The sequence below is a fragment of the Dipodomys merriami genome, unplaced genomic scaffold (assembly GCF_024711535.1).
Source record: "Dipodomys merriami isolate MVZ:Mamm:240054 unplaced genomic scaffold, mDipMer1.0.p SCAF_1, whole genome shotgun sequence".
Classification (NCBI taxonomy): domain Eukaryota; kingdom Metazoa; phylum Chordata; class Mammalia; order Rodentia; family Heteromyidae; genus Dipodomys; species Dipodomys merriami.
In genome coordinates, this window is record NW_027202270.1 from 88052659 (window position 1) to 88124747 (window position 72089).

The 72089-nt window shown below is 38.9% G+C and overlaps 1 pseudogene; it reads right to left on the reverse strand.

The window, feature by feature from the left end:
• Positions 1–22689: 22689 nt before the first annotated feature.
• On the reverse strand, positions 22690–52033 carry LOC138806731 (olfactory receptor 4K2-like; annotated as a pseudogene).
• Between the last annotated feature and the right edge of the window lie 20056 nt (positions 52034–72089).

Sequence of the window (72089 nt, forward strand, 5' to 3'; positions counted from 1 at the left end):
GTCATTTACCAGGTTACAGGAACCTGACCTGACCTGCCAGGCTCAGCTCCACCCACGGAAAAGTCACCCAGCCCAGGCAGAGAAAGTTCTATTCCCGGAGGAGTCTTTCTTCACTGGGTAAACAGAGCCAGAGGCTCCCCTTCCCTACAGCAGCCTTGACAATCAATTAAAATTCAGTAAACATAAACCCTGAGAATGGCTCCAGACTGGGCTCTGTGAGTGTCTCAGGAGCTGGCCCCTCAGGGAAAAGATACTGTCTGCAGAAAGGCCTCAACCCTACCCAGAACCTAGCCTCATCACAGCATATCCAAACTAGAGGAAACACCATCTCGCTCTTTTGTGATACTCAAAGCCGATCTCCCTAGCCTGGGAAGAGGATCACAAAATCTTGGGTAAAGCAGAGCATTTTTCTGCCTGGTCAAACAAACTGACTTAAGAAACCAATCAAGCCACAGGAAAATCAAAAACCAAAAGAAGACCTGAGTCTCCACCAAGAAACAGGTTACAGACACAGGGGAGATACAGGATCTTCCCATTCCGACCCCCCCCCCCCAAAAAAAAGCCAAAGAACTTTTTTGTACCTCTTTATTAATTTTTAATTTTAAAAAACTATTTTCTATTAATCTTTTTTCCCTCTTATATTTTTTTAATTTTAGGTGTATGTGGGGGGGGGCTTTTTTTAAATCTCTTCTGATATTTTGGTCTTTTTTTATTCTTTTCATTTTTTCTTTCTTTCTTTTTTGTGGGATTTAATTACTATTCTGCTCATCCCTGGTATATACCTGTTGTCGATTATTAGACCTTATCCCCCATTGTGTACATACTTAATCCAGAATTTTATTACTCAACTCACAACCAATTAGGCTTAACTTCTTTAATAGCAGTATTATCTCTTTATACCTATATAAATTTCAAGTAACTAATTTTAAGAATTTTTATTTTTTAGTTTTTCATGTCTCCATTCTATCCCTCCCCACTGCTCATTCTATCTTTCTTCCCTAAATATCAATTTACATAATTTTGAAGTGTTTCACTTTTTAAACTTAAATTTTTGTTTTTCCATTTTTCTTCTTTTTTTTAAAGCTCTCTCCTATCATTTTGTCCAATCCATTTCCTTCTGTGAGATTAGGACTTGGTTAAATTCACTGTGTTTTTACCTCTTCATATCCTTCTAATCCTGTTTTTCCCCACATTTCTCCCTAAAGCTAATAATTTCTGGTTTGCCAAATTCTTCTTTGCTGATCTTAGCCTATTAATTCATAGTTGTTTGATGTTTTATAGACTGTATCTGTTGAACTAGATTGTATCTGCAGCCATTTCGACTGTGCAACTACAGGACTTTGGATGATGCTTGCCTTAAAATAGTGTTCTAGCACAAAATTGGTGTTACTTTCATACCAAATGGGCAGAACAAGCCAGAAAAAAAGGCAAGTCTAGGTATCTCAAATCCCACTCATGATAATCCGGTGACAGAACTGTTAATGAATAATCCAGATGAGAGTTCCCAAAAAGCTCTACAAACACTACTGGTAAACATGGTGAATGAAAAGATTGAAAACCTGCAAAGGACTCAGTGTGAGCATCATAGAGAGAGAGGAGGCAAACCAAAAATTAATACAGGAATCTTGTGAGTGTGAGGAAGCTATTCAAAGATTAATACAGGAATTGCGTGAGCTGCTTGAGAACACTCAAAGAGAAATAAAGGAATTACATGAGCAGGCTGAGAACAGACAAAGAGAAGCACAGGAATGGAGTGAGGAGGCTGAGAACGGTCAAAGAGAATTATAGGAATTACATGAACGTGAGGAAGCTAATCAAAGAGTAATACAGGAATTGTGAGAGCAGGATGAAAATACACAAAGATCAATAGAGGCATTCATGGAATCCATAAACAGACAGCTGAAAGAATTCAGGGAGACAACAAAGTGAATGCCCAATGGAGCCTGACAGAAGGAATGGGTGTCTAAGGAAACCATAACCAATCAACTAAGTGATTTGAGAAAAAACACTGAATACCAAACTAAGGAAGTAAAGAAGTTCATACAAGATCTAAAACAAAGCTCCAAAAAAGAATTTGAAGCCATGAAAGCTGACCAATTAGAAGGAAAAGAAATAAAAAACAAAGTAGAAAGTCTTCAGAGTAGGTTAGACCATGCAGAAGATTGAATCTCAGGGATTGAAGACAGCCTAGATATTATAGAGAAAGAACATATAACTATCCAAGACAAATCCAAGATATATGATAGATCTATTTAACATTTGGAAGACACTATCAGAAGGCCTAATCTGACAATTATGGGTATAGACGAGCAACTAGAGATAGAAGTTAATGGTCTAGGAAATTCGTTTAACAAGATCCTAACAGAGAACTTCCCAAACATGCGAAAAGATAGGCCTATTCAGATACAATAAGTGTTTAGAACCCCAAATAGACCAGACCAGAACAGGACATCTAACCGTCACATTAGAATCTGCACAGGATCAATTCACAGGAAGGGAAAGATCCTTAAAGCTGTCAATAACCTATAAAGCGAAACCAATTAGAATCACCTCAGATTTCTCAGCAGAGACAATCAAAGCAAGAACAGCCTGGAATGATGTATGCCATACCCTAAAGACAAACAGCTCTCAACCAAGAATATTTTATGTACCCAGCCTAACTCTCCTCCATAACTGAAGGTCAAATAAAAACCTTCCATAGCAAAGAAAAACTGAAACAATATATCTCCACCAAACCGGCCCTACAAAAGATCCTTAAAGACGTCCTACACATAGAAAACCAACAAGACCACAATAAAGGTTAAAAAAAAAAAAGCCGCACCCAAACAGAGAATCCAAGAACCATAGGAAGAACCCAGTTGCCCCAGCCCCCCAAGAAGGTGGATAAAATGGCAGGAACTCCCAAATACCTCTCAGTCCTATCTCTCAACATTAATGGAATTAACTCTCCAATTAAGCGACATAGACTGTCTAGACTGTCTTCAGGAGTCACATCTTGTACATGAAAACAAACACATTTTCAATGGGAAAGGCTGGAACAAAATCTACCAAGCAAATGGCCCCCATAAACAAGTGGCAGTTGCCATCCTCATATCAGATAAAATAGACTTCAAATAAAAATTAGTGAGTAGAGATAAAGAAGGTCACTACATACTAATTAAGGGATCTCTCCTTCAGGAGGATATTACAATTTTAAATTTCTATTGGCCAAACAAAGGAGTACCCAAATTTATCCAAGAAACACTACTTTCCCTCAAATCCCACATAGATCCAAAGACATTAAGTGTTGGGGACTTGAACACATCACTATCCCCACTAGATAGATCAACTCGGCAAAAACTCAACAGAGAAACCTCAGTTCTAAACAACTGCATAGATCAACTGCATAGATCTATCGAATATTTCACCCAGCAACATCAGAATACACGTTCTTCTCAGCAGCACATGGAACACTTTCCAAAATAGACCACATTTTAGGTCACAAAAAAACTTGTCCAAATTCAGAAACATTGAAGTTATACCTTGCATTCTCTCTGACCACAAGGGAATAAAATTAGAACTCAACACCAAAAGCCACCAAAGAAAGTCCTGTAACACATGGAGGCTGAACAACACACTGTTGAATCACCAGTGGGTCATAGAAGAGATTAGGAAGGAAATTCAAATGTTCATGATATTCAACAAAAATGCACACACAAATTACCAGCTCCTCTGGGTCACAGCAAAGGCAGTACTCACAGGCATGTTTATAGCTCTGAGTTCCTATATCAACAAATTGGAGAGATCTGAAGCCAACAATTTAATGAGACTTTTGAACCTCCTTGAAAAAGAGCAGCAAGATAAACTCAATCCATTAGACAGAAAAAAGTAATTAAAGTTAAATCAGAATTAAATGAATTTGAATCCAAAAGAAACATAGAGAGCATCAACAAAACAAAGAGTTCATTCTTGGAAAAATGAACAAAATTGACAAACCCTTAGCAAGGAGAGAACATACCCAAATAAACTCAGAGATGAGAACGGAAACATCACCACGGAAACCACCAAGATCCAGAACATTATAAGGGAATACTTCTCAAACCTTCATGCTAATAAGCTTGAGAACTTGGCAGAAATGGACCTTTTCCTAGCAAATACTGACATGCCAAAACTATACCAAGATTAGTTAAACCATCTCAACAGGCCCATATCAAATAGAAACAGTAATAAGAGACCTCCCATCTAAGAAAAGCTCAGGACCAGATGGCTTTACGGCAGAATTCTACAGCCAGCATTATACTTAGTGGGGAAAAACTAAAGCCATTTCCTCTAAACTCAGGAATGAGACAAGGATGTCCACTCACTCTACTTGGGTATGGGCAGCTACATCAATCTCAGGTGGATCAAGGTGGATCCTATTTTGTGGATTGTAGTGACCGTCTACTCAACCAGCGAGGAAAAACGACCACCACACCAGGAGTCTTCTCAGATCATGCTTTATTGGAGAGCCTTTTAGTTGTAGGAGAGCTTGGGCGCGAGAGAGCGTGCACCCGAAACACAGCCGCTTATAGATGAGAATCGGAACGCGGGTCTTTCTATTGTTGGTCGCCTGCCTTTCACCGTCACCAGGTGTCATGGGATTGGCTGGGAACTGTACCTGGCTCGTGCACGCGCACAGCCCAGGCGTCCCGCCAAGCACCAAGTGGGCGGAGTCTCGCCTCGGCTCCCTACAGTTCCCCCTTCTTTGTTTTATGGCAACAGGTAAGAGTAGAGGTTGGGCCTCTGTCTAAGACATTAATGAGAGGACCTTGCACTGGCCTTCGCCTGAGGGGCGCGCCTTCCCCAGTGATGACCAGGCCCGTCCGATGCCTTTTTTGCAGAGGTGGGATCTTGGGCATCAACCCACTTGCAACCCAGCATGCTCTTCTTGAGGAGATGAGAACCATCTCCTCAAGTGCAGTGCACTTGCCTTGCACCCTGTCCCAAATTGCAAATTGCATACCTGTCCCGGTGCAATGGGATCCCCTGATCCCTCGGGGTGCTAAGGCTATGCAGAATGGTAAGGCTTAACTGCCTCTTAGGGCCGACAGCCAAATCTGGGGTGAGGATCCACTCTCCAAAGTGGCTAATGCTTGCGAGATAACAACCTTGTCCCTTCTGGTTTGGGCTCGAAGGCGACAGACCAACCATAGGCAGACCACGCATCCTCCCAAGCAGCAGGCTAAAAACATTCTGACTCCCACCCGCTCTTTGGAAAAGGACACCGCAGAGGCAATCCAGTCATTAAATTGTAACAGCCCACAGCATCATCGGTTTAGCTATCACAGGGATTGCTATTAGCACTGTTGCTAACAGCAGGAAGATCAGCTGAGTGGATGGCATCTTCAAGATGGGGTTCTTCTGCAGTCTCCACCGGCCTGGTCAGTCTCATTGGCACCCAGTGAGGTACTTCTTGACTCTGTGGAAAAACACAAACAGCTCCCCTGGATCTCGTTATTACCGGATCCGGTCCATACCATTTATTATTAATAACATCCTTTCACATAACCATGTCTTTAGTATCCATGGAGTCTCTTGTCATATGCCGATCTGCGGCAGACTGATCGTTGTCATTTAGAATTAAAAAATTAAGGGTAAAGAGCGCAAGAGAAAGTCTTTCCCTGGGGGACGCGGACTCAGCAATTCCCCCTTTTTGCTTTTGAAGCATTTCTTTTATGCTTCGATTAGCTCTTTCCACTATACCTTGTCCTTGAGGATTGTAGGGCAATCCGGTGGTGTGGGCAACCTGCATTTGTGCGCAAAAGGCGCGAAAACCATGGGAAGTATAAGCAGGGCCATTATCCGTCTTAAGTCTAAGGGGCTTTCCCCAAGCTGCCCAAGCTTCTAAGCAGTGTATTCTGACGTGAGACACCTTTTCTCCTGCCAAAGGTGTGGCATGAATGACACCGGAAAAGGTGTCCACAGACACATGTAAATATTTCAACTTACCAAATTCCGTCAGATGAGTAACATCCATTTGCCATAGGGTATTTGGTCTCAACCCCCTGGGGTTTACCCCCACATGGGGAGGATGAAGAAAGGTGACACAAGATTTACAGGCTTTAACAATATCTCTTGCCACATGCCTGGACAAATTATATCTTTTCCTAAGGGTATTAGCAGGTACATGATACAATCTATGAAAGTCTTTTGCCAATTCTACAGGATCAGCAGCGACCAGAGCCACAGCCCGAGTTGCCTGGTCCACCAAATCATTACACTTTGCCATCGGGCCTGGCAACATAGAGTGGGCACGAATATGTCCAATATAAAAAGGATGTTTTCTGTTTAAGATAAGGGATTGAATCTGTAACAAAACATTAGAAATTGTACTGGCCTGCTTAATTGAAGCAGCAACTTCAAGAGAAGCAACGGCATTTACAACATATAATGAATCAGAAAATAAGTTAAAAGGTTGATCAAATCTTTTAAAAACTTCAAGCACAATTAAACATTCAACAGCCTGTGGGACATTCGGCAGAAATTTAAAGACTACCGGCTGTTTGTGTCCTTGAACAAAAAAAGCACCTTGTCCAGATTTTGATCCATCCGTAAAGATGGTTAGAGCATCAACCAAGGGCTCCTTTGAAGTGACAACAGGAAAATACACTAAATTTTTGTTAACTATGGCAAGCAGAGGATGCTTAGGATAATGATTATCAATTACATTTGGAAATGAGCAAACAAGAATTGCCCACATATCCATTGTGGCTGCTAAAATTTCAACTTGCTCACGGGTGTATGGAATAATTAATTTATCTGGAATTTTTGCAAAATGCATTAAACAATACTTCATACCCAAAATTGCCTCTTTTTTTATTTTTTTATTTTTATTTTTTTTATTTTTATTTTTTTTTCTCAGATCAAAATTGTCTGTTTAGCCACTAATTCAGGAAAATATTGAACAGTTTTTGCTCCCACAGAATCATAGCATTAATAGTTAGCCTTCGAAGCAAGGCAGTGGTATAATTGGCCGTCACTCCATAAGTCCTGACTGCCTCAACTAAATCTTTTAACTGGGAGTAGGAAACCGGCTCAAAATTTCTTTCAGCAGTAATGGGATTCTCAAAGACTGGGAAAGCGGCTGCTAATCGCGACCAGGTTTTTTCTTTTATAAAGTGACTCTTCCCTGCCGTCAGGCACGGCGGGGGTGCCGACGGGTGAGGGGCAGCTCCGTTTCCTCTCCCTGGCTGCTGCAGTACTCCCACCCCTAGGGGGCGCCACCCTCCATATCTGTCTGCCACGTGCTCCGCCGCAGCCTCTTCTAAGTCTTCACTATCAGCTGGATCGAGCTGTTCTCCCTCCTCCTCTAACATTTCTTCCTCTGAGTCACTCACAAGATTACTATATTCTTGGTCCCGCCCTTCCACATGTAGGGCTGAGAACCGGTTTGCTTTTAAAGAAGGGCGCGGGGGTCTCCTCGAGAGCCCCTCCCTAAAACCCTTCTCCTTTTGTGAGGGCTGCAGCCCCTCTTGCTTTAATTCTTTAGGATCCTTTTGTCTTTTTTCCCTTTTTCTTTTAGGCCTATTTTCCTCCCCCTTCCTGTATGCTGACTCTGATAGACTATCCTGATGCTGCGTTAGTACTTTGCGTCCTTCCTGGATTAAATCAAACCCTCCCTCCTCGAGGCAAGTGCGCATCATCAAAAAGACAAGCCACAAGGGAAGAAGCAATGCAAGCAACCAATAAATATCTAAATCTACAGTGAACAGCATACCGGGGGATATTTACCGACGTCTCCTCTCCGCGTGTTGAGTTCTGGCTCCAATTCGGCCTCTCGCGCGGGTCCCGTCCCAGGTTCGTTCCCGGGTCTCGGCACCAGTTGTAGTGACCGTCTACTCGACCAGCGAGGAAAAAGGACCACCACACCAGGAGTCTTCTCAGATCACGCTTTATTGGAGAGCCTTTTAGTTGTAGGAGAGCTTGGGCGCGAGAGAGCGTGCACCCGAAACACAGCCGCTTATAGATGAGAATCGGAACGCGGGTCTTTCTATTGTTGGTCGCCTGCCTTTCACCGTCACCAGGTGTCATGGGATTGGCTGGGAACTGTACCTGGCTCGTGCACGCGCACAGCCCAGGCGTCCCGCCAAGCACCAAGTGGGCGGAGTCTCGCCTCGGCTCCCTACAGTGGATCAGAAGAATCCTTTCCTACTCTGCTCTTAATAGTCAAGATAACAAGAAAGCTGTATTTATCAATCCTTCCTTTATCTAAACTACTTTTTTCGTCACCAACTCAGGGAACTTACCTACTTTTAACTAGTTTATTTAAAAATATAAGATTACTACTTTCTTTTCTTGTTTATGTGCCAATTCTGGGGCTTTAACTCAAGGCCAGGGTGCTGTTCCTGAGTACCTTTGCTTGACACTGTGCTCTACCATTTAAGCCATAGTGATTCTCATGTATATGAACTGTAGCTAGGATTACAGGCAAGAGGCACTAGTGCCTGGCTATGATTTCCCGTTCATATGGCAGATAATGAAATCTTCTGTCAAAGTAAACAGTTTTCAACTGTTCTAAATTATGTTTACTTATAATTAAGAAATATATATTATTTTATATAACTATGAAGAGGCACGTAGGCCTTACATCTTTGTGATTCTCTCTTAAGAGTATCTTCTTTTGGTCTTACTGTGTGTGGGAACTTAGAATCTGTATAGTTTATCATATCCCAGTGTACTTTAGATCTAATTTCCACATAGTAGAAAGAACATGTGCTGTTTGTCTCTCTAAGCTTTGCCTACCTTATTTAGCATTATTTGTCCTAGTTCTATTCATTTCCATGTGAATGGAGTTATTTTATATTTTCTAATAGCTGTGTATGAAAATGAACTATATAACTCCTGGGTGGAGACAGGGAGGGGGTACTAGATTAGAAGACACTATAAAAAGGAAATGTACTCACTACCTGACTCATGTAATTGAAATTCCTCTGTACATCACGTCTATAATAATAACAAACTAAATTACTTAATAAAAAGAAATAGAACTATATAAGCCTGAAACGAGCTAAGATTCTCTGTATAGGAATCTGATCTTATTGCTGCCAAAGTATACATGGGCACTAAATAAAGCTTTACAGACTGATTTTAAACATAAAATGTGGTTGAATATCTCTGGATGAAGGGATATGATAATTTAATTGCTTAAACATTTCTATATTCACTAAACTTTGTTGTTGGCATTAGGGATAGTGCTGCATGATAAGATATTATCTCTTTACTCAGAAAAAGTAATGCTATTTTAATTGATAAGGATCTAGTTAGCTTAACTTTAGGAAAATTAAATAATAAGATTGAAATGATCTATAATAAAACAGATATATGTATAACTATACTAACATATTTCTTTTTATTACATCAAAATTAATAGGTGTAGATAATTTATTTAGTATGCACCATCATAATTGGGAACTTTAGAAATGTTTTTTGTTCATTTTACATATAACACAAATATTTTATTTAGTCAATTATTTTAGTGTTATTTATATTTTAAGTAAAAATTAAAATATTGTTTTCTGTTTTTATTTTCTCACCTAAAAAGCTCTTTTTTATTTTATAATTATTAATTTTCCTAAAAATTACCATATGATTTATTATAGATGTTATTTTTAAAATGTAGAAAAGGCTTATAATTTTAAAAATCAATACTTAAATAAAATCCTTCAACATTAGTGATTGTGGAAAAAGTGTGTTAAGTAAGTTTCTAATATGAAGCTTTAAGAAGTAACAACTTCACATGGTACTTTTACTGGACAACGTTACAGTGCCATTGTTTGGTGAAGATGATTTTGAAGGAGAGTGTTCTTGTTGCAAATCCAAAACTTTAAAGAAAGAGAAATTACCTCATAGAAATTACAAGTATTACATGTTATAAGAAAAATAGAGTAATTAACTGGATTTTTCAACGTGAAGATAGAGATAAAGTAAAAGCATAACACATATTCTATCACTTTTTTTAAAATTTAATTTAATTTTATTTGTGAACATACTGTACAGAGGAGTCAATTACATAGGCAGGATAATGCGTACATTTCTTACCAAGCATTACAGCCTCCTCCTTTGTTTACCCTTCACATCCCTTCCCAGCCTCCCCCCTCCCCTCCAATCCCAATCCTTCTCCTTCCCCCCCTTCCCCCACTCCGCATCGACGTTATAAAGCTCGTTTTGGACATGACAACTTGTACTTCTCATTGTTGCAACAGGTCCACCTGTATCCTTAAACAACTGGTTTTTCCCCATCTCCTCCACAAGTTATACTGACATCAAATATAGTGAAAGCAGGGGTTATACTGTGGGGGAGGGACATACAAAGCAACAAAGAGATAATCTTATCAATGCGTTAGAAACACATGCATAAAAGAAAAAAACATTAAAATACACATATAAGGGTTCATTTTCCTGACATGACATTATCAGACCTTTTCCGCTTGACTCATGCATATACTAGATATTACAAATAAGGGAAACCATGGGACCTATGTTTCTTTGGGCCTGGCTTACTTCACTTAATATAATTTTTTCCAAGTTTTTCCATTTCCTAACAAATGGGGCAATGTTGTTCTTTCTGATGGAGGCATAGAATTCCATTGTGTATATATACCACATTTTCTTGATCCATTCATCTACTGAGTGGCATCTGGGTTGGTTCCATATCTTAGCTATGGTAAATAACGCTGCAATAAACATAGTTGTGCTGGTAGCTTTAGTGTGGTCTTGATTGTAAACATTTGGGTAAATGCCCAAAAGTGGGATTGCTGGGTCATAGGGGAGTTCTATGTGAAGTCTTTTGAAGAACCTCCATACTGCTTTCCAAAGTGGTTGAAAAAGTTTACATTCCCACCAACAATGAAGTAAGGTTCCTTTCTGTCCACATCCCCTCCAGCATCTGCTGTTGTTAGAGTTCTTGATTTTTGCCATTCTAACTGGAGTGAGGTGATATCTCAATGTTATTTTGATTTGCATTTCTTTTATGGCTAGGGATGTTGAACATTTCTTCATGTGTCTATTGGCCATCCTTCTTTCTTCTTCAGAGAAGTTTCTCTTTAAGTCTTTCGCCCACTTATTTATTGGGCAGTTGTTTCTTTGAGGATTTGTTGTTGGGGGGTTTAATTTTTTGAGTTCCAAGTATATTTGAGATATGAGACCCTTGTCCATTGTATGGTTAGTAAAGATCTTCTCCCAATCCGTGGGCTTTCTATTGATCTTGCTAGCTATGTCATTTGCCCTGCAGAAGCTCTGCAACTTTATGCAATCCCATTTGTCCAACCTATCTTTGATTTGTTCTGTTTCTGGGTCTCTATTCAGAAGATTTCGGCCTGAGCCAAGGAGACCTAGCGTTTCTCCTATTCCATCCTGTAATGTTTTCAGAGTGTCTGCTTTTACTTCAAGGTCTTTGATCCATTTGGAGTTGATTCTGGTGCAGGGTGATATATAAGGATCTAGCTTTAGTTTTCTACATGTAATTAACCAATTTTGCCAGCACCATTTAGTGAAGAGGTTGTCTTTCTTCCATTCTATTGTTTTAGCTCCCTTATCGAAGATTAGATGGCTATAGGTCTGTAGGTTCATTTCTGGGTTTTCAATTCTATTCCATTGGTCCTGAGGTCTGTTCTTATGCCAATACCAAGCTGTTTTGATTACTATGGCTTTATAGTAGAGTTTGAAGTTTGGTATTGATATTCCTCCAGCAGTGTTCTTTCCATTGAGGAGCGTTTTTGCTATTCGGGGTCTTTTGTTGTTCCATATGAATTTTTGGATTGCCTCTTCTATTTCCTTGAAGAATGAGGTTGGAATTTTGATAGGTATTGCATTGAATTTGTAGATAGCCTTGGGAAGTATTGCCATTTTCACGATGTTAATCTTTCCAATCCGGGAGCATGGGAGGTTTTGCCATTTTTAAAGTTTTGTGTTGATTTCCTTTTTTAAGATTTTAAAGTTTTCATCATAGAGGTCCTTCATTTGTTTAGTTAAGTTAATTCCTAGGTATTTTATTTTTTGTGGGGCTATTACGAATGGAGTTGCTTTCCTAATTTCAGGCACACTTTTCTCATTGTTGGCATACAGAAAAGCCATTGATTTTGGGGGGTTAATTTTATAACCTGCTACTTTGCCGAAGTTTTGAATCAGCTTGAGTAATTTGGGAGTTGAGTCTATGGGATTCTTTAAATACAAGATCATGTCATCTGCAAAGAGGGAGAGTTTTATTTCTTCTTTCCCTATTTGGGTCCCCTTTATGTCTGCATCTTGTCTTATTCCTGTAGCTAGGCATTCTAATACTAGATTGAAGAGAAGTGGAGAGATTGGGCATCCTTGTCTTCTTCCTGAGTTAAGAGGAAATGGCTTTAGTTTTTCACCATTGAGTATAATGCTGGCTGTAGGTTTGTCATATACAGCCTTTATTGTATTGAGGAATGTTCCATGGATTCCTAATTTTTCCAAAACCTTCATCATAAAGGGATGTTGGATCTTGTTGAATGCTTTTTCTGCATCTATTGAGATAACCATGTGGTTCTTATTCTTGCTCCTGTTGATGTGATGAATAATATTAATTGATTTGCGTATATTGAACCAGCTTTGCATCCCTGAAATTAATCCTGTTTGATCGTGGTGTATGATTTTTTGGATGAATTGTTGAAGTCGATTGGCCAAAATTTTGTTGAGAAGTTTTGCATCAATGTTCATCAAAGAAATGGGTCTATAGTTCTCTTTCTTTGATGAGTCCCTGCCTGGTTTTGGGATGAGGGTTATGATGGCTTCATAGAATGTGTTTGGTAGTGAGCTTTCTCTTTCAATTTCATTGAAGAGTTGGAGGAGTATTGGTGTGAGCTCTGCTTTGAAGGCCTTGTAAAATTCTGCTGTACAACCATCTGGTCCTGGACTTTTCTTAGCTGGGAGGTCTCTTATTGCTGTTTCTATTTCAATGCTTGATATGGGCCTGTTAAGCTGGTTTAACTCATCTTGGTTTAGTTTTGGCATGTCAATATTTGCTAGGAAAAGGTCCATTTCTGTCAAGTTCTCAAATTTATTAGCATAAAGTTTTGAGAAGTATTCCCTTATAATGTTCTGAATCTTGGTTGTTTCCGTAGTGATGTTTCCATTCTCATCTCTGAGTTTATTAATTTGGGTGTGTTCTCTTCTTTTTCTGATAAGATTTGCTAAGGGTCTGTCAATTTTGTTAAGTTTTTCGAAGAACCAACTCTTTGTTTTGTTGATTCTTTCTATAGTTTTTTTGGATTCTAATTCATTTAATTCTGATTTAATTTTGATTATTTCTTTCCGTCTACTGGATTGGGGTTTATCTTGCTGCCCTTTTTCAAGGAGGTTTAGATGTGTCATTAAATTGCTAGTTTCAGATCTCTCCAATTTGTTGATGTAGGAGCTCAGAGCTATAAACTTGCCTCTGAATACTGCCCTTCCTGTGTCCCAGAGGAGCTGGTAATTTGTGTGCTCATTTTTGTTCAATAGCAGGAACATTTGAATTTCCTTTCTAATCTCTTCCATGACCCACTCTTGATTCAGCAGTGTGCTGTTCAGCCTCCATGTGATACTGGATTTTCTTTGGTGGCTTTTGGTGTTGAGTTCTAATTTTATTCCCTTGTGGTCAGAGAGAATGCAAGGTATAACTTCAATGTTTCTGAATTTAGACAAGTTTGCTTTGTGGCCTAAAATGTGGTCTATTTTAGAAAACGTTCCATGTGCTGCTGAGAAAAACGTGTATTCTGATGCTGCTGGGTGAAATGTTCGGTAGATGTCTGTTAAGTCTAGTTGATCTATGCAGCTGTTTAGATCTGCGGTTTCTCTGTTGAGTTTTTGCTGAGTTGATCTATCTAGTGGGGAGAGTGGTGTGTTAAAATCCCCAACAATTAATGTCTTTGGATCTATATGGGAATTGAGGGAAAGTAGTGTTTCTTTGATAAATTTGTGTGCTCCATTGTTTGGCGAATAGATATTTAGAATTGTAATATCCTCCTGAAGGAGAGATCCTTTAATTAGTATGTAGCGACCTTCTTTATCTCTTCTCACGAATTTTAATTTGAAGTCTATTTTATCTGATATTAGGATTGCAACTCCCACCTGTTTATGGGGGCCGTTTATTCTATCACTTTGATTGAAGACTTTGCTGTATAAGGAGAGAAAGAATGAAAAGAGACAGACAAGAGCGAAAAGAAGGAGGAAGGAAAGAGGAAAGAAGAAAAGAAGGGAAAAGGGAGGAAGGAAGTATGAAAGGGCAATATTTCACACTATTTTTTCAATATGTTTTTCTATTTTATATATATTTATGAAGTCCTTTTTTCCTTAAGAATTATAAGTACATTATTCATATTTTATAGTTTTAAAATAATGCAAAATGAATGTGAAATGATAGATAATGGAAAATTAAAGGCCTATAGCTTTTATATAAAAACTCACTGTATTGTTTGTTATTATTTGTTGTTTTAAAACTGAACTGCTAAATCGTATCTACGCTCTTCTTCCTTTCAATTATCTTGGGGGAAATAGATTCTTGCTAACTTTTGCCAATGCTGGCCTAGAACCTTGTTATTCTTGTCTCTACTTATGAACCACAATTCCTATTCCTAGAACTAACTTTAAATGAAGAGATTTAAGTATCACAAACATTTGCATGCTAAAATTTATTAATGTAAAAATGGAAACTATTATAACATCAACAAAATTTCTCAACCAGTCCTACATTTCCTAAGAAAAATTGAATCAAGTGGGGGTAATACGGGGCTGGGGGGCAAGGGGTGGGGGAGATGGGAAGGGATGGTAAGGGGAAACAAAGGAGAAGGCAACAATGCTTGATAAGAAATGTACTCATTACCTTGCTTATGTAATTGTAACCCCTCTGTATGGCATTTTCACAATAAAAACTTAAAAAAATTAATAGAATGCTGGCATGATTTTTCAAACAAATCCCACACTCACACACACAAACCAACAACTGTGCCCTTGTGTGGCACATTCACTGTGGCACCACACCACCATACCACAAAACCTAAGCCTACTCAGTGGGTAATAGTGACTAAGTCGTCAGTAAAAAGCATGAATTCTATTGACATTTAGAAAAAAATGAGCTCATCTGAGAACATTTAGAGTCGAAATATAGAGACAAATTTAGTCTCATTCACACAACTGAAAGTAATAAACGTTACAGTAAAACAGCTGGTTTACAGAGAGCTATCTAAATGGGCCGAAATACTAAAACTCACATGAGTTGTTGATAAGTTGTCACAGAGACTCACTAACTAAGTTGAACTTTCCACCTCCTGTAATTCCAGAAGTTCCGCCTGTAATGTTATGATGCCTGAAATGAGTCCTGGACAATTGCTAGAATGATATCCTACTTAATTTAGTTAAGAACAGTAAAGTTGAAAACGTCTTTCTTAATGATGACTAATTTTATCCCAATGGGACTAAAGCTTATAAGACCTTTTTCTATCATAAGGATTCATTTTTAAAATCACATTCGTAATCTGAGCCAATTATAATAACTTATATAGCATTCATTTTCTGAGAAAACTTAAGATATGATTTTGTGTGTGTGTGTATGCATGTGTGTGTGTGCATGTACATGCAGCCATGGTATCAACTCAGAAGCTCTTACTCTTGCTCAGATTTTTTCATTCGAGGCTGTTACTCTGCCACAGGGATCACACCTCTACTTCCAGTTTTTTGATAATTAATTGGAGATAAAAGTTTCAGGTTTGCCTGTATGGGATGGATTCAAATTGTAATCATCAGTTTCAGCCATCTGCGTAGCCAGGATTATAGGCACAAATCACCAGACTATGACAGGGTTCTTATAAATGTAACTTTTATTCTCTAGGTAGATTTAGTTTTGTACCAATCACTACTGTTAAAGTCTTCTGAAGAACAATATCTCCTTTTTCTACACCACCCCATAAAATTTAATTTAGAAACATATGGTAATTATATATTTATTTCATGAAAATTGCAGCATAATAATTTAAAATGTAATAAGAAACTGCTTATCTGAAAATCTGCAATTTAGAAAGGTAATTTTAAAAATCAACCAATGTAACATATTATGTAACTGCTCACTATAAGAACCATGGGAGAGGGGTTGGGAAGGTGGCTCAGTGGTAGAGCGCTTGCCTTGCAAGCATGAGGCCTTGGGTTCGATTCCTCAGCACCACATGAGCAGAAAAAAAAGCCAGAAGTGGCGCTGTTGCTCAAGTGGTAGAGTGCTAGCCTTGAGCCAAAGAGCTGAGGGACAGTGCCCAGGCCCAGAGTTCAGGCCCCACAACTGGACCCAAAAAAAACCCAAAAAACATAAAAAGAACCATGGGAGAGAATACATTTCCTAGCATGGATTATGAAATGGCAGAATGCAAAGACAAATGATGAGGGTAGAGGAAGACATGTTCTCAATATCAAGAGTCTTAAAGTCAAAACAAAGTTTTAAAAGAGATGATGAATGAAAGAAAATTACACAGCATATCCAGAAAAAAATAAATCAATATGTGAGTGAAAAAAACTGCAACTACTCCAACTTGGGATGAGCACAATATATGTCATAGAGTTTTTCTGAGACAAAAATTGGAGCATTTTAATACAAGCCTTAAGATTATATAATTATCTGGGTATTGGTATCTCATGTTTGTAAGCCTACCTATTCAGGAGGCTGAGATGAAGCCATTCTGATGCTTGGATCAGCCTACAAGTCATGAAAATCAGTCCGTATAATACGTTCTGAGAAATTTAAATACACCTATATGATAGAGTATGCTGAATAATTCTGTGAAAGTTACATTCAGTTAGATGGGTTTCTCCATTAATCTGGGAGAACAGGTGTGTTGGGGTCATTGTTATTTCAATTTGAGGCAAATAAGATTTAGACAAATGATAGACTTCTATTTTTTGATAAGTTTTTTTAATTGTGAAAATATCGTAAAGAGGGGTTACAATTACATGAGCAAGGTAATGAGCACATTTCTTAACAAGCATTGTTGCCTCCTCCTTTGTTTTTCCCTTACCATCCCTGCCCTCCCATCTCCACAGCTACACTGCCCCCCCCATGATAGACTTTCATATCATGATGGATACACAAGCCTGGACTTTAAAGAAGAGTCGTATTAAAAATACCAACATATATCTCATAATTAAATTTTTTAAACTTTCAGCCAAATGAGTTAACCAGTAAAATGACATAGATGGTAGAATGAAATGAAGAAATGCGTTAGTGGAAAATATACCATTAAGTAGTCAGATGACTTATATTCAAAAGGAGCCTCCAAAAATGAGAGGGAAGAAAAAGAGTGCAATGTTCTAAAAGCCAAATAAAGATTTTGGGGAAGAAGATGTGATTAGAGATATAAAATATTTTTACAATTTATCAATCAGATAGGACAGTTGAGGGATTATTTCTGTATTCAGCAAAACGAATGACATTATCTAGATAAAAATGGTATTAGTGGGATATTGAGTATACAGTGTGCCTGAAGTAGGTTGAAAAAAGAAAGGAAAGAGAAATTAAACACAGTAAGTATGAACAATTCCTCAGAGATTTGCTATAGCTAGTTTGTTCATGAATAAATTATTTTTAAGTAATTAGATAACATTAAACACCACAACTTTTTATAATTTGCTTTATTGTTATCATAGAGGTAATGTACAGAGGGATTACACTTATGTGAGTCAGCTAATGAATACATTTCCTTTTGTACAGTATCTTCTGTTCACGCATTCTCTCCCAATCCTTCCCTCCTGTCTCCATCCAAGACTTGTATAGTTCACTTTCATCAGTGTCCAGTAGTTCCGCTGTTGCACTTTTTCACCCTGTTCCCTTGAGTTCTGTACCCTTCCCCCAACCCTGCCAAAGATGTACTCTTGAATAGACCGTAATAAGGTAAGGAAGACAGAGTCATCAAAAATTAAAAACTAAGAGAAAAGAAAAAAAGAGAAAAGAGGTTTCTTTTTCTGTATCTTGTAGCTTGTTTCAGTATGTATATTATTTTATACAAAATGAAGAGGCATTTAGGCATTGTACCTTTCTGTTTCTGTCCTAAGAGTCTCCTTTGAAACTATCACACAAAATCTGTGTGTGAGTGTCAAGAATCTTGTACAATTATCATACCCCTGCTTAGATCTACTTTCTTTATATCAGAAAGAACATGCACCATTTGTGTCTCTGAGTTTGACTTATCTCATTTAACATGATTTGTGTTCTCGTTCCATTTTTATTCATAGTCCTGAAAGCTGGAATGTTTAAGATATAGTTATTGGCAGATTTTGTGTCTGAGGACTGTCTTTTCACTCTAACACAAGTAACAGAAGAGCCAACTGAGCTATTTGGAGTCTTTTTTTAAAAATTCACTAATTAAAATATTGGAAATAACACTTTCATGAACTTTCAAACACAGCCTAATTTAATCCATTTATGAGTGAAGATTCCAATTTATGAATAAGACATAAACTTTCAAACTATAGCACTGGAGTAATATCATTATGGGATCCAGATCCTAATGTTCACTTTTATTTTTATTGTGAAAATACCATACAGAGGGGATACAATTACATGGGCAAGGTAATGAGTGCATTTCTTATCAAGTATTGTTGCCTCCTCCTTTGTTTCCTCTTACCATCCCTTCCCATCTGTCCCCCCTTCACCCCCCCCCCCGCAAAGTTGTAAAGTTTGTTTTTCAACATAACATCTTGTAAATCTCATTGTCGCAATGGATCTACCTATATCCCTAGTTAAACAATTTGTTTTTTCCCTTCCCCTCCACAAATTATACCAACCTCAAATACAGTAAAAACAGGGGTTATACCGTCGGGGAGGGACATACAAAGCAACAAAATTCACATGGTATCTGACTACCTAGAATAGCATAACTAATAATACAACTGTGCATTTTCTATAATTTCTTTCCTTTACTCCTAAAATAAATCTGTGGTTTTAGCACCATTATTATCTCCTTTATAGGTGCAGAAACTTGAGACTAAATTATCTTAAAATTTTTGTTCAATTTTATATTGTAATTTTATATCAGTAATAAGAGAACTGGAATTAAGTACTTGCAAAAAGACAACCAAGTCTTAGACTTAATCTCCACACTCAGGTATTATAGACCCTAAAGCTTACATGAGTCTAGGGAATCTATTCAAGAAAACGATCAAAATTGTTATAAAATACAAATATAAAGTATAAAATTATAAAATATAATTGTAGAAAATAATCAAAATTATTAATAAGATGGTGTTGGACCTATTGCAGGATCTTAGAAGAAACCCATGTAAGAAAAAGGTGTAAAACTTAAGCTTTCCTGGCCTCATGGAAAAGTCATCATCATTGAATTAGTCCTGGAATATTTTTAGAAGCAAACATAAATAATATTTTACTGGCCTACACATGTTTAATTTCCTAAAAATTATAATTTATATTGTCAGGTTTAATTGGTTTTTCTACCTGCATTCAGTTATGCTGTTTTATTTTACAAGTCTTCTTACAACTGGACTTTTGCACTGAAAAATGTACAGGTTTAGTGTTGTTAAGCTTCATTGCCCTTCAAATACATAGAAGATGAAACTATCCACATCCTGATATGTGTTCACATTCCATTATTGGTGGGGACAATTTCAAAATAGTACAAACCTTTAAAAATGTTCTTGGATTGACAAGTTTCTGTTAATTGATTTCTGGTCAGGTAGCATATTTTGCAAAATATCATTTCTGCCTGTGGACACACCTGTGATATTTGGTGCCATTCTTATTACTGATAAAGGAGACGACCATGGTTATCTTACTTGCCTTATCACTGGAAAAAAAGTATCAACAGCTTCTCAAGGAAATATAATATTTAAAGATACCAAATATAAAGTTTGTTTTCGACATAACGACTTGTACATCTCATTGTTGCAATAGGTCCACCTGTATCCCTATTTAAATGATCTGTTTTTCCCCTTCCCCTCCACAAATTATACTGACATCAAATACAGTGAAAGCAGGGGTTATACTGTGGGGGAGGGACTATATTTAAATTTTTAAATGTTTGTATAACACATATCTGGAATTATGATCCTTGGGATGAGCCATGAGAGAAAGTATTAGTAATTCTCTGTATGTATGAGAATTTCCAGAGGCTGTCTATAGCACTTTTAATTCTCAGATAGAAAGTCTTACTGTCAATTCAACTACTCAGTTTCAATGTCAAGTTGCATTATAGAACTGTGTGCTCTTTGATGATTTTGGCCATTTTTCATGAGTTTAAGAATTCTCCATAAAAGTACAGATGATATCCTAGTGCTGGTGGTTCATACCTGTAATCTTAGTCATGCAGGAGGCTGAGATCTAAGAATCATGATTTGAAGACAGCCTTGGCAGAAAAGTCCATGAGACTTTTATCTCCAATAAATTACTTTTTAAAAAGCCAGAAGTAGAACTGTGGCTCAAGATGTAGAGATCTAACCTTGAGCATAAGAAACTCAGGGACAGAGCCCAGGTCCCAAGGTCAAGCCCCAGGACTTGGAAATAAATAACTAAATAAATATAGATGCTGCGAAGCATTTCACAGCTAATATTTAGCAAGAAAATCATTTCCTAAAATATTCCCTGAACAAGTAAATACTACATAAAAGAAATATATGAGGTCCTTAAGACATCAGCTGAACATCATTTGCACAAATGAAGTTCTTAAACCTAAAAATGTTCCTTCATGGAACTGCAACAATGAAAACATTCACTCATACTACCTAAATTGATCAATTTGTATTGTCATTTATATAAATTTATGTAATTTTCTATGATCTACATATGTTGTGTGCCCATATTAATACTGTAGATATTTTCATCCACTGATTTCAAAATTGTAGCTTAAACACAATATCACATACATGGAATTACACACAAACTAATTTTTTTCTTGCAATACCCTAATGAAAAACAAGGAGATGAAAACAACACCTTCATTTTATGATTTGACTTACAATTATAATTTATACTTTCCTTTTGCTTAATTTTTCTCTCCTAATTGGATATGTATCAATTTTTTTCCCGTCAGTCATGGGGACTGAACTCTGGATCTAGGCACTGTCCTTCATCTCTTCAGCTCAAGGCTAGGGCTCTACCACTTGAGCCACAACACCACTTCTGACTTTTTCTGCTTATGTGTAGAGGTATTGAACCCAGGGCCTCATCATGCAAGGCAAGCACTCTTACCACTGAGCATCTTCCCAACTCTATTTATCAAATTTTTATGCCATTGTAACCTCTTTCCTTTTGTAAATACAATTTGGATATGTTTGAAAACATTTTCATAAATATTCTAAAACTTTTTTGTGCCAATCTGGGGATTGAACTAAGGGCGTGGGTGCTCTCTGTGAGCTTTTGTGCTCAAGGCTAGTGCTCTGCCACTTAAGCTATAGATCCACTTTCAGTCTTTTTGGTAGTTAACTGGACTTAAGTGTCCCTAGGACTTTTCCTACCAGGACTGACTTCTAAACACAGTCCTCATATTTCAGCCTCCTCAGCAACTAGGATTGCAAGAGTGAACCACTAGCACCTAGAAGACTTTAAATAACTATGAATTGCTTAATCTTTATCACCATTTTGCAAAGATGATTTGTGAATTACAAAAATTACAGCATTTCTAATGATTTTATATACTTGCAAGTTGTGTGATTACCAGCAGCTGGTAGTGATGCCTTATGGATTTTAAGGCTAATATTTAACAAAATTTATTGTATACAAAACCATGTGTACAATGACAGTGTATTAATAAATTTATTTTATCCAAACGTTAAAAAATCTTCCTTAAAATATAAAACAATGTAAATCTTTTAAAATAAAACATATACTAATTCCAAGTTTCATAATCTCATGAATTAAGTTTCTATGGCTCCTCTCTGAAACAAAGCATACTGCTTTGCCACTCATTTCATATTTTCTGCCTTGCAGAATTCTCCCACTTGTCTTGTACACTGTGCATTATTACCAGAATACAGATTAAAGCAATATGACCATTTTTGTTAGCTAAACTTTTACATCATTTTTATTTCATTTCATCAATATTTGCAATTAAATATATTCAGATTTTTCCTTAATAATAGTGAGCACCAATTGATTTGAATGTAAAAGAAGAATGATTCTGAGATATACATAGAAAAGTATACATACCTCTTTTGGCAAAAGCTGATTTTCTGAAGTAGTTTGGAATCCTAAGGATTATAGAAATCCTGCTATTTTGAAATGCTTAAAGGGGAAACCTCTGTATAACTTGCCAACTGTTTACTTGTAATTACAATTTTTCTCCCAGTTCTCCTTTAATGTGTACTTTGTCTTCTTTATTATTTCAACTTCATTGTTCATAATCAATGCGTACTCATCATTAATTCATTTTTAATGAGTTTATAATTGATACTGAATGTTCTAACTAGTTATTCCTGATATTTTTATAATTTTTTTCTTGGAAACATTATTTCCATTACACTGCTTTCCTGAAATTTCAAACATATTTTGGACACATGTATGAAGAGAGTTTGTATGAAGAGTTTGTAAATACACTGACCTATGGACATACAAGTTTTTGAAATTGCAATTTGATATGAAGTTTGAAAGCAAGAGCCTAGGACAGTATTGTAATCAAGATGGTTCTGGCATTGTACTTAAGGCTCTGTGTCACAAAATAATAGTACTTCACACTTATTATGTTAGAACTGAGAAACTTGAGAAGATGTGGGCTTACTGGAATTTAGAAACTTATTTTTGAACTTCATCATGGCTGTTTTTACATATTGATTTCGCAAAGTATAGATAACTGGGTTCATAATGGGTGTAAAGATGGTATAAAACACAGACAAGTTCTTCTCTGTCACAAAGCTGCTTTGTGGCCACATGTAGATGAGAATGCATGGCCCAAAGAACATGAAGACATCGATGAAATGAGCTGTACAGGTCGAAAGGGCTTTAGATGAACCTCTGGAGGAATGATTCTTGATAGTAACCAGGACAATCACATATTAATTAAATAAAAGAATAAAACAGGACAAAGCAATAATGCCACTTGTTGAGATCATAAAGAAGCCTTGAATGTAAGTATCCACACAAGCCAGCTGGAACACCACAGGAAGGTCACAGAAAAAGCTGTCTACCTTGTTGGGGCCACAGAATGGTAATGTGAGAGCAAATATAACCTGGCTCATTGAATGGATGATTCCCACCACCCAGGAAGCTACCACAAGGGCAATACATACCTGGGGACTAATGATTGAAGCATAATGCAAGGGCTTACAGATTACAATAGATCTATCAAAAGACATAACCATTAGTAAAATAATCTCAGTACAAGTGAAAAGATGCAAAAAATATCTGTGTAATACAGCCATTAAAAGAGATAGTTTTATGACCAGTTAGGTAGTCTGTAATCATCTTGGGAGTGGCAAAGGAAGCAAGGGACACATCAATAATAGAAAGGTTGGTAAGCAATAAATACATAGGAGAGGTGCAGGTGAGAGTCAGCAGCAACTGTGAAGACTATGAGGCTATTACCTACCACTGTTGCCACATAAAACAGTGAAAACACCATAAAGAAAAACATCTGTAGCTCCCAGGAATTAGAGAGCCCCAGAAAAACAAAGTCAGACACAGAAGACACATTGGCCATGACCAAAGTCTTGGCTAATAGATAGAAAGAAGTCTGTATTAACAAAGAAAATAATAAAAGGAAGCATTATTTAATTGAAGTAAAAGTTCTATTACTGACTGTCTATTTTCAAAGACTTTGTCCTCTTTGAAAATTTACAATTCTATTTTATCCTTCTATTGGCTTAAAAGGAAATTATGTAATAGTAGAGATAAATCATTCTGTAAAACATGTAATCATACGTATTGAAAAAATTTTTTGAGACAAAGTCTTACTATGTATTCCAAGATGGACTTCCCCTTCAAACTCCCAAAATTAGAGGTAAGTAATGCTCTAAAATTCCTTGCCTGGAAATATCCTTGTGATTCTCAATAACCAGCAAATGGAAATAATATTATACATATCTTTATAGTACTTTTATATTCATCCATCAACTCATTTTTATAATCAAAATGATAATGGCTAACATTTAATAAGCATTTATACTGATAATGTATTAAACACCTTCAAAGTTGCCACACACACAAACACACATATAATCATTTTGAATTTATACATGAAGATATTCTTACTGAAAAAAAATATATATGTAACTATATCACAACATCTTTTAAAGAACATTGTTTTGAGGCTTTAAATACACTCATAGGACAGTTATAAATTTCCAGAGAACTGTTAACACGTTTTCAGATAAAAATTTGAAACTCAGAAAGAATTCCTAAAACACACAAGATTGAATGTCAAGTTTACTACAAAAAATTTCATTTCTTTGGGTTGTCATTTTGCCTTTACTGAAATATCATACTCTTCCCTTTTATAATATTTGAAATTCTACAGTTTCAAAGTCTACCCTGTCTCCTAAAAGACTTCATGGAAAGAACTAGAAATATCAATCTCCTTTGTCTCATTTCTCTTTGACTTCTCCCATACAATATTCCAACATATGGCACTGTTATCTCAGCTTCATGGGATAAAGGTTAGAAATGAGAGTGGAATGGTCAAATGAGTGATGTCATCCACTAAATTATTTGTAATTCACCTTTGCTTACCAGGTCTATTGACAGAATCAGGACTTCAGATTATTTAGTATTAAGTAGCTTCTGACAAAGATCATAGACAGTATTCTTAAGCACATTTTAAATAACCTACCCAATTCATTAATTATTGAGCATCCATAGATAAAGTGGATGTTTAGGATTTGGGAATTGAGCAAGAAATAATTTTGCAATGGGATTTATTAAACAAGAACAATGTAGTAGTAAGCTCACTAAGAGAAGATTTTTCAAGAATCTTAAGAGAATTTACATTAATTCTTTTTTTTAATCTGGACAAAAGTAATTGAGAAAATGGAAGTTGGAGAAGTCTTTATTTCAAAAGATGATAGAGAATACTAAGTACAACAAAATACAAAGTACAAAATAAAAAGAGTGGTCTTGGTCAGTTGTTACTGTAAGTGAAAGCAATGCAGGATAAAATCCAAAGTCTTGGCTGTACTTCAATTAGAGTTCTTTGGAGATATTGAGCATCCATAAATAAAGCATTGGTTAAAATAGAACCAATCAAAACTGTTGCAAAACAGCTATACTCACAAGAGAATATGTTGGAAATGATCTATACTACTTGGGGGGGGTACGGATTGGAGGATGAGGGAAAATGTGAGAAAAATGAGGGAGGGGGTAACAAGTTTGACAAGAAATGTACTCACTACCTTACTTATGTAACTGTAACCCCTGTATATCACCTTGACAATAAAAATTTTAAAACAAAATTATTGTAAAACTAGTTTTCAGGGATCATGGATAAAAGCAAACTCATTCTATGCTGTATATGCTTACTTGTGGTGAGATCAGATATTAGCTAGAGATGTAGAAAAATAAAAATAATATTCTAAAATATTTTTGTCATAAAAGAAAACAAAATCTTATTGTAAAATTGTAGGCAGGATTATGATGTGTCAAAAGCTGTATTTTGTGTGGATTTATCTATGTAGTTATAAGAAAGGAGAACTTTAATGTGGGCTAGTATTAAGTGACATAGGTGTAAAGAATTAACTTTAGGGTATGAATAATATGAATGTAATTAGCCCTAATGGTAACTTTCATTATGAATAATAACTTTCATTATGAATAGATTCCTTTACTGGCTACTAACATATTACTATCCAGGATGTGTCTGTGTAGAGCCAATTTTTAGTAATAAATTTTGGCTACCTTTTAGTACATATCCTATCCCTCAAGGAACCTTCCCATGCTGTGTGAAAAGCATCATTCCTTGGTGAGATAGTTTTAAGTTTATGTGTAACTTTCATATTGTTTTTTATCCCACCACTACTTCCTAGGACAAAAAGAATAAATATAAGAAATATTTATTCTAGTGTAGTACTTAATGTAATGGAGTCCATTATGATTATAGACATAAGCAATATTGTTAAGATAAAGATCATCTTATAATTGCACATCATCTGAATGATTATACCAGCAGATTTTTTCCACTCTTGGGATTTGAAATTAGTGTCTGGGCACTGACCCTGATCTTTTTTGTTCAAAGTTAGTGCTCTACCACTACAGTCATAGCTCCTTGTGGCTTCTTAGTGCTTAAAGATAAGAGTCTCACAGACTTTCCTGTCCAGAATGGCTTTGAACTTGATTTTCAGATCTCAGCCTCATGAGTAACTACGTTTACAGACATATGTCACTGATGCCCAGCTTCCTGCACAATTTTTGAAGAAAAAATTGAATTAAATGTACACAAAATTATAAAGATCCCAAAAGCAATTATTTAAGAGCACTAGTTTGCTGTTCATTTTATCTATCTTTATCATTTAATAGAAAGCTACAATAATAAATTTAGCCTAGTTTTTATCTAATACTAGACAAGTGGATAATAGAACAGACTTGATGGTCAGAGAAATTTACACATTTTTAGTAACTGATTTTCCAAAATAGTATACTGATAAAGAATATACTTTTCAAGCTGGTGCCAGTGGCTCATGCTTGTAATATGAGCTCCTTAGGAAGACCTAAAATCTCTGTTCAAAGACAGCTGAAGTAATGAAATCTGTAGGCCACTATCTCCAATTAACCATTGAAGTTCCAGGCTGGAGGCATGGCATAGAGATGTGAGAAAGGAAGCCAAGCAAGTGTGAAGCCCTGAGTTGAAGTTCCAATGCCAGTATAATCATACACATATACACACCAATACTATAAATAGCATTGGATATCCTTGTAATTATAACTAAATAAATTCCTCACTTTCTCAGTATCTGAATACTCTGAGACAAGAATAATTTGAAATTGACATGGCTCTAAATTGTGAGCTATTTTATAATAGAACATTGGAGAAATGATTTTTGGCTGTTAGGCAAAAAATCAAAGAAAATAAAATATTAAAAAATTTGACTGATAAACAGCTAAATCATGATTGAAACTTATACTACCTAAAAGATACACTAAGTGAAAATATATGCTATTAACTTGAAAAAACATACTAGTATCAATAATGCAATAGAAATATATATGTATAATAAAGGAGTAACACTGACACATTGCACACACAGATTGACATGGTGAATTGAAACCCCTTGATATACATATATTTAGTAATACAAAAGAAACTAATGAATTTCTGGTGATAACGCAAAATATTCATACATTTTGGAAAACAGCTTGGCAATTTAGATTAAAAGAAATGTATAATAATCATATAACCTAGTGAAAATTCTTAGGCAGTTAACCAAAGGAAATAATACTTGGACATTGTTTATATCAAAAGTAGAAGGGTAGGCATGATTAGAGATCCAGCCTGCCAAAAGTAAGTGAGATGCCATCTCAACAAAAAAGAGCATAGTGAGTTTCACTTGTAATCCAAGCTACTCCTGAGACATAAGTAAGATGATTACAGTCAAAAATCAGCTCTATTAAAAACTTGGATAAACGAACAGTACTCCAAGCATTAAAAGGTCCTGAGATTAAGCCCTAGTATTTTTTAAAATATAATTAAGAGTGGTCAAAATGGTGGACTTTTTTCTCTCAAACATTTGGGGAGGAAAAAAATCAGTAAATTCATAGCTCTGGGAGAGTTGAGTGTTGTGGAAAGGAGAACAAGAATAAACAATTATAGAAAATAGATGAAAACAAAAATTATTGAAATTTAGATTTATAAACCAAAAAATGAACTTAGAGCACAAGAAGAAGAATGCAAAAGAAATAGAAAAAAGATGAGCTTCAGAGAGGTCCACAACTATATACCCTCTCTAGCTCTAAAAAAACATCTTTTAAGATTTGAGATCTACATGCTGTCAGTTCTAAGTGTTTGGGCTTCAATCAAGTGGAAGTTACTAATGCATGGAAAGGAGACACTGATGAAAAGCCCACTGGCATTGACAATCCCATCTTCTGGTGAAATGGAGGGAAGTCATTACAAAACTCATCTTCATCAAAACCTCTTGGCTCATTTTCTTTCCAGATTTCACGTCACCTTACTGCCAAAGTTTTGAACTGGTAAAAAAAAAAAAAAAAAAAAAAAAAAAAAGAGCCGTTTTTGCAAAATAACAACTCTAATTTGAATGATATCCCAAACAGGCTAGTTTTCAAAGGAGGATGATCAAGCAATGATGGAGGTGTTTCCTTTGGAATTCAGAAATCTTGGTTACAGATTTATTACTGGCTACATCCAGAGCTCCAGGCAGGCAAATAAAAACAGTCCAGGAGTTTGAAATATTGACTGTTGATTCCAAAGACAGATAGTTATGATCCAAAGGAAAATCGCTAAGCTAGTTCTGCCTGTCTAGTGGAAGACCTGCTCATTAGCCAGTTCCTAGTTGAGGTCAATAGACTATGTCTTGTTTATTCCAGTGACCTACGAAGTAGACCTTTTTTGTTTCAAAAGAAACTATGGTGAACTTTTTGTTTGTTTGTTTGTTTTTCCTATTCCATGGCCCTCATGCTCCCTTTTCTCTCATCTCTGATTTTTCTATTTCTGTTTCTCCCTGATCTATACACCAGTCCTCAACTGGCAACTATTGTTAAATATCAAACCATATCTTCCTTGTACAAACTACAATGTAGTTTCTGTCAACCTCTTCGCAAATTTTCATTTTGTAAGTACTTACAGGCAAAATTGTATCTGCCAGAGTAATAGATACTGAAATCCCTTAAAAGACAGAGATGATTCTGTTATGCTTCTGTTTTTCAAAGTTATTTATTCCATAATTTATCTAGAAGTCATGATGAAGTCAGTTGTCTGCCTAGTTATGTAATTCCCAGAGCCAGGCTCCTTAAAAGGAAATGCAAGAGATGCCATTGGTGATTATGAGTAGTTGTGTCCCTTCATGTCTCCCCATTTGAGGGGATTTAAATGTTGCTGTACTAAATGAATAAAAGGAAGTAAGCAGAACTTACCTGACAGGAAGTCATGTTTTGATTGTAGCCTCCATCAGTTATAGCACCAATCCTTGTTCCTTTGTTCAGAAGCAGAAACTATACAGAAATAGGTACCATCAGGGTTTCCTTGGAGAGGGTTCACCCAATCCTGTGCTGCAGGAATAGTCTAATCATTGGCCAAAGACAGGACCAGATAGTTGCTCTTCTTCTGCCAACACCTGGTAGGGACAGCGAGGAAGATCCCAAGAGTTAGAAATTGAGTGGATAGCCTTTGGCCTGCTGGTAGTGTTTTGACCTGAACTTGCCACAGTGCCCACAACCACATGAGCACCTCCTCAGTGGCATGTGCCAGGTGATGTTACAAAGGGCCATGTTGGGCATCGAATCCTTACCAGAGAAGGAAAGAGGGATAGCTCTGGCAGCTTCTCAATTTTGCCGATCATTAGCAGAGGATTAGATGTAATGCATAACATTCTCAGTAAATATATTCGTGGACTTTGCTACCCAACCTTATCTAGGAGGGGTTTATGGCACAGGACATAGGCTATCCCAGATCTCAGGTGGGTATCTTCTTCAGTTGGTCAACACGGGCCCTCTAAGAGGAGGTGCCCAACTAGAGGCCACAGACTCCACTCTGGGGAATATCTGTTTGGTATCTCGTGCAGACTCACCAAAAATAAAATATGTGCCTGTGCTACAAACTGGCTACTCAAGGACATTGAAACCCCAGAAGCATGCGGATGTTTATTCTCAACATAGATACTCACTTCTAATTTCAATACCTAAGCTCAGGTTGGGTAATAACTCACGCAGCCCCATGGCCTGGACTGCTGGGGGGGTAGCATCTAGAGGCTGCCCCACCAGGCTGGCCACTGGAGGGGCGTGCCATGTCGCCAAAGGGGTGGTGAATGATACCTACCGAAAGGTGGGAAGGGTGTTACTGAAGTGTGTGTGGCATAGAGCCCCACATGGTAAGCTGTCAAGAGGTGATTGGACAGTGAACAGCTTAGAAGAGGAGCATGAATGGCAGTTGGAAAACTGTTAGGGAGGAAAACCGTTAGTCCTGAGGAGAGCAGAAGGGAGAGCAATGAAGAAGTAGAGAGACTGAGAGCGAAGTAGAGAACAGAGAGACAGCAGGAGGAGAAAGCCTGCAGGAGTAGAGCAGGGCAAGCCTCCTCGAGAGGCCATTTGGGACCTTTCTCAAGAGAGGACTGTGGAGAGGCACCTCCCAGAGCAGAGCAGGGCCTGTGGATAGAGGAGAGGACTACAGAGAAGGAGGAAGGGAAGCAAAGGAAAAGCCTTCCCCTTTGGAGCTTTGGAGCTTTGGAGCTTTGGAGGTCTGAGGTTTGGAGGTTTGCAGACCGACTGATTGGTGGTTTGCAGACCAATTAATAAAGGTCAGGACTGCCCATTGGAGACTTGGAGGTTTGGTGGTCGAGGCTTCTCTTGGTTCTGGTGTTTAGCCCAGGACAAGGTAGTTGCAGGCCCCCTTTCTGTTGTAAATAGTGTAAATAAATTTTTGTCACTTTTAACTGTGCCTAAATGGATTGTCTTGCTTTTTGGAGGTCATAATTGTTGTGTACCGAAAGACGTCTTGTGACCTAACTTTCCCGTCACCCCTCAAGGGAAATAGAAGCAATAGAAGCCAAATGCCAAGAAGAGTCCTATGGGATGTTAAAAATTCAGGAGAGGTTAAGAACCAGGCTAGAGAGGAGTGTGGTAGACTTATCAATGGAGAAAAGACGCCATGCAGTCTGAGGAACATCAGGAGAAATTTTCTTGCCAAGGGATATTGTCCTCATCCTGAGTGACATACTGTTTTTTTGTCATCTAATTCTTCATTTGATCTTCAAATCTCACTTCCTTTCTATTGAAATGAGAATTCTGACTTGAAAATATTTTCCATGTATCCAGCACTCTTTCTTAAATTAGAAAACTAAGTCCTCTGATAGCAAGTATTTAATATTGCTTTACCTTCTTGCTGAGCCATAGTTAAATTGGGTATTTCTGTGATTACTTTGTTTCCTTGGGCTTTGTTAACTGTCTTCTTGGCATAATTTAAATTCCTTTCCTCTTTTTGACTTTTAAACTAACTTTATAATCTGCAAGATAATCATATTCATCACAATTTTTATGTAAATATTTTAGGATGGAAATTGAAAGGTTGAAAAAGTTGGAAAAAATTAAGTGACAGATTGCTCAAATAGCTGGTTCAACTTTTAGTAGTTGTTGCAATACTGGTTTGAGTTTACCAATGACAGAATGTGTCAACACAAAGAAGATTAAGGTGAAGGGTCACTGAGTGTCCAGTGATATAAATAAAACTTTTTTTTCTTGCAATAGCTTACTCTCATACCGGATTTTAAAAATCTGCCCATAATTAAAAGGGATCCATTGCCAAAAAGCAATGAAGAATAAAATTGTCACTTTGTCTTGGTGTAAAGAAAAGAGAGGGGATTTTGCTATAAGAAACTTTTTTGAATATCTCATTGTTAAAATGGATCCACCCATATCCCCATTTAAACAATTTGTTTTTTTCCCTTTCCCTGTAATATCCAAAATATACACAAAAATATATACAACAATAAACAAGTAGAGAAGGAAAATCAGAAAAAGTTCAATTCACAATACACTCAAAAAAAACCTAGATAAAATACCAAATTTCAAATTCTACTATAAAGCCATAGTAATCAAAACAGCTTGGTACTGGCACAAGAACAGACCTCAAGATCAATGGAATAGAAATGAAAACCCAGAAATGAACCTAAAGACCTATAGCCATGTAAACCTCAATAAGGGAGCTAAAAAATAGAATGGAAGAAAGACAGCCTCTTCAGTAAATGGTGCTGGCAAAATTGGTTAACGACTTGTAGAAAACTAAAGCTAGATCCTCATATATATCACCCTGCAACAGAATCAACTCCAAATGGATCAAAGACCTCGGAGTCAAAGCAGACATTTTGAAAACACAACGGGATGGAATAGGAGAAACCCTAGGTCGCCTTGGCACAGGCCGAAATTTTCTTAATTGAGACCCAGAAACATAAAAAAATCAAAGAAAGGTTGGACAAATGGGATTGCATGAACTTCCAGAGCTTCTGCACGGCAAAGGACATAGCTAGCAAGATCAATAGAAAGCCTACAGATTGGGAGAAAATCTTCACTAGCCATACAACAGACAAGGATCTCACATCTAAAATATACTTGGAACTCAAAAAATTAAATAACCCATTAACAAATCCTCAAAGAAACAACTGCCCAATAAATAAGTGGGCTAAAGACTTAAAGAGAAACTTCTCTGAAGAGGAAAGGAGGATGGCCACTAGACACATGAAGAAATGCTCAACCTCCCTCGCCATAAAAGAAATGCAAATCAAAACAACATTGAGATACCACCTCACCCCAGTTACAATGGCTATAATCAAGAACTCTAATAACAACAGATGCTGGAGGGGATGTGGACAGAAAGGAACCTTACTGCATCATTGGTGGGAGTGTAAACTTGTTCAACCACTTTGGAAAACAGTATGGAGGTTCCTCAAAAGACTCCACATAGAGCTCCCCTATGACCCAGAAATCCCACTTTTGGGCATTTACCCAAATGTTCACAAACAAGACCACACCAAAGCTACCAGCATGACTATGTTTATTGCAGCACTATTTACTATAGCTAAGATATGGAACCATCCCAGATGCCCCTCAGTAGATGAATGGATCAAGAAACTGTGATATATATACACAATGTAATTCTATGACTCCATCAGAAAGAATGACATTGCCCCATTTGTTAGGAGATGGAAAGACTTGGAAAAAATTATATTCAGTGAAGTAAGCCAGGCCGAAAGAAACATATTCCCATGGTTTCCCTTATTTGCAATATCTAGTATATGTCTCAGTCAAGCAGAAAAGGTCAGATAAGGTGATGTTAGGGAAATGAACCCTAAGATATGTATTTAAATGTTTCTTTTTTTCTTTCATGCGATTGTTTCTAACACATTTATAAGATTATTTTTTGTTGCTTTGTATGTCCCTCCCCCACAATATAATCTCCGTTTCACTGTATTTGATGCCGGTATAATCAGTGGAGGGGAAGGGGTAAAACAAATGGTTTAAATAGGGATACAGGTGGACCCATTGAACAATGAGATGTACAAGTTGTTATGTCGAAAATGAATTTTACAACTTTGGTGCGGGAGGAGGATTGGGTGGGGGGGCAGGGGAAAGATAGGAAGGGATGGGAAGGGGAAACAAAGACGAAGGCTACAATGCTTGATAAGAAATGTACTCATTGTCTTGCCCATGTAATTGTGACCCCTCTGTACAGTATTTTCACAATAAAAAAAACCTAGATATGAATTTAACTAAGGAGATAAAATACCTCTATAATAAAAATTATAAAACCTTGAAGAAATTCAAGAAGACATCAGAAGATGGAAAGATCTGTCTCATGCTGGCTCATGAATTCATAGACATAATATTGTGAAAATGAATATATTGCTAAAATTCAGGTTGAATGCAATATCAATCAAATACAAATTATTCAGAGATATAGAAAATTTCATTTTTTAAATTCATTTTTTTATTGTGAGAATAACATACAGAGAAGTTACAATTACATGGGAAAGATAATGAGTACATTTCTTATCAAGCATTGTTGCCTCTTTGTTTCCCCTTCCCATCCCTTCCCATACTGCGCCCCTCCCACCACCCGTACCTTCCCCCACCCCCCACCAAAGTTGTTAAGTCCGTTTTTCAACATAAGGATTTGTACATCTCATTGTTGCAATGGGTCCACGTTTATCCCAAGTTAAATGATGCGTTTTCTTTTCCTTGCCCTCCACAAATTATACCTACATCCAAAACAGTGAAAGTATAAGTTATACTGTGGGGGAGGGACATACAAAGCAACATAGAAATTATCTTATAAATATGATAGAAACAATTGCATGAAAGGAAATAAAAACATTTGAATACTTATCTTGGGTTTCATTCCCCTTACATCAACTTATCTGGCGTTTTCAGCTTGATTCAGACATATACTATTTATTGCAAATAAGAGAAACCATGGGACCTATGTTTCTTTGGGCCTGGCTTACTTCACTTAATATAAGTTTTTCCAAGTCTTTCATTACCTAACAAATGTGGCAATGTCATTCTTTGTGAGGGAGGCATAGAATTCCCTTGTGAATATATACCACATTTCCATGATCCATTCACCTATTGAGGGGCATCTGGGTTGGATCCATATCTTACCTATGGTAAATAATACTGCAATAAACATAGTTGTGCTGGTAGCTTTAGTGTGGTCTTGTTTGTGAATATTTGGGTAAATGCCCAAAAGTGGGATTTCTGGGTAATAGGGGAGCTCTATGTGGAGTCTTTTGAGGAACCTCCATATGCTTTCCAAAGTAGTTGAACAAGTTTACACACCCACCAACAATTCAGTAAGGTCCCCTTCTGTCCACACCCCCTCCAGCATCTGTTATTAGAGTACTTGATTGTAGCCATTCTAACTGGGGTGAGGTAGTATCTCAATGTTGTTTTGTTTTGTAATTCTTTTATGGCTAGAGAGGTTGAGCATTTCTTCATGTGTCTATTGGCCTACATTCTTTCCTCTTCAGAGAAGTTTCCTTTAAGTCTTTAGCCCACCTATTTAGTGGGCAGTTGTTTCTTTGAAGATTTGTTGTTGGGGGACTTAATCTTTTGAGTTCCAGGTATATTTTAGATATGAGACCTTTGTCTGTTGTATGGTTATTAAAGATCTTCTACAAATCAGTGGGCTTTCTACTGATCTTGCTAGCTATATCCTTTGCCATGGAGAAGCTTTGCAATTTCATGCAATCCCATTTGTCCAAACTTTCTTTGATTTGTTGTGTTTCTGGGTCTCCATTAAGAACATTTGGGCCTGTGTCAAGGAGACCTAGGTTTCTCCTATTCCATCCTGTAATGTTTTCAGGTTGTCTGCTTTGAGTCCGAGGTCTTTGATCCAATTGGAGTTGATCCTGGTGCAAGGTGATATATAACGATCTAGCTTTAGTTTTCTACAAGTAGTTATCCAATTTTGCCAGCACCATTTACTGAAGAGGCTGTCTTTCTTCCATTCTATTTTTTAGCTCCCTTATCTAAGATTAGATGGCTATAGGTCTTTAGGTTCATTTCTGGGGTTTTCAAGTTTATTCCATTGGTCCTGAGGTCTGTTCTTGTGCCAGTACCAAGCTGTTTTGATTACTATTGCTTTGTAGTAGAGTTTGAAATTTGGTATTGATATTCCTCCAGCACTGTTCTTTCTGTTTAGGATCGTTTTTACTATTCGGGGTCTTTTATTGTTCCATGTAAATTTTTTGATTGCTCCTCTATTTCCTTGAACCCCAATCCAGTAGACGGAAAGAAATAGTTAAAATTAAATCAGAATTAAATGAATTAGAATCCAAAAAAACTATAGAAAGAATCAACAAAACAAAGAGTTGGTTTTTCTAAAAAAAAATAACAAAATTGACAGACCCTTAGCAAATCTCTTCAGAAAAAGAAAAGAACACACCCAAATAAATAGACTCAGAGATGAGAATGGAAACATCACCACAGAAACAACTTAGATTCAGAACATTATAAGGGAATACTTCTCAAACCGTTATGCCAATAATTTTGAGAACTTGGCAGAAATGGACCTTTTCCTGGCAAATATTGACATGCCGAAATTAAACCAAGATGAGTTAAACGATCTTAACAGGCCCATATCAAGCACTGAAATAGAAACAGCAATAAGAGACCTCTCATCTAAAAAAAGCCCAGGACCAGGTGGTTTTACAGTGGAATTCTACAAGGCCTTCAAAGCAGAGTTCACACCAATACTCCTCCAACTCTTCAATGAAATTGAAAGAGAAAGTTCACTACAGAACTCATTCTATGAAGCCATCATAACCCTCATCCAAAAACCAGGCAGTGACTCATCAAACAAAGAGAACTATAGACCCATTTCTTTGATGAACATTGATGCAAAACTTCTCAACAAAATTTTGGCCAATCGACTTCAACAATTCATCCAAAAAATCATACACCACGATCAAACAGGATTCATTTCAGGGATGCAAAGCTGGTTCGATATATGCAAATCAATTAATATAATTCATCACATCAACAGGAGCAAGGATAAGAACCACATGGTTATCTCAATAGATGCAGAAAAAGCATTCGACAAGATCCAACACCCCTTTATGATGAAGGTTTTGGAAAAATTAGGAATCCATGGTACATGCCTCAATACAATAAAGGCTGTATATGACAAACCTACAGCCAGCATTATACTTCATGATGAAAAACTAAAGCTATTTCCCCTTAACTCAGGAACGAGAAAAGGATATTCACTCTCTCCACTTCTCTTCAATCTAGTATTAGAATGCCTAGCTACAGCAATAAGACAAGATGCAAACATAAAGTGGATTCAAATAGGGAAATAACACATAAAACTCGTCCTTTTTTCAGATGACATGATCTTATATTTAAAGAATCCCACAGATTCCACTCCCAAATTACTCAAGCTGATTCAAAACTTTGGCAAAATAGCAGGGTGGTTAATTAACGCTCAAAAATCAATGGCTTTTCTGTATGCCACCAATCAAAAAAGTGTGGCTGAAATTAGGAAAGTAACTCCATTCGTAATAGCCCCACAAAAAATAAAATACCTTGGAATTAATTTAACCAAAGAAGTGAAGGAACTCTATGATGCAAACTTTAAAAACCTGAAAAAGGAAATCAAAACAGAAGTTAGAAAGTGGCAAATACTCTCATGCTCCTGGATTGGAAAGATCAACATCATAAAAATGACAATATTTCCCAAGGCTATGTACAAATCCAATAAATAAGTGGGCTAAAGACTTAAAGAGAAACCTCTCTGAAGAGGAAAGAAGGATAGCCAATAGACACATGAAGAAATGCTCAACCTCTCTAGCCACAAAAGAAATGCAAATCAAAACAACATTGAGATATCACCTCACCCCAGTTAGCATGGCAAAAATCAAGAACTCTAATAACAACAGATGCTGGAGGGGATGTGGACAGAAGGGAACCTTACTGCATTATTGGTGGGAGTGCAAACTTGTTCAACCACTTTGGGAAACAGTATGGAGGTTTCTCAAAAGACTCCACATAGAGCTCCCCTATGACCCAGAAATCCCACTTTTGGGCATTTACCCAAATGTTCACAAACAAGACCACACCAAAGCTACCAGCACGACTATGTTTATTGCAGCATTATTTACCATAGGTAAGATATAGAACCAACCCAGATGCCCCTCAGTAAATGAATGGATCAAGAGAATGTGGTATATATACACAATGTAATTCTCTGCCTCCATCAGAAAGAATGACATTGCCCCATTTGTTAGGAGATGGAAAGACTTGGAAAAACTTATATTAAGTGAAATAAGCCAGGCCCAAAAAACATAGGTCCAATGATTTCCCTTATTTGCAATAACTAGTATATGTCTGAGTCAAGCTGAAAAGGTCAGATAAGTTAATGTTAGGAAAATGAACCCTATATGTATTGAAATGCTTTTTTGTCTTTCATGCATTTGTTCCTAACACATTCATAAGATTATTTCTTTGTTGCTTTGTATGTCCCTACCTGATGGTATAACCCCTGCATTCACTGTATTTGATGTCAGTATAATTTGTGGAGGGGAAGGGGAAAAACAAATCATTTAAATAGGGATACATCTAGACCCATTGCAACAATGAGATGTACAAGTCGTTATGTTGAAAACGAACTTTACAACTTTGGTGGGGGAGGAGGATTGGGTGGTAGGGTAGGGGGAGGCTGGGAAAGGATGGGAAGGGGAAACAAAGAGGAGGCTACAATGCTTGATAAGAAATGTACTCATTATCTTGCCCATGTAATTGTAACCCCTCTGTTCAGTATTTTTACAATAAATAATTGGAAAAAAAAGTAAAAAAAAAAAAAAAGAAATAGAAAATTTCTGAAACCCATATCAAAAGTACTCCTGATCAAAGAGGGCAATGCTAGATGTATCACAATACTAGACTTCAAATTATACTACAGAGCTATAGTAACAAACTAGTGTAGGACTGACACAAAAGACAGTCTCAAAGATCAACAGAGTAGAATTAAAAACACATTTTGACAGTTACACACATGTTATACTTTACAAAGGAACCAAAAATATACATTAGGGGAAAAAACATTCTCTTCAACAAATGGATCTGGAAAAAGTAGTTATCTACTTGCAGAAAACTGAATCTGAAGCCTATCTCTCATTTTGTAAAAAAAAAAAAAAAAAAAAAAAAAAAAAGCAAAATAATTCAGGAACAATTTGGGGATAAATGAAAATATATGCATAAGCAAGTATTTTCTGAAGGGGAATCTAATATACTAAATAAAAACAAGAATTCAAAAATGGGATAGCATCAAATTGAAAAGTATATCCATATCAAAAGAGATAACAGAATGAGGAAACAACTCATGGAATGAAAATCACCACCAGCTGTGAGGAACTACTGGTTTCACTGCAGATGAGAGCAATGTCATGGCAAATATGTCTTGATTGCATGACACTAAGTGGTTACACTGGAAGAGTTAGGCCAACAGCTGATATTGTTAGTGCTGTTGGGTGGCTCCCAAAGCAATTGTCATAGTATTGTCCATTGAATACCCCTAATGTGGGGTGAGGGATGGCTCTTCTACTAGGTAGTCAATATTGGGGCTTGTTCCCCTGAATGAGTTGGGCCTGTAAAAAACAATTGTTCGGGTCTTGCATGATAGGTGGTCAGAAGCAGAAGGTGCTTGGTTCAATACAGTGATTTTCATTAAAACCAGACAGCATTATCATTGTCCATGTATGGTTTAGTTGGTGGAGAGGAACGGCCTCCAGGAATGGGGGCAATGATGGGCCTGTAATGGGAAGGACTGAAGGACCAGCACTGTGCTGCTGCGCAACAACATTTGAGGACCAAGACTCCTTTGAGGATCAAAGGATTGGTTAAAAAGTAGAGAAGGACAGAACACCCTGAGTGAAGGGAGACTTATTGGGGGATGACTCCTTCACAAGCTGCCTCTGGTGCAGGCTACAGGGGACCTCAGCAAATAGATAGAGGTAGAGTAAAGGGGACCTGGAGAAATACAGTGGGGTATGGGTGGGCTAGTGGTTACTAGCCAAGTCAGACAGTTTTCCTGCTGCAGGCTAGAGGAGATCTGGGGAAAGGGAGAGAGGTCAATGCCAGATATTGAGGGAGGTCTGAAAATCATGCCCTCAAAAGACAGTATGATGTCCATATCAATAATATGATCTATAGCCAGCTGCCTGCTCACAGGAAAGGATACCCTGAGGATACATGTACAAATACAGTGGTGTTGCCAGTGTTCACATTGTTCCTGGTCAATAGAATTACAGTGCAGTAGGGAAGAAAAGAGGAGGAAGTCTATACACATAAAGGTGGTGTATTTCCTCGTGCAGGAAGCAAATATTCAGGGGGAGGATGTTTGAGGAAAAGAGGAGTTGGTGGGGTTGCAGATCTTGATAAAATGACCATGGCCTTCATTCTCATCATTCAGAACCCCCAAATTAGAAGGAGGCATACAGGGAGTAAGACAGCCCACAGGGGAATCAAAGGGGAACTGGGGACTTTAAGTACTAGTTCCTCTTTAGTGTTTGATGAGAGTCCTGACAGGATCTAGGCCTGGAAGCTTGCTCTTCCAAATTAGTGTTGTTAGGAAGAACTGGAATCTTTGAACTGCAAGTAGGCAGGGGCATGGAGCTGTAAGTCTTTGCATCAGGTGGAGGGAAAGGAGAGACAGTTTTGGTGTTACATCCATTTGTCACAACCTCTGTTATATGCTAGAGAATTCTTACAGATTTTATTTACTCTTACCAAACTGAGTGTTCTTCCAAATGTCCAAATCTTTATGCACTTCCACTCAATGAAGTTTATTGGGTAGGAAAGCTCAGAGACAGCCCATGGTACTGGTACTGACAGTGTCAGCAATAACACAAGCACTCCTGTCAATGATGCTTTCCTTTGGGGTGCAGCATGGCCTGCTGGTAGACTAGCTGTGAGCTTTTACCATCCACCTCCTTCCCTGACTCCTGGAAGACTGGGCAGCTATGGAAACTTTCCACAGTGGAGTTTTGTGACCTAGAGCTGTCATGGCCATGAGATAGGATATCCAAAGGAAGTACAGGTTCCTCTCCATCCTTTGCAGCATCCTTGGGAAAAATTCCTTGCTGCAGACAAGGACCACATCCTTTGAGAGTGAAATCTCTCCTGATATTCCACAGACTGCATAGTGCTTTTTCTCCATTGCTAGGTTGACATCTCTCCTTAGGCTCTCCCTGAATTTTGAATTTGCCCTGAGGATCGTCTTGGCATTTCACTTCTATTCACTATTGAAGAGGTGAGAGTGGAAGACTGAGATCACTAGATTTCTTTGGGTCAACCACCTGAGCTAGTGGCTTAGGTACTGAAATTAGAAGTGAGGATCCACTCCTGAAAAGGGATCCTCATGCTTCTGGGTGTTTCCAACATCCTTAAGTAGCCAGTTTGTAGCACAAGCAAACATTTTTTTCTTGAATCTTCTGGAGATGCAAAACTGGCATTCCTCAGAGAAGAATTGTAATAACCCGTGGGCCCCGATAGTCTGACTGGAGGCAGGGCGGGGCGGAGAGTCAGATGGCTGACTTCACTGCTCCACAGGGCATGCTGCTGGTGGGTGAGGAGTCAAGCCCCACATGTCAAGAGGTGGTTGGTCATTGGGCAGCTTGGGGAAGGGGCCTGAATAGCAGTTGAGACCTGTTGGGAGGGAGACCCATTGGAGTGAGGGAGGCGCACAGCCTATATATAGTCTGCAGGTTCGGAGCAATGGCAGTTCAGTTAGTTGACCAAGCTTGGAGAAAGGAGAGAGCAGTAGGGGAAGACCTGGGAAGTGAAGCAAGTTAAGCAAGAGCACCAGGGGAAGACCTGGGAAGTTAAACAAGTTAAGTTACTTAGTTGAGCAGGGAAAGACCTCGGAAGTTAATCTTGGAAGTTGAGGAAAGAGAGCAGGTAGAGAATGAAAGGAGAGATAAAGAACAAGTTGGCAAGTGGAGAGAGAGAGCAGGGGAGAGAAGAAGTTGCCTACCTGGAGGAAACTAATTTAAAAGTGAAACAAGCTACTGGAAGGAAACTAATTAATAGAGAGGAGGAGGGGAAAGAAAAGAAAAGTCTTGCCATTTCGAGCCTTGGAGCTTTGAAGTCTAGGGTTGGTGGTTGGCAGACCAACAACTAGAGGGCAGGGCTGCCCACTGGAGGCTCGGAGCTTTGGAGGTCAAGGCTGCTCTTGCCCTTTCTACTGTTAATAAAACTCTTGTTATTCTAACCATGCCTCAATGGATTGTCTCGCTCTCTGGAGGTCATAATAGAGTCTGCGGCCTCTAGCAAGAGATAGGTACCTACCTCCTCTTAGGTGTCCAGTGGTGATGGGCTGAAGGAGGTGCCTGCCTGAGATCAGAATTGGCCATCATATAATCGTCTGTGGGCCCAGATCTGATGGCAACTCTCCTACCTAAGGTTGGACAGCGAGGCTCATGCATATATTTAGTGAGAATGTTTCCCATTACAGGGAACCGTGTGCCAAATTAGCAGCAAAATCGAGAAGCCACCAGAGCTGTCCCTCTTCCCATTCTCCTCTGGTAGCTGAGAACACACTCCCCAGCCTGGCCCTTTGTGACATCATCTGGTTCATGGCACAGAAGAGGCACACATGTGGGCTGCAGGTGCGAGGCAGATTCAACTCGAAACATGAAAAGTTGTCCAAGGACCAGAAGGCCAAAGCCACCCTCTAGATTTTAGCTCTTGGTATTTTCCCACCTTCACTTTCAGGCGTTGGTAACAGAGAGGCAACTATCTGATGCTGTGTTTGACCAATATTTAGGGATATCTGATTTTTGTATTTGGCTTATCTCATTCCTCTGATGATTTCCCAATTCCATCCACTTTCCTGCAAAGAACATAATTATGTTCTTCTTATAGGTGAATAATATTACATAAAATATATGTCACATTTTCTAGATCCATTCATCAGTTGTTGGGTACTTAGCCTAATACCTATTGTGAATAGTGCAAAGATAAACGCACATGTAGAAGTATCATGCAACTAATTTACACTTAATGATATGTGCCAGAGTATTATAGAGGGTAGTAAGTCTCTGTTTTTTAAGGAACCTGCATAGTAATTTCCACATTGGTTGCACTGGTTTGCAATCCCAACCACAGCGTATCTGAGTTATTTTGCCCTGCATCCTCAGAGGTATTTCTTATTTTCTTGATGACTGGCATGAGTGAGGTGAGAATCTCAGTGTAATTTCTTTTGTATTGCTGTATGGCTATGTTGAATATTGCTTCATGTATTAGGCAATATTTCTTCTGAGATCTGTTTAGTTCATATATTCATTTAATAATTGGAGTTTTTCTTTTGAAGGTTTTTCTTTAGCCCTTTTTATATTCTGAATATTAACACCAAGCAGACCTCTTATAGGAACTCAATGTTTTTTTTCTACACTGCCAACTTACAACTACTGGTATCAAAATCTCCAGATTGACAAGCCCTGGTGTCATTGATTTGTCAGCTAACCAAATCACTCCTGCAGCATTAGGCCATAATGGGAAATGGAGTTTGATCAAAAGGCAGCTCACTTGAAATTTGGAATGTCTACCTAATGCTCACATTCCCAATCTAGATCACCCAATGTCTGAAAAAGACAGAAATTTCAAACTTCCTCAAAATCTCAGAGGGCCATTCAGCATGATTTCTTCTTTTCTTCTCACTTAGATAAATTAGATCTCATCTTCACACAGCATGGTTGTTTTGCTGTCCAGTTGACAGTACAAAAATGCTCTGTGTGACAAACCAGTCATCCTCCCTGGCTTGAGGACCAACTTGGCTATACCAAGGGGCTGGGCCTGTTTTCCGTAGCCCTAAAACTGGCAAGATGTCAAAATTCTTGCTTACAGATGGTACCTGTTGTCCTACTATTTATTTCAATAGCTCTATCTTTCTTCAATTAAAATAAAAAACATAAAAACCTAGTCCTGGCTTTAAAAATGTTAAAATAAACTTAGTAAAATTATTTGATCTCTTCATTCAGGGATTATATCATTCACACATTGGAGTTTTCACAAGACCAAAAACTACAGATTTGAGTGTGATTCAGAAAGAATAATGAAAGGTCTGTGTAAATAAGCAGTTTGGAGAGAAGGAAATAGGCATAGAATCAGAGCTGGAGAGTGAATATCAAAGAGGATAGTCAACAAAACTGTGAGGATATGTGAGTCTTCTAAAACACAATTTTAAAGAAGTTGCAAGGAAATATGTTCCCTATATCAACATCCACACACATTCTCAGACGTTCCAGGGACTACTTTTTCTTTTGACAGTAATCCCAAAGCTTTGAACTCAAGGAGCTTCATGCTTTCTATGTAATTGCTTAGTTGGCACCTTGTCACTTGAGCCATACCTCAGTCCAGATTGTTGCTGGTTAATTGGAGTTAGAATATCTTGGACTTATCTGCGTAGGCTAACTAAGCATTTTTCTCTGGGTCTTTGCCCCTGGAATACACAAGATTACAAGTATGAGCCCCTACCGTTTCTAGTTATTCCTTAGGTGTTCCTTGTTCTTGCCTTCACTTTGGGATTTTTATGACAGTTTCAGAGCTTAACATTTGGATTTCCCAATACCAGCAAATGCTTTGTTGCTTGAAGTAAGCCAGTGGAGAGAAAATATTTAGGAAAGAAATATTAGTAAATGGCATCAGCAAAACTATTCTGTAAACTTCTGTTTATTAAGCATCTGTTCTGCACTAGGCATAGTGGTAACAAAAAAATGATACAAGTTTTAAAGGAGAATAAAATAATGCCATCAAAATCATGAGAATTTTAAAGGGGAAGCTTGATGGATAAGGAAATATGGAAAGAGAGTTATTGAGCTTTGAATATCACCTTAGGGACACAAGTGTATGTATGGCTGTATAGTTGTCTTTGTGAGACTTTGTATGAAAATAGAAACATTTCTTAGCATTCAAACAGAAAAAAATGGAGTCAATATAAAAATGTAAATGCTTACAAAATCTTTGGGGATCTTGGACCCCTGAAGAGAAGACTGTTACTGGCTCTGAGTATTTTGCTTGCTTTTATGGATTCAGGGAGTTGGAAACACAAGAAATCCCCAGTAGATCTAGTTCCTTTCCTCCAAATTCTGTGAAGTACTTCTTTGGTAAAATACAATAAGCATCTCCACTGGAAGGGAGCTATGAGCATCTGATGTACCTCAGGCTCCCAGTACCTGTGATGTGAGGCATAAAGCTGAGCTGCCTGTCACTCAGTGACAAAGTGCAAGGAGTTACACGGAATCAGAGACTATGGAGTATCTGGAACCATGGACATAAAGTGAATTCATTGAAGGCCCAGTCTCCTGTAATATAAAATTATAATAATTAAGCAAACATAGAGGTCCATGTTGATTATCAAATTCTGGAGTTTGAAGCTCAGAATGGGCTCAGGTAGCCAAACATCATGGCTCAAACCTTTAATACTAGCTATTTGGAAAGCAGAGATTGAAGGATTGTGGTTTAAGACAAGCCTCTGCTTGAAAGTATATGAGACTCCTCAACAATGGCTAAGTGTGATAGCACATACTTGTTATTCTAATATATGGGGAAGCACATGGCATTTGCTTGTCACCAGTGATAAAAGGAAGCACAAACAGGAGGATCAAATCCAGGCCAACATAAAGTGAGATCTCATCACAAAATTAACCAATCCAAGCTAACAAAATAATTACCAGGAAGAGGAAACATGCTGTGGGAATGGGAATGAGAAAGGGTGACATGAATGGAGAAGGAAAGGTGAGAAAATTTTAAAATTCTAATCAAAGAAGGTGCAGGAAGCATGGCTCAAGTGGTACTTCTCTACTAAGTATAAGGCCTGAGTTAAATCTCCTATAGTAGGAAAAAAAGAAAGATACAAAGAGAGAATCTGAGATAGAGACAGAGAATCAGATAAAGACACAGAGAGTAACTAGAAGCAGAAGAAACAGAAGGAAAGGGTGAAAGGGGAGGTAGAGGAGAGACAAGGAGGGGAAGAAAATGAAGAGGAAGAAAAGACATGGAAAGCAAAAAAAAAAAAGATATGAGATTAAAATAAATTAGACTTAAAGATGTTTGGAGTGGAAGGGAAACATTTTTAAATGCCTGTGTTCTTGACAATTTTCTCCCAGAACCTCACTGTTTCTTTTTTGTTCTTCATTTTTCTAATATATTTTCCTTATATTTGATATATAGTTATAGCAGCAATAAGCCTGTAAAATTGATATGTAGAATACTTTTGGAGACTATGAGGCCTAATTAAACCTTAGTGGATTCCACACCCTGTTCCTTGCTGGTCTAAAGTTGAAATCACACAACCTAGCCTAATGTGCCTACCCATATCAGTTACTCAGTTAACACTGTTGTGCCCATGTCAGGGATCCCCAAAGACCACCAAGGAGCCGATTCGGATGCAAGCATACGAGAGTCATTTATTGCAAGCTCAAGCCAGGACTCCCAATTGTCCCTGACACAACGGTTCTGAATTGAGAGCCTCACCTTCTAGGGTGGCAGGGTTTTTAATCACAAGTAAAGTAGGGGAAAGCGGGGGGGGGGGTGTTCCAACTTAGAAGTTACATGATTGGCTAATAATTAGGTAGCTAAGGGTTAGTAAGTTTTGTCACATTCTTATTGGTAAGTACAATTGGTTATTCTTTACCAATTTTAGCATACATTTTCAGCGTTTTATAACAGTCTTGTAATAGTCTCATTAGATAGGGCAGAAGGTAAACCACAAAAAAAAATATGCTGGCAATGCAACACTTGGGGTCTCAGGGCTCTGGGGACTTTCCACCTTCTCGTTCATTGGGTGTTGCTAGGGTAACTTATCGGGTAGGGTGCAAGTGAGACATCTGTGGTCATCCCAGGAACCTAAGCTCATATGCTGGAAACAAGCCTTGTCTCAAATTGGAGTTTTTATGCACAAAATGGTGATTGTCTTGCTACGGCTCTACATTTCCCCCTTTTCCTAAGACTAGATAGGGGATCCAATAATGATCCCCTAATATTAAGTTCTATGTTAACTTTATCAATGGGCCAATATTGAGATCTGAGAACCAGTACCCAGACCAGATTAACCCACTCTTTTACAAAGATTATTAGCCTGTTAATCACACAAGGACCAATTGTGAGTATCAGGTGCCAGCCAGAGGCATTATCTATTGGGCCAAAGGGCTGTAAAGCCATACAATGTCCAGGTTGGTAGTGGGACATTTGTGAAGCCCCTTGCAAGACCCTCAAGACCCTCATGTTTTCTTCCACCAGTCCTGACTCTGTATATCATAGCTAACTTAACTTTATACCAGCTGTACTCATAAACTCCAATTTTCAGACACACTCATACCATTTGCTACATACTTAAACTTTCTGAGGTTTGTCTTCTCCTCTTTTTCACTCTGATACAAACACTTAACACACACCCAAGAGGAAGCAGGTTATTACCATACCAAAGCCAAACTAGGCTGTGACTGTAGAGTGCATTTCCAGCCCTATGCCCTAACATGCCTAAGGCAAACCAGTGATGTCCTTGCCCACAATATCCACTGTGGGAGTAGAGAGGGTTACTGGATATCACCAAAAGAATGTCCCACAAAAATCTTAGTTTTAGCAGACCCAAGGCAGCTTTCCACTGGGAAGCAGTCTCAGGTGATGGAATCAGGCAGGACTTCAGTCTACTTTTTCCATGGTGGAGGTGATCAGGTGATGATGTAGATTTCCTCCAGGTAACTGTCAATCTGTAGCAGCAGCAGGGTCTTTCAGTGGCTCCAAGGGACTGTCACACCTCATGCTGGGCTGTAAATTCCTACACAGACTGGTTAAAGATACATTATGCAGGCTTGGAAGGCTGTGGCCCCACTGGTTTTTAAGACCATTTAAACAATAGCTCAGGACAATTTACCAAGAGAACAACTTTTTACTCACCAGACACAGACACAGAAGGCCGGGTCTTATAACCATTTACGGCAGATACAGTCTCCACACTTGCATATCTGTTATCACTATTCTTTGTGTCTTTTTTTAAAAAATTATATTTTATCTATATTGCCTCATCCTTCCAAAACTTACTCTGGACTATAGATCTTAAAAAGGGGGATCATGGGCAAAGATACATCTTCTGTAGCTTCTTCAAGCTGACTTAAGAAGTTTTGATCCAGAACCTACGACCTCTTTACAAAAAGGTTACCAGGGTTATGCCACGCCGACCCCAGTAGAGTCTGCTTAGCATAGGAAACCATCTATCAGACCATGATAGGGGCCTCGAGACCTATCTCTGAGTTTTGGGACTTCACCGAAGTCTACCTCAGAGAATGGGGCTTTACAGAAACCTATCTCAAAGTTTTGGGACTTCACCGAAGTCTACCTCGGAGAATAGGGCTTCTAAGAGGCCTACTCCTGGGAAAAGGCTGGCAAAAACCCCTGGAAAAGATGTGTTTCTGCCTACCTTTTCCTCATAAGAGTGCCTATTAATCTTTTACTGTTTCTACTGCTCTTTGTACTTGCTCATTGTCAACGTTTCCCTTATTCAAAGCTCTTTCTTAAGAGTGTTGATGACTCCAATATCTGATGAGTGTCTTAAAAATATGACTAACTCACCAGAGTTAAGTGCTACCCTGAAACCCCTCTTATGGAGGCTAGTAGACAAGCCATAAGCAAATATAAAAGTATTGGGGGTTTCACAAAGTCACTTCAGCAGAAGGAATTGTTTGTAAGAGATTTACAAAAAGTTGTAGGCGCGGCTAGAACAGAAAGAATGTATGGCAATTGCTGAGATAACTACTTAGGAGAAAGGACTTCTTCATTTACTAAGAGACTTGCTAGATCTAGGCCTCCATGGTGCTTACTATTAAAGAAGAAACAGGAAAGATCTTAATGGGACAGTTAAGGCCTCTATCAGGAAAGATCTTAAAGGGACAGTTAAGGCCTCTATAGAGAAAAGTAGTGGTTAATTGGTGACAATCATCGAAACCAATTGTATTTCTTAAAAATAGAGGTAAAGCCGGAAACAAGTGCCTATCAGGCGACCAGTTGGTGACCACCCAAGGATGAAGTCCTGCAGCAAGGTTGTGTAACCTTTTGCCCTTTCAGGCGACCAGCTGGTGACCGCCCAAGAATGAAGCCCTGCAGCAAGATTATGTAACCTTTTGCCCTTTCTTATGGAGACTTTTTGCTATAAAAGTTTGTTATCCTCTGCATTAAATCGCACTCAGCACTCAGCACTCAGCATCCACTCCTAATGTGTGTGAGTTGTCTGTTTGCCATCTCCCCATCCTATTCCAGGTTCCTCCCCTAGGTATCCTCCGTCGTCCCGACAGAACCCGGTCCGCGGCAGGGTTAGATGTCATTAAGAACAATATTTTAACTTTTGACAAATACACAGACCTTTTCTCCAGCTACAGCAGTGTAGCTCGTTTAGCACTCTGGTTTGCAAAAGCATCTTTCTAGATGAGTTTGGAATGTGATCTCTAGTGACCCAAATAATGCCTAAGTTACCTATGAAGACCTTCAGGAAGATACAAATAGGGACACACTCTCAGGTTTACAAACTTTTTTCCTGAACAGATTAATTTCATGTAGCTGGTGTCAGCTCAAAAGTTATCACAAATTAGGGCTTTTGGCACATACAGGGGTTGGGACTTAAAATATCTCCCACATTTTATAACTTCAGCTTTTTACTACTATCATAGATGACTGGAAAGTTTGTGTCCCTTACAAGGTAAATAGTAATGGACATCAGGCATGCTTGCAAACTATCTTCCCATGACCTCCTCCTGGCTCTGACCAAATTTTGAAGGGCCATACACAAATGATTCAAGGATCTGACATTATTTATGCCATCTAAGCAGTGGCTTACTGCCTCTGGATGCTCCACCATTGCTTTAATCCCAGGAGTGTCTTCTCTACACTGGGATAAATGCTCATTGGCAGTTTCCTTAATTGGTCACTGGACTTGAACTTGGGGCCTGAGTGCTGTCCCTCAGCTTTCCAGCTCGAGGCTAGCATTCTGCCAGTTTGAGTCCCAAAGTAACTCTGCTTGCCCTTTCAGCACTCTGCTGGCTGATTAGAGGTGACAGTCTCACAGGGATCTTTTCCTACCCGGGCTGGCTTTGAATGAGTTTTCAGATCAATGAGTCTTTTTTTTTCATTTTTTTATTGTGAAAATACTGTACAGAGATGTTACAATTACATGGGCAAGATAATGAGTACATTTCTTATCAAATATTGTAGCCTCCTCCTTTGTTTCCTCTTCACATTCCTTCCCATCCTCCCCCAGCCCCTCGTACACAAACCTCCTCCCCCCACCAATAAAATTGTAAAGTTTGTTTTCAACATAATAACTTGTATATCTCATTGTTGCGATGGGTCCACCTGTATCACTAGTTAAACGATTTGTTTTTGCCCTTCCCTTACAAAAATTATAAAAACATCAAATACAGTGAAAGCACAGGTTATACTGTGGAAAAGGGACATACAAAGCAACAAAGAAATCATCCTATCAATATGTTAGAAACAATCACATGAAAGAAAAAAAAACATGTGAATACATATCTTAGGGTTCATTTCCCTAACATCAACTTATCTGACTTTTCCTGCTTGACTCAGACATATACGAGTTATTGCAAAAAAGGGAAACCATGGAACCTATGTTTCTTTGGGCTTGGTTTACTTCACTGAATATAATTTTTTCCAAGTCTTTCCATTTCCTAACAAATGGGGAAATGTCATTCTTTCTGAGGGAGGCATAGAATTCCATTGTGTATATATACCACATTTCCTTGATCCATTCATCTACTAAAGGACATGTGTGTTGATTCCATATCTTAGCTATGGTAAATAATGCTGCAATAAATAAAGTCGTGCTGGTAGCTTTAGTGTGGTCTTGTTTGTGAACATTTGGGTAAATGACCAAAAGTGGGATTGCTGGGTCATAAGGGAGCACTATGTGGAGTCTTTTGAGGAACCTCCACACTGCTTTTAAAAGTGGCTGAACAAGTTTACACTCCCACCAACAATGAAGTAAGGTTCCCTTCTGTCCACGTCCCCTCCAGCATCTGTTGTTATTAGAGTTCTTGATTATAGCCATTCTAACTGGGGTGAGGTGGTATCTCAATGTTGTTTTGATTTGCATTTCTTTTATGGCTAGGGACATTGAGCATTTTTTCATGTGTCTATTGGCCTTCCTAATTTCCTCTTCAGAGAAGTTTCTCTTTAAGTCTTTAGCCCACATATTTATTGGACAGGTGTTTCTTTGAAGATTTGTTGTTGGGGGATTTAACTTTTTGAGTTCCAGGTATATTTTAGATATGAGACCCTTGTCTATTGTATGGCTAGTGAAGACCTTCTACTGATCCATGGGCTTTCTACTGATCTTGCTAGCAATGTCCTTTGCCATGAAGAAGCTCTGCAACTACGTGCAGCCACATTTGTCCAACCTTTCTTTGATTTGGTCCTCTGCCAAGGAGACCTAGGGTTCTACTATTCCATCCTTTAATATTTTCAGAGTGTCTACTTTGATTCCGAGGTCTTTGATCCATTTGGAGTTGATTCTGGTGAAAGGTGATATGTAAGGATCTAGCTTTAGTTTTCTACAAGTAGTAAACCAATTTTGCCAGCACCATTTACTGAAGAGGCAATCTTTCTTCCATTCTACTTTTTGGCTCCCTTACCGAAAATTGGATGGCTATAGTTGGTAGGTTCATTTCTGGGATTTCAATTCAATTCCATGGATCCTGAGGTCTGTTCTTCTGCCAGTACCAAGCTGTTTTGACTACTATGGTTTAGTAGTAGAGTCTGAAATTTGGTATTGATATTCCTCCAGCACTGTTCTTTCTGTTGAGGATCGTTTTTGCTATTCAGGGTCTTTTATTGATCCATATGAATTTTTGGATTGCTTCTTCTATTTCCTTGAAGAATAAGGTTGGAATATTGATAAGTACTACATTGAATTTGTAGATAGCCTTGGGAAGTATTGCCAGGTTCACGATGTTAATCTTTCCAATCCAGGAGCATGGGACCTTTTGCCACTTTCTAACTTCTGTTTTGATTTCCTTTTTCAGGTTTTTAAAGTTTTCATCATAGAGGTCCTTCACTTCTTTAGTTAATTCCTATGTATTTTATTTTTTATGGGGCTATTACAAATGGAGTTGCTTTCCTAATTTCAGTCACACTTTTTTCATTGTTGGAAAAGAGAAAAGCCATTGTTTTGGGGGGTTAATTTTATACCGTGCTACTTTGCCAAAGTTTTGAATTAGCTTGAGTAATTTGGTGTGTGTGGGTTTTTTTGTTTGTTTGTTTGGTTCTTTTGGGTCCGGTCGTGCGCCTGAACTCTGGGCCTGGGCACTGTCCCTCAGCTCTTCACCTCAAGGCTAGCTCTCTACCATTTGAGCCACAGTGCCCCTTCCAGGGTTTTTTCTTTTTTTTTTGGCTTACGTGGTGCTGAGGAATCGAACCCAGGGAGCTTGAGTAATTTGGGAGTGGAGTCTGTGGGATTCTTTAAATAAAAGATCATGTCATCTGCAAAGAGGGAGAGTGGAGATCCTTGTCTCGTTCCTGAGTTAAGATGAAATAGCTGGGGAAGATGGCAGAGGAGAAGCTGTTATCTGAACAAGCTCTCACATAGAAAGCAGTTTTAGAGTTCCAGTGAACAGTCCTAAGCCAGAGAAACACACCAAGTGTGCCATCACAGGACAGAGAGTTAAACAAGAGAGGGGAAACCAAGGCAAGGAGACACATCTGAGCGCTTGCCAGCACCCGCTGCGACGGCGGTGGCAAGGTTGCGGCGCCCACCGCAGCCAGAGCCATACCTGAGCGCTCACACAGAGAGTCTGGGAAGAAGGAGCCAGACACAGTGGGCGAGCGCATTCTACTCAACACCAGCAAGAACTGACAAGGAGCGGACATCTTCATCCTGCAGTTTGAGGACCAGAGATGACCCAGGATCATAGACTCAGCGTGAGTAGAAGCCCGACGTCCTCACTCCTTCTCAGGGAGCAGAGGAGGGAAAGCCACCCCTTCCCCCCAGCACCAGTGATCTCCATCTTGGATACCGACAAAGCTCGGAGGAGCTCCCAGCTCCAACTCAGGCCTTGGAATAAAATGAGTCATTTAGCAGGTCATAAGAACTTAACGGCGAAGTGACCTGCCAGACTCAGCTCCATCCAAGGAAAAGTCACCCAGCCCAGGCGCCAGCCATTGGAGTGGCTTTCCTCACTGGGTAACCAGAGCCAGAGGCTGCCCCTCCCTCTAGCAACCTCAACAATCAATTGAAAAACAGAAACCCTGAGAATGGCTCCAGGCTGGGCTCTGTGAGTTTTTTTACAAAATAGCCCCCGGGAAAAGCTACTGATTGTTGAAAGGCCTCACCACTGCACCCCCTCTTTTGTGACTCTCAAAGCAGATCACCCTCCATTAAACTAATCTGGGAGGGGGATCTCAAAATCTTGGGTAAAGCAGAGCATTTTTCTGCCTGTTCGAACAAACTGACTTAAGAAACCAATCAAGCCACAGGACCTCAAGCTGACCAGAGACTCCAACAAGAGGCTGGTTACAGACAAAAGGGAGATACAGGATTCTTCACACCTCTCCCAAAAAAATAAAAAAATAAAAAATCAAAGAACTTTTTTTTTCTTCTTCTTTTCTTTCTTTTTTTTTTTTTGTTCTTTTTTTTGGTAACATATATATAAAAAAACTTTTTTCCTTTTCTAAAAATTTTATTAATCTTTAATTTTTGCCTTTTTTGAAAAAATAATTGTTTTCCAGTAACATTTTTTCCCTCTTATAATTTTTATTTCAGGAATACGTGAATGTGCATTTTTCTTTCTTTTCTTGTCTTCTTTCTGTTTTTCTTTCTTTCTTAACTATCTTTTTGTTTTTTGTTTTTCGTCTAGCTCTACTGAACTTCTGATCTTTTTTTCTCCCTTTCTAATCCTTTGCACCTTATCCTCTCTTTTGATCTGCTTTATGTGACTTAAATCTTGTCCTGCACATCCTCAGATAAACCCGTAGTTAACTAGTAGACCCTATCGCCCATTGTGTACACACTTAATCCACAAATTTATTACTCAATTCAAAACCTCTGAGACTTAAATTCCTTAATAGCACTTCTCCTCTATGTCCCTTCCCTTCCTTTTACTCACATTCCTCTCTAAATAGATGGTCTTTTAATCTACATAATAATATTAATTTTTACCTTTTTATTTTTTTCTGGTCTCTTTCCATTTCCCTTTCCCTTTCTTCTTTTTCTCTCTCTCTCTACTTGCATCCTACCCAACCTATTTCCTGCCTTGGGATTAGGACATAGTTGACTCTCCCTGTGCCTCCCCACACCAATCTATTCCTAATTTTTACCCACATCTCTCCCTAATCCTAATAATTTCTGGTCTTCCAAATTCTTCTCTGAGGTTCAAAGCCCATTAACATATAGTTGTTTGATGTTGAATAGATGTATCTGTGGAACTAGATTGTGTCTGTAGAATATTGACTGTACAAATGCAAACTTTGGTTAATGGTTGCCTTAAGATAGTGTTCTAGCACAAAACTGGTGCTATTTTCATCTCAAATGGGCAGAGTAAGCCAGAGAAGCACAAGAAAAATGGCAAATCCGGGTATCTCAATTCCCAATCTTGATAATCAGGGGTCAGATCAGATAATGAATAATCCAGAGGAGAGTTCCCAAATAGCTCTACAAACAGTGCTGGCAAACATGATAAATGAGAAGTTTGACAACTTACAAAGGACTCGGTATGAGCGTGATAGGGAGAGAGAGGAGGCATCCCAAAAGTTTATACAGGAATATCATAAGCGTTAGGAAGCTACTCAAAAGCTGATACAGGATTTGCGTGAACAACTTGAGAATACTCAAAGAGAAAGGGAGGAATGGCGTGAGCAGACTGAGAACACTCAATGAGAACTGCAGGAATCCCACGAATGGGAAGAAAGAGAACAGCAGGAATCCCACGAACGGGAGGAAGATAATCAAGGAGTAATACAGGAATTGAGAGACCAGGTAGAGGATACACAAAGATCACTAAAGGCATTCATGGAATCCATTAACGAAGAGCTGAAGGAAGTCAGGGAGACCACAAAGGGAATGCTGAATGGAACCCAACAGAAGGAATGGGAGTCCAAAGAAACCATAACCAATCAACTGAGTGATTTGAGAACAAACACTGAACACCAAATTAAGGAAGTAAAGAAATTCATACAAGACCTAAAACAGAGCTTCAACAAAGAACTTGAAGCCATCAAAACTGACCAATTAGAAGGAAAAGAGATAAAAAACAAAGTAGAGAGTCTTGACAGCAGGTTAGACCATGCAGAAGATCGAATATCAGGGATTGAAGACAACCTAGATATTATAGAGAAAGAACATACAACCATCCAAGACAAGTCCAAGAAATATGATAGATCTATCCAACAACTGGAAGACACCATCAGGAGGCCTAATCTAAGGATAATGGGTGTAGAGGAGCACCTAGAAACATAAGTTAATTTTCTAGGAAATTTGTTTAACAGGATCCTAGCAAAGAACTTCCCAAACATAAAAAAGATAGGCCTATTCAGATATAAGAAGCTTTTAGAACCCCAAATAGACCAGACCAGAATAGGACATCCCACCGCCACATTATAAACCACACAGGATCAACTCAGACCAAGGAAAAGACCCTTAAAGCTGTCAAGGAGAAGAGGGTAATCACCAATAAAGGGAAACCAATTAGAATCACCTCAGATTTCTCAGCAGAGACAATCAAAGCAAGAAGAGCCTGGAATGATGTATGCCATGCCCTAAAAACAAACAACTATCAACCAAGAATACTGTACCCAGCTAAACTCGCCTTCATAACTGAAGGCCAAATAAAAACCTTCCATAGCAAAGAAAAATTGAAACAATACGTCTCCACCAAACCAGCCCTACAAAAAATTCTTAAACATGTCCTACACATAGAAAACCAACAAGACCACAATAAATGCCAAGAAACTGCACCCAAACTGAGAATCCAAGACCCATAGGAATAACCCAGGTTTTGCAGCCCCCAAGAAGGTGGATAACATGGCAGGAACTCCCAAATACCTCTCAGTCCTATCTCTTAATGTTAACGGACTGAACTCTCCAATTAAGCGACATAGACTGTCTAGTTGGATTAAAAAACAAGACCCTTCTATCTGCTGCCTTCAGGAGTCACATCTTGCCCGTAAAAACAAACACATTTTCCATGTTAAAGGCTGGAACAAAATCTACCAAGCAAACGGCCCCCATAAACAGGCAGGAGTTTTGCAACAATGTACAATAATGAAATGGGTCTATAGTTCTCTTTCTTTGATGAGTCCCTGCCTGGTTTTGGAATGAGGATTATGTTGGCTTCATAAAATGATTTTGGTAGTGAACTTTCTCTTTCAATTTCATTGAAGAGTTGGAGGAGTATTGGTGTGAGCTCTGCTTTGAAGGACTTGTAGAATTCCACTGTAAAACCATCTGGTCATGGGCTTTTCTTAGTTGGAATGCCTCCTAGTGTTGTTTCTATTTCAATGCTTGATATGGGCCTGTTACGATGCTTTAACATTTTGGTTTAGTTTTGGCATGTCGATATTTGCTAGCAAAGGTCCATTTCTGCCAAGTTGTCCAACTTACTAGCATAAAGTTTTGAGAAGTATTCCCTTAAAATGTTCTGAATCTTGGTTGTTTCTGTGGTGATGTTTCCATTCTCATCTCTGAGTTAATTAATTTGGGTGTGTTCTCTTCTTTTTCTGATAAGATTTGCTAAGGGTTTGTCAATTTTGTTAATTTTTTTGAAGAACCAACTCTGTTTTGTTGATACTTTCTATAGGTTTTTTGGATTCTAATTCATTTAATTCTGATTTAATTTTAATTATTTCTTTCCATCTACTGGATTGGGGTTTACTTTGATGCTCTTTTTCAAGGAGGTTCAGATGTCTCATTAAATTGTTGGTTTCACATCTCTCCTATTTGTTGATATAAGAACTCAGAGCTATGAACTTGCCCCTGAGTGCTGCCTTTGCTGTGTCCCAGAAGAGCTGGTAATTTGTGTGCTCATTTTTGTTGAATAGCATGAACATTTGAATTTCCTTTCTAATCTCTTCCATGACCCACTCGTGTTTCAGCAGTGTGCTGTTCAGCCTCCATGTGTTACAGGACTTTCTTTGGTGGTTTTTGGTGTTGAGTTCTAATTTTATTCCCTTGTGGTCAGAGAGAATGCAAGGTATAACATCAATGTTTCTGAATTTGGACAAGTTTTTTGTGACCTGAAATGTGGTCTATTTTGGAAAATGTTCCATGTGCTGCTGAGAAAAACGTGTATTCTGATGCTGCTAGGTGAAATATTCGGTAGATGTCTGTTAAATCTAGTTGATCTATGCAGTTGTTTAGATCTGCATTTTCTCTGTGGAGGTTTTGCGGAGTTAATCTATCTCGTTGGGAGAGTTGTTTGTTAAAGTCCCGAACGATTAATGTCTTTGGATCTATGTGGATTTGAGGGAAAGTAGTGTTTCTTGGGTAAATTTGGGTGTTCCATTGTTTGGCAAATAGATATTTCGAATTATAATATCCTCCAGGAGGAAAGATACCTTAATTAGTTTGTAGTGATCTTCTGTATCTCTTCTCACTAATTTTAATGTGATGTCTATTTTATCTAATATTAGGATTGCAACTCCCACCTGGTTATGGGGCCGATTGCTTGGTAGATTTTGTTCCACCCTTTCCCATTCAAAATGTGTTTATTTTTATGGGCAATATATGACTCCTGGAGGCAGCAGATATAAGGATCTTGTTTTTTAATCCAACTAGACAGTCTATTTCTCTTAATTAGAGAGTTAATTCCGTTAATGTTAAGAGATAGGACTGAGAGGTATTTGGGAGTTCCTGCCATTTTATCCACCTTCTCAGGGACTGCAGCAACTGGGTTCTTCCTAAGGTTTTGGATTCTCCATTTTGGTGTGGTTTCTTGGCCTTTATTGTGGTCTTGTTTGTTTTCTATGTGTAGGACATCTTTAAGAATCTTTTGTAGGGCTGGTTTGGTGGAGATATATTGTTTCAATTTTTCTTTGCTTTCGAAGTTTTTTATTTGACCTTCAGTTATGAAGGAGAGTTTAGCTGGGGACAGTATTCTTGGCTGATATTCATTTGTCTTTAGGGCATGGCATACATCATTCAAGATTCTTCTTGCTTTGATTTTCTCTGCTGAGAAATCTGAGGTGATTCTAATTGGTTTATCTTTACAGGTGATTGATCTCTTCTCCTTTACAGCTCTAAGGATCTTTTCCTTGGTCTGAATTGATCCTGCGTGGATTATAATGTGACGGTGGGATGTCCTATTCTGGTCTGGTCTATTTGGAATTCTAAAAGCTTCTTGTATCTTGAATAGACCTATCTTTTTGCCTGTTTGGGAAGTTCTCTGCTAAGATCCTGTTAAACAAATTTCCTAGACCATTAACTTCTGTCTGTAGGTGCTCATCTACACCCATTATCCTCAGATTAAGTCTTCTGATGGTGTCTTCCAAGTGTTGAATATATCTATCATATTTCTTGGATTTGTATTGGATGGTTGTATGTTCTTTCTCTATAATATCTAGGCTGTCTTCAGTCCCTGAGATTCAATCTTCTCCATGGTCTAACTACGAAGATATTCTACTTTGTTTTTTATTTCTTTTCCTTCTAATTGGTCGGCTTTGATGGCTTCGGCTGCAAATTCTTTGTTGGAGCTCTGTTTTAGATCTTGTATGAACTTCTTTACTTCCTTAATTTGGTGTTCTGTGTTAATTCTCAAATCACTTAGTTGATTGGTTATGGTTTCCTTAGATACCCATTCCTTCTGTCGGGCTCCATTCAGCTTTCACTTTGTTGTCTCCCTGAAGTCGTTCAGCTCTCTGTTTATGGATTTTCCATGAATGCCTTTAGTGATCTTTATGTATTCTCATCCCGCTCTCTCAATTCCTGTATTACTCTTTGATTAGCTTCCTCATGTTTATGCAATTCCTGTAGTTCTCTTTGAGTGTTCTCAGCCTGCTCACACCATTCCTGACTTTCTCTTTGACTGATCTCAGCCTGCTCACACCATTCCTTTATTTCTCTTTGAGTGTTTTCAAGGTGCTCACGCAATTCCTGCATCAATCTTTGAGTAGCTTCCTCATGCTCATGATATTTCTGTATTGGTCTTCGGTTTGCCTCCTCTCTTTCCCTATCATGCTCATACAGAGTCCTTTGCAATTTTTCAATCTTTTCATTTACCATGTTTACCAGTAGTGTTCGTAGAGCTTTTTGGAAACTCTCTTTTGGATTATTCATTATCTGTCCTGTCCCCTGATTATCTTGACCGGGAGTTGAAATACCCAGACTTGCCATTTTTCTTGTGTTTTTCTGGGTGGTCTGCCCATTTGGGATGAAAGTAACACCAGTTTTATGCTAGAACTCTATCTTAAGGCAAGCTTCAACAAAAGTCTGTAATTGCACAGTCAAAAGTCTGGAGATACAATCCAGCTAAACAAATACATCTATTCAACATCAAACAACTATGGGCTACAAACAGCAAAGAAGAATTTTGCAAACCAGAAATTATTAGGTGTAGGGAGAGATGTAGAATAGAGTGATGTGGAAATGCAGAAGGAGAGTTAACTTAACAAGCCCTAATCTCAAAGCGGGAAATAGGTTGGATAGAATGATAATAAACAGAGAGAAAAAAGGAGAACTAGAAAGAAAAAAGAGAGAAGAAAAAGTAGAAAAACAAAAATTAAAAATTAAAAAGTGCAACACTGGAGGGGGGACCAAGATGGCGACGGAGCAGTAGGGAAACGCCACAGCTCTCTCCAACCAAAAAGAGAGTTTGAGTTCCAACGCTTAATCTCCCCAAGAGACCGACAACAACAAAAAGACGAACACTCAGAGAAAAACCAGAGGCGGAGAATAACAAAAAAAGAAAGAGAGGAAAAGAAGAATTTCAGAACACAGAAAAGCGAACACCCCTCCCCCAACCTTTACTGGCCGCACGGCAGTGCAACAAGCCGCCGACCAGCAAGCCCGGCGGGGGCTGCGGGAGCCCCCAGAGACACAGCAGAGACAGAGGGGGCCTCTTTCAGATCACCAGGTACCGGTTTGCAGAACAGCGGATCGCCAGGAACAGAGAAACCTACCAGCTGGGAGTCTCCACGAGGATCCCACCCCCCCCACTCTCCACCCGAGCAGAGAGGCTCCATCCCACCAAAGCTGCTTGGCACCAGCAGCGCGACAAAGGGACCTGTCGGCAGAACACCCGCCAGCCCAACCACCCGCCTGCCCGACCGATCGCGATCGCAGCGACCTGGCTGGGCCGCTTGGGCCCCAGAGGTACCGCGAAGAAGCTGCCTGAGTGTGGACACTTTTGACCCAACAGCTTCGGCAGAGGCAGAGGCAGAGACAGAAAAGAATCAGACAGAGCCACCACCGCCCAACCCAGCCCGGATTGCAACAACAACTGACGACCTACACCACACAGAAACAACCAGCTCCAGGGTGAGTACCCCACAGGGGAAGTGTATCCCTCAAGGGAGACCAGAGCTGGAGGGAATCCCCAGACCCTGACCTAGACTCCCTACCCCAACACCCGGACCACAGGACCCACTAAAACTGGGAATATTTTGAGAGCTCCACCAGCCCGTGGAGCACACTCAGCTGGCCAGGCTAGAGCAAGAGCACCCCTGGAAGGGAGCTTAAATGCCCAAGCCAGGAACAGCGCCCCTAGGTCAAGACTACCAACAGTAGAAGAAATTTGAACTGTGTCCCCCAGGCTGCATAACCTAGGTGGTATACACATCAGCACAGGCCTAACAAGCGCGCTCCAGGCTGGGGCTGGAACCAGGCCCGGGGATCCGGCACCTGAACAACACAAACAACTCCTCCCAATTGAAGTAAAAAGCTGAGCATACGCCTCAACAGAGGGGAGAAAACCAGGAAACAACACTCCCTGGGAAGCACGCCTGTGACAACAAAAGACCTGGAGGCCCAGGACAAGAGAAGCCCAAACCCCACCAAAACTCCACCCATATACCCTAGACTGGGAATTGGGCAACACAGGCTACCAGCACCTGATAGTAAGCAGGAGCTCAGACTGTTAAGGCCACTCAGCAATAGAGTGATAGTCTTGGATGTATGAGGCCCTGGATCTGATTCCTCAGCATCACAAAAGCAAAAAGGGTCAGAAGTGGTGCTGTGGCTCAAATGGTAGGGTGCCAGCCTTGAGCTGAAAAGCTGAGGGACAGCACCCAAACCTAGAGTTCAAGCCCACAACCAGCCCAAAACAAACAAACAAAAACACATCAGGAGCCCATAGCAGACTCCAGTATTTGGGAGAGTGCATCCAGAGCATCTGTTCTTCACAAGAGCACCCGTAGGAGCAAACACAAGCAGTCTAGGCTGCTCAACCCTTCCAAAGGCGGGAACTGCAAGCAATGTACAGCAGAGAGCTGAGAATCCTAAGTAAGTCAGAATAGCAGCTGGAAATAGGCTCCCAACAGAACCCATATCAGGCACAGACTCTCTCTACCAATACAGAATCAGCAACCAAGCAAAGACAGACACACCAAAACAAAATTGAAGAGCAGTCTCCTGAACCTCCATGCGAAAATCACAGAGAAAAATCACAAGGTTTACCACCACCCAGGAAAGCAAGCTCACCTCAAAAGCCAGGAGTCATGCAGGGGAGAGCCCCAGTGGGAGCAAAGCAGGAATGGAAGACAAAAGCTACATCCAAGGGTTTCTGGAGGCAATAACTCAAGAAATAAAGCGAGAAATTGATCAGAAATTGAAAGAGCACAAGGATGAACTATCCAAAGAGATACAGGGTATCAAACAAGAGATGCATGCAAAAATAGAAGCTGCACAAACCTCAGTAAGAAGTGAGATAAACGCCAAATTAGAGGTAATGCATACCTCATTGAGAGGTGAGATCAGTACTCTGAGAACCAACACTGAATCCATAAAGGGATCCATTTCCTCCATGCAAACCACAATAGAAGCCACTGTCAACAGAGTGAATGAAATGGAAGGTAGAGTGTCAGATACAGAAGACAGAATACACCAACTGGACCAAAAAGTGACAGATATGGAAAAATCACTCAAATTAAACCAAAGGGATATTCAAGAGCAAGCAGATAATGCTAAAAAATTTAACCTTCGCATAATTGGAGTGGACGAAGGGGAGGAATTCCAGAGCAAGGGAATGCAACACCTATTTAACAATATAATCAATGAAAATTTTCCCTACCTCAAAAACGACCATCTTAACTACATCACAAAAGCTTATCGAACACCCAACAAGCAAGACCCCAGGAGAAACACTTCTAGACACATTATAGTAAAAATGATAGATCTGAATAATAAGGAAACAATCCTGCATGCAGCAAAAATGAAGAAGGAGCTATACTACAACAGGAAAAAAATAAGAATTACTGCAGATCTCTCCACACAAACAATGAATGCAAGAAAAGCCTGGGAAAGCACCATACGAGCCCTGAGAGCCAATAACTGCCAACCCAAACTGATATACCCGGCAAAGCTAGCATTCACATTCGATGGAGAACTGAAAACTTTTAATAGCAAAGAAAAACTAAATGAATACATAAACATTAAGCCAGCATTACAAAGAATTCTAAGAGGGGGGACACACCCTGAAGAAAGCAACCAGGAACTGGGGCCTGCCCCAAACAGGCGTTACTCAAAGTCTAACTGAGCAAGCACAGGAGGAAAGGAAAGAAGAAAAACTTAGGAAAATGGAATGGCAGGGACAACAATGCATCTCTCTATACTTTCTCTTAATATAAATGGGCTGAATTCGCCAATTAAAAGAAAACGAACTGATGACTGGATCAGAAAACAAGACCCATCCATCTGTTGCCTTCAGGAGACCCACCTCTCAGCCAAACATACAAACAAACTCAGAGTGAAGGGGTGGAAAAGGATCTACCAATCAAATGCCCCCAGTAAGAAAGCAGGTGTAGCTATCCTGATATCTGACAAAATAAACTTTTCATTAAAATCAGTACAGAAAGACAAGGATGGACACTACATATTAATAAAGGGAACAATCCAAGAGGAGGATATAACCATCATCAACTTATATGCCCCAAATATTGGTGCACCCAGATATGTCAAACAAATGCTCTCAAACTTACAGAATAAAATAGATCCCAATACGATAATACTAGGAGACTTTAACACACCACTCTCACCAAAGGACAGGTCTACCAACCAGAGGATTGGCAAAGAAGCTACCGAATTAAGAGAGGCCATACTTCAAGCAGAATTACCTGACATCTACCGAGTATTTCACCCTAAAACAACACAGTACACATTCTTCTCAGCAGCTCACGGAACTTTCTCCAAAATAGACCATATCATAGTTCATGCAAGGAACTTAAGCAAATACAAAGGGATCGACATAATCCCCTGTATCCTATCTGACCACAGTGGAATCAAGCTAGCTCTCAATAACAAAGCATACCGCAGAAATTTCGCTAATACATGGAAATTGAACAGCACACTCCTTAACAATGCCTGGATAACAGAAGAGATCAGAGAAGAAATAAAGCATTTCCTACACCTCAATGCAAATGAAAACACCTGGCAAAGAAACTTGTGGGACACAGCAAAAGCAGTCCTGAGGGGCAAATTTATTGCCCTCAGTGCCCACATCAAGAGAATGGAGACAGACCAAGTAAATAATCTCATGTTGCAATTAAAACAGCTAGAAAAACAAGAAAAAATGGGACCTAAAGCTACTAGACGAAGCCAGATAACCAAATTAAAAGCAGAAATTAACCAATTAGAAAATCAGAAAACCATAACCAAAATAAACCAAACAAAAAGCTGGTTCTTTGAAAAAATAAACAAAATTGATGGCCCATTGGCTAGATTAATTAAAAAAAGAAGAGAGGAAACCCATATTAATAGGATTAGGGATGCCACGGGAAACATCACAACACATACCCAAGATATCCAAACAATTCTAACAGACTACTTTCAAAAGCTATACTCTCAAATGGAAGAAAATCGGGCAGAAATGGATGCATTTTTAGAGAAATACAAGTTGCCCAAACTGAGCAAAGAAGAAGTTAACCAATTAAATAAGCCAATATCCTATAATGAGATACAGGAAGCTATCAAAAGTCTTCCAACAAAAAAAAGCCCAGGACCAGATGGATTCACAGCAGAATTCTATAAGACCTTTAAACAAGAACTAATACCCATACTCCTCAAGCTCTTCAGAGAAACAGAGAAGGAGGGAGCTATCCCAAACTCATTCTACGAAGCCAATATCACACTCATCCCCAAACCAGGCAAAGACCCAACCAAAAAGGAGAATTACAGGCCAATCTCCTTGATGAACACAGATGCAAAGATCCTTAACAAGATTCTAGCTAACAGAATCCAGAAACACATAAAAAAATAATTCACTATGACCAGGTAGGCTTCATCCCAGAGACACAGGGATGGTTTAACATACGTAAGTCAATAAATGTAATCCAACATATCAACAGAGCCAAGGTCAAGAATCACATGATTATCGCCACAGATGCAGAAAAGGCCTTTGACAAAATTCAACATTCATTCATGCTAAAAGCTCTGGAGAAAATAGGAATAGAAGGAACATTTCTAAAAACAATAAAAGCCATTTATGACAGACCAATAGCCAATATTATACTTAATGGGGAAAAGCTACAACCAATTCTCCTAAAATCAGGAACAAGGCAAGGATGCCCAGTGTCTCCACTCCTCTTCTATATAGCCCTAGAACCCTTAGCCAGGGCAATAAGGCAAGAAAAAGACATTAAAGGGATCCACATAGGGAAAGAAGAAGTTAAACTATCCCTTTTTGCAGACGACATGATACTATACCTCCACGATCCCAAAAACTCCATCCCCAAACTCTTAGAAATCATAAATCACTTCGGCAAAATAGCAGGATACAAAATAAACCCACAAAAATCAGTTGCCTTCCTATACACTGATAATGTACAGGAAGAGAGGGAAATAAAGGGAGCAACCCCATTCACAATAACCTCCCGAAAAATAAAATATTTAGGAATTAACCTAACCAAAGATGTAAAAGAACTATTTAATGAGAACTATAAAAAGTTAAATAAAGAAATTGCAGAAGACACTAGGAAATGGAAAGACCTCCCATGCTCTTGGATAGGCCGACTTAATATAGTAAAGATGGTAATACTTCCAAAACTAATATACAAATTCAACGCAATTCCTATTAAAATCCCAATGACGTACATCACTGAAATACAGAAAACAGTCCAAAAATTCATATGGAACAACAAAAGACCTAGAGTAGCCAAAACAATTCTAGGGGATAAAGACAATATGGGAGAGCTATCCATGCCAAACTTCAAACTCTACTACAGAGCTATAATAACAAAGACAGCATGGTACTGGCACAAAAACAGACCCGAAGACCAATGGAACAGAATAGAAGATCCAGAAATAAATCCACAGGCCTACAGCCAGCTGATATTCGACAAAGGAGCCAAAGACATACAGTGGAAGAAACACAGCCCTTTCAACCGCTGGTGCTGGGAAAACTGGGCAGCCACATGCAGAAAACTAAAAGTGGACCCCAGCCTATCACCATGCACCAACATCAACTCAAAATGGATTAAAGACCTTAACATTAAACCTGAATCTCTGAAACTACTGCAGGACAGAGTAGGAGAGACACTTGAACTAATAGGCACAGGAAGGAACTTCCTGAACAGAGTCCCAGGGTCAAAACAAATTGGAGAGAGACTTGACAAATGGGACTACCTTAAAATAAAAAGCTTCTGCACAGATAAAGCTATCGCAACCAAGCTAGAAAGACAACCAACTAATTAGGAAAAAATATTTACCAACAATATATCAGACATGTGGTTAACATCCTGTATATACAGGGAACTCAAGAAACTAATCCCTCCCAAACCTAACAAACCAATTACTAAATGGGCAAGGGAACTAAAGAGGGACTTCTCAAATGAAGAAAAAAAATGGGGAAATGTTCATCATCCCTGGTGGTGAAGGAAATGCAAATAAAGACAACCCTGAGATACCACCTTACCCCAGTCAGAATGTCCCACATCCAAAAATCAGCCAACAACAAATGCTGGAGGGGATGTGGAGAACAACGAACGCTATTACACTGCTGGTGGGAATGTACACTCATACAACCACTTTGGAAAGCAGTCTGGAGGGTCCTTAGAAAGCTAAAGATTGACCTCCCTTATGACCCAGTCATACCACTTCTAGGCATCTACCCTGAACAACAGGAACCAATATACAAGGACACGTGCACCACCATGTTTATTGCAGCACTGTTTGCAATAGCTAGGATATGGAAACAACCTAGATGCCCCACCACAGATGAATGGATCCAAAAATTGTGGTATCTATACACAATGGAATATTATGCAGCCATTAGAAATGACAAAATAATGGCATTTGCAGGGAAATGGATGGAGCTAGAAGGAATCATGTTGAGCGAGGTAAGCCAAGAACGAAGAGACAAACAGTACATGGTCTCCCTGATAAGTGGATGATAAATCCAAAATGTTAGGTGATATGACAAAACTAACAGGACTTAAGAAACAAAGAACTTCCACTCATCTGGTTGAACCACTACCAAATATCCCCATGCTGCTGATCACATATATGGTATATAACATGTGAGCACCGTTATATATTACAGACTGTGATAGACAATTTGCTCCAGGAAAGTTAGAATGAACTTGTGACTTTAAATGAGCATCATTATTCCACAATACTGTGAATTACCGGAAATTAAGTAATCACTTAATCACAATCAAAAAAAAAAAAAAAGAACCTTGGGGAAGGGAGGGAGGGAGGGGATGGTAGGGGAAAACAATGGAGGGGGTACCAATGCTCAAGAGGAAGTGTACTCATTACCTCACTCATGTAACTGTAACCCTCTGTATAGTATCTTTACAATAAAAAAAAATTTTTAAAAAGTGCAACACTTAAAAATTATGCAAATTTAAAACGTAATATTCAGAATTATGTGGATAGGATAACAGAAGGTGAGGGATAGAAAGGAGATGTGAAAAACTTAAAAATAAAAATGCTTAAAATATTATATAGGTATAAAGTTGTAGTACTACTATTAAGGAATTGACGTCTACGAGGTTTTGTATTGAGTAATAAATTTCTGGATTGTGTGTACACAATGTGGGATAAGGTCTAATAATCGACTACGGGTATATCTGAGGATGAGCAGAACAGCAATTAAGTCATGGAAAGAAGAAGGAAAGTAAAGAAAAAGTGAAAAGAATGAAAAGGAAAGAAAAAAAAGGATCAAAAGGTCAGTAGAACTAAACAAAAATTTTTTTTTAAAGAAAAGTAAAAGAAGACGAAAAAAAGCACACACACACATATACCCCTAAAATAAAAATTATAAGAGGAAGAAAAAAAGTTAATAGAAAACAATTTTTAAGTTAAAAATATAAAAAAGTTTTAGAAAAACTTTTTTATAAAATTTACAAAAAAAGAGTTCTTTGATATTTTTGGAAAGATGGGAACCTCCTGTATCTCCCTTGTGTCTGTAACCAGTCTCTAGTTGGAGTCTCTGGTCTGCTTGTGGTGTTTGATTTTCCTCTGGCTTGGTTTGTTTCTTAAGTCAGTTTTTTTGAGCAGGCAGAAAAATGCTGTGCTTTACCCAGGATTTTGTGATCCTCCTCCCAGGCTAGTTCAATGGGAGAGAGACCTGCTTTGAGTAGCACAAAAAAGGGAGATGGCTTTTTCCTCTAGTTTGGAGATGCTGTGATGAGGCTAGGTTCTGGGTAGAGTTGAGGCCTTTCAGCCAACAGCAGCTTTTCCCTGAGGAGCTATCTTCTGAGAAATTCACAGAGCCCAGCATTGAGCCATTCTCAGGATTTATGTTTACTGCATTTCAATTGATTGTAAGGAGGGGCAACCTCTGTCTCTGTTTACCCAGTGAAGAAAGCCACTCCTGGGGCTGGTGGCCTGGGCTAGGTGACTTTTCCCTGGGTGGAGCTGAGCTTGGCAGGTCAGGTTAGGTTCCTGTGACCTGCTTAATGACTCTCATTTTCTTCCAAGGCCAGAGTTGGAGCTAGCAGCTCATCCAGGCCTTTGTCAGTATCAAAGATGGAGATCTCAGGTAGTGGGGTGGGGAGGAGTGGCCTTCCCTCCTCTGCTCCCTGAGGAGTGAGGATATCAGGCTTCTATCACACTGGAGTATTGGTCCCTGGGTCGTATCTGGCCTGTGAATTGCAGGATGAAGATGTCTGCTCCTTGTCAGTTCTTGCTGGTGTTGAGCAGAATCCACTCACTCGTTGCGTCTGGTGCATTTGTCCAGGACTCTCTGTGTTGCAGGAATGGAGGCTATAGCTGCTGTCGTCGCTGCCACAGCCGCAGCCGCAGCTGCTGGCAAGTGCTCAGATCTATCTCCTTGCCTGGATTTTTCCCTCTCTGGCCTAAGTCTCTGAACTGTGATGGCACACTTGGTCTGATTCTCTGGCTTAGGACTGTTAACTAGAGCACTAAAACTGCTTTCTATGCGAGAGCTTGTTTAGCCTCCAGCTTTTCCTCCGCCATCTTCAGGAACTCACCAATGAGTCTTATAAAAGGCCACTTTACTCCAATTAAAAGCAACAAGGTGGTCAACATAGAAGTAGCTTTTAAGCATGCTCTTACCTGGATTATTAAGAGCCAAAGTAACATCTGACAAACTTGCAAATATCCTCATTCCTTTTTGTGGGCCTTCTTGGAACTGTCACAAAAAACCTATAATAGCAAACTGCAATAGCAATTAAACAATTATTTTAGTAATCCTATTTTTTTCCTTTTTGCACTTTGAGGCAAATGTTAAAAACAATTTTACTTTTAAACTTTATATCTTGAAATCCATTCCTAATTTTTAAGCCTCTTATTAATCTGTTTTAATATTTTATACTTTAGTTTTCAGTTGCATTTTGAAAAATCCCTTGAAATCTTGAGTCTAGGTGTCACTTGTTGCCCCTTGGCGCTTGTTTTAAAACAGATACACATTAAAAACTTTTAAACTTAAATGACAATTTTTTCTTAATGTAAAACTTACAATCACCACCACTGTACCAAGAAGCTAGATGTCTTTTAAAAAAATCCTAATTGTAGAACATCATTGAAAGCAAATCATATTATACAGGTAAACTTTTTAACCCTCTTTTTAAGGCCTTTTTAATTTTAACACATTCAAGGGGCAGCTTTAGCAAAATTAATCAGATAATCACATCACTCATTTTTACCATCATGTTTCCAGTGTCTGTAAGGAAAGGGGACAGGACAAAGATGGACCACTTAGCCCTCCTAAAGAATGGGCACACACCCAGTCCAACTCTTTTAGGGTTAGATGAACTGCCTTAGTGCCAGCTTTACCTCTTCCACCATGCGTGAACTCACCCCAGGGTCTGTCCCACCATGCATGACCAGCTGAGTTGCACTTCTGCCTGATCACACCTAAAGATAGGTCTTCTGTTGGCTTCTAAGTTTATCCCTTTTCTTTTCTCTTGGTTCTTGAATGAAATACACAGTTTTAGACAAACAAAACAGATAAAGTCTTTGACAGTGTTAAACAAACCTTTACATTTAAATTTTGGATTTTATTCCCAAATTTTAGCCAAGGGAACTAAATCCCAAACAGCCAATGCCTTTTTGTTGAGCCAGATAACTTGATTACAATGTAAATAGCCTTATGCATTCTAAAATACCAGATTTTCTAATTTTCAAGTTTAAAAATCCTTAAAAATATTTTTAAAACAATGTGAAAAGTCTTTAAAAATTTTAGTAATGTCCAAACCTAATAGCTTTTTGAATTTTAAACTTAAACTTACCCAATTGTTACAGCATGCTGACAATTTTCATCTTGAACGTGTTCACACACATACAAAACACACACATAGATCTCAAAGCACACAAAAATGAAAATCAGTTATATGTATATTTTCTTAAAATTTTTAGATAACAAAGATGTAAGACAAGTACCTTTGTTGAGCTTCATTTTCCCAGGGCTTGCCTGTTTAGCAAGGCATTTCACCAATTGGTCTTTTGAATATCTTCAGTTGGAGGAAGGCTGGATGAGGGGGGGGTTACCCAAAACTAAACTGGCCTGATTTTTACCCAATTTTAGACAAGAGCACTTTACAAAATGTTACACTGTCAGGACCAGTTGAATAGTCCAAGCCAGGTCCATAGCCTTCTATACCCTCTCCTCTGGCAGCCTCCACAAGGAGAAAATGCAGCCTGAGGCTTGAAGAGGAACAAACTAGTCCAGCAACTTTCCATGCCCCACAGGGAGGGGTAGATAGCAGGCCTGTGAGCCAGCCCAGCAGAGGCTGGAACTTTTATTCCCCCAGAGATGTTCAAATAAATAACAACCATAAATAAACACAAAAACCAAGGATCCACATTTAAAACTGGTACCAATTCTAAAACAGAACAAGACAAGTCAACAAATGAAGGCTGAGCTGGGGACTAATGGGCCCCCAACTCATCCCTTCCAGAACTTTATGCCGCTCTCACTCAGCAAGCTGTATCCAGAGTCTGCTAAGTGAGACTGCCACTCTCACCCAGAACTTCCCTACCTCAGAAAACATAGAACAGAAAACATACCAAAATAAACAATACAGACAAGTGGCTACAAAGACAAAATCAGGTCTCAGTGAATGGAGCAATATCTCACCATCATTTACAAGTGGGACTCAATCTATTTTATCAGGGGACTCAAAGACCCTCTACTTACCTGTAGAGGATTTTTCTTTTAGATTCCTGTAAATGTTGATCCAGGGGCCTTCCAAGGCTGAGGAGAACTCTCAGTCATCTTGGGGCAAGGGAAATAAGTCCCTAGTGGCCGTCCCCTCAGACTGACAGGTTCTTTCCCATGCTCAGATGCCCTAGACCAAGGCTGGAGTCTAAAATCTCACTGGGGCCACTCCAACCTGCAAAAAGTAATGTTTTTCCTTTCTGATTTCAACACTCAGATTATAGTCTCCTTCTTTAACATCTTTAAAATTGTCAGTCAGGAGGGAAAGGGGTGTGTGATTTGAGTCTGTCCCATATTGTCAGTCACACAGAAATAAATAGCAACCAACAAATACAAAAGCAAATCTGACACACAAAAAGATAAGCAACAAACTCCTCCAAAGGGAGACTTCAGCCTCACACCACACCGTGGGAGTGACCCGCTTTGTTCAATCAGAATCTCCAGAAGAATGGGGGGCTTCCACTCCCTCTCAGAAGGTCCTGACTGATGACCGCCAGCATGTCCCCCTGAACACCATTAACAGATTTTCAGATTTTCAGATTTCAGGCCCAAGAAACGGAACAGAAATGAAACCACACAGAAACAGACAAATACAGCTTATCAATTGGTGTCTGACTCTCCAGTTCGGGGGTCCTTGGGTCTGGGGGATTCTGAAAGAGCCTCTAACTGTTGTGCCGAGGTCAGGGGTCCCAAAGACCACCAGGGAGCTGATTCCGATGCAAGCACATGAGAGTTGTTTATTGCAAGCTAGAACCTGGAGTCCCAATTGTCCTGGACACAAGGGTTCTGAATTGAAAGCCCCACCTTCTGGGGTGGCAAGGTTTTTAATCACAAGTAAAGCAGGGGAAAGCGGGGGGGGGGGGGGGGGTGTCCAACTTAGCAGTTACATGATTAGCTAACAATTGGGTAGCTAAGGGTTAGTAAGTTTTGTCACATTCTTAATGGTTAGTACAATTGGTTATTCTTTACCAATTTTAGCTTACATTTATTCAGCATTTTATAATAGTCTTGTAATAGTCTCATTAGATAGGGCAGAAGGTAAACCACAAAAAAAATGCTGGCAATGCAATACTTGGGGTCTCAGGGCTCTGGGGACTTTCCACCTTCTCGCTCATTGGGTGTTGCTAGGGGAACTTACCGGGTAGGGTGCAAGTGGGACATCTGTAGACATTCTGGGGACCTAAGCTCATATGCTGGAAATAGGCCTTGTCTCAAATTGGAGTTTTTATGCACAAAATGGTGATTGTCTTGCTGGGACTCTACAACACAAACCAGGGTCCTTGTCCCTTCCAGGATCTGCAGGAGAAGGAATAGTGAGCCTGCACATAAAGCAGACTGGCAGAGGGAGCTAAGTGACTGTTATGCTGTAGTTTCCTACTAGCTTTGTGTAGTAATTCTGAATATTAAAAATTAATTAGCATAAAAAGGTGACTCTGCTGTTCCCCTGAGTGATGTGATTTCATTATACAAACAGGCAAAGAGAGGCAAAGGGGGAAAGAGGAGTAGAACAGAGAGGTAAGTCAAGAGGAAGGACAGTAGAGGAGGAGAAAATGGAGGAAAGATGGAAGAAAGAAATAAAGAAGCAAAAACAAATGAAGGAAAGAAGCAAGGAAAGAAGCAAGGAAAAAAGAAAGAAAGGAAGAAAGGAAGGAAGGAAGGAAGGAAAGAGTTAGGAAATAAAGAAGAATATCTTTAAAACAGTAAGAAGCTGGGTGCTGGTGGCTCACGCCTGTAATCCTAGCTACTCAGGGGGCTGAGATCTGAGGTTTATGGTTCAAAGCCAGGCAGAAAAGTCCGTGAGATCCTGATCTCCAATAAACCACTAGAAAATCAGAAGTGACACTGTGGCTCAAGAGGTAGAGCACTAGCCTTGAGCTGAAGAGCTGAGGGACAGCGCCCAGGCCCAGAGTTCAAGCCCCATGACCGACAAAAAAAAAAGTAAGAAATAATTGAGCTTCAAACTTCATTGCAGGGGCTATCATGAGATGAGTTTAAAACACTCAGGCCCACAATGATATGCATATTTCAATATAACAGCACTAGCCAGTTCTCCTGTAAGCACTAAAGTTCTCTTAGATTAGCACAATGATTTAATTTAGCTAGCATTTTGTTTTCTTTGTGAAAAAAATTTCATAAAGTATCCTGTTTAGCCAAAATATGGATAA